The following is a 66883-nucleotide window of genomic DNA, read 5'->3' on the forward strand; positions in this document are numbered from 1 at the left end:
GGCAAGAGCTCAAAGAAAAATGGCAATTAGTCTCAAACCCAGAAAGAACTCATGGAAGAGATCAAAAAGGAGTTTAAAAACCAGAGAGGCAGCAGAAAAAATGGAAAAAGTAATGAGAATGAAGCAAGAGAATCATGAAAAACAAGTTAGTAGCTTGGGAAAAGAAGATAATGCCTTAAAAAGTAGAATTGACCAAATGGGAAAGGCAGTATAAAAATATACTAAAGAAAATAACTCCTTAAAAATTGTTATGGGGCAAGTGGAAGCTAATGACTCTATGATTCATCAAGAATCAAACAAAATCATAAGAATTAAAACATTAAAGAAAATGTAAATTACTCCATTGGAAAAACTGACCTGGGAAATAGATCCAGGAAAGATCATTTAAGAATCATTGAATTACATGAAAACCATAATCAAAAGGAAGACCTGTACATCATACTTCAAGAAATTGTCAAAAAAAAAACTTCCCTGATATCTTAGAACCAAAGAGTAAAATAGATATTGAAAGAATACACAGATTACCTCTGAAAAGAGAACCCAAAATGAACTTTCCCAGGAACATTGTAGCCAAATTCCAGAATTCCCTGGTCAAGGGAAAAATATTCCAAGTAGCCAGAAAAATAATTCTGACAAAATCTGGATTAATCAGGATTTAGCAATTGCAACATTAAAGGATTAAAGTTCACAGAACACAATAGTACAGAAAGCAAAGGAGCTAGAACTATAACCAAGAATCATTTACTCAGTGAAACTGAGCATAATTCTTCAAGGGGAAAAAATAATCATTCAATGAAATAAAAGGCTTTCAAGCTTTCATAAGGAAAAGATCAGAGCTAACCAAAAACTTGATTTTCAATATCAAGACTCAAGAGAAGCATAAAAAGGTAAAAAGGAAAGAGAAAATATAAGAGATTTAATAGGGCTAAATTGTTTACATGTCCACATGGTAAGATGATCCTTGAAATTCCTAAGAACTGTTTCACAGTGCAATTAGAAGGAGTAGACACAGAAAGAGGGTGTAAATATAAGGTGAATTTGAGGGAATGATATAAAAAGTTAATTAAGGGGTGAGAAATAAAAATACACTGGGAGCAGAAGGAAAAAAAGAGTTACAACAGGTTAAATTATTCCACATAAAGAGGCACAAAAGACCTATTACAATGGAGGGGGAAATGGGAGGGTAGATGTTGGGCATTCCTTGAATCTTACTCTCATTAGAATTAGCTAAAAAGGGGAATAATACACGCCATCTGTTGAGTAGGTAAATTTATTTTTATCCAACACGGAAGTAGGAGAGGATGAGGTAAAGTAAGAGAAGGAGGTGAACTGATAGAAGGGAGAGTAGATTGGGGGAGATGATAGAAGCAAAACACTGATGAGGAGAGAAAGGGTAAAAGGAGAGAAAGGACAACAAGAAAGAAAAATAGGATGAAGGGAAATACAGTTAGTGAGTATAACTATGAATGTGAATGGGATGAACTCTCCCATAAAACAGAAGCAGTTAGCAGAAATAAATCAAAAATCAGAAGCCTAGAATATGTTACTTAAACACACACACACACACACACACACACACACACACCTGAAGCAAAGAGACACACAAAAAGAATGTAAGAGGTTGGAGCAGAACCTATCCTGCTTCAGCAGAAGTAAAAAAGGCAGGAGTAGCAATCATTATCTCAGACAAAGCAAAATCAAAACTAGATCTAATTAAAAGAGAATTTGATAAATCCAACCAAAAAATAAGCAAGAAAAAATTAAGGAGGTGAATGGAATAGAAAAGTCAAATGTAACAGACATCTAGAGGAAATTAAATGGTAATAGAATACATCATTTTTCTCAGCAGTAAAAAGCACCAATACAAAAATTGACCATCTATTAGGACATAAAATTCTCAAAATCAAATGTAGAAAGTCAGAAATAGGAAATGCATTTTTTTTGGATCATAATATACTTAAAAATACATTCAATTGAGGACTGTGAAAAGATAACTTATAAATTAATGACAATTAAAAATCTAATCCTAAAGAACAAATGAATTAAAGAACAAATCAATCATTTGTTCAATGATTTCCTTAAAGAAAATGAAGACAATGAGACAACATATAAAAATGTAGGGGATGCAGTCAAAGCAGTACATAAGGCAAATCTATTTCTCTAAATGAGAAAAAGAACAGATCAGTTAATAGAACATGAAACTAAAAAAAAAAAAAAAAAAGAAAAAGAACAAAGTTTAAATCTCCAAAAGAAGAAAACCCTAGCATAAAAAATGAAAAGGGTGAATTCATCAGCGATAAAGAAGAAATTAAAGCAATAATTAAGAGCTACTTTGTCCAATTACATGTCAATAAATCTGATAATCTGAGTGAAATCAATGAATATTTACAAAAATATAAATTGTCCAGATTAGCAGAAGAGGAAAAAGAATGCCTAAATAACCCCATCTTAGAAAAAAAGGAAATTGAACAAACCATCACTGAATTCCCTAGAAAAATTTCCCAGGGCCAGATGGGTTCATAAATGAATTTTACCAAACTTTTAAAAAACAATTAATTCCAAATACCATATAAACTATTTGGAAAAATAGGCAGAGTCCCTACAAATTTCTTTTATGATGCAAATATGAGTACTTAAATCAGGAAGAGTAAAACAGAAAAACCACAGACCCATTTTCCTGATAAATGTTGATGCAAAACTTATATAAATAAAAAACTAGCAAGGTTACAGCAATATGTCACAAGGATCATACACTATGACCAGGGGAGTTTTATACCAGGAATATAAGGTTTTTCAATATTAAGAAAACTATCAACATAATTCACCATAGCAATAATAAAATTATTGATTTTACCTAGAAATTTAGATTTAGATTTAGAAACCATGTGATAATAGGTATTGAAAAAAAGCTTTTGCCAAAATATAGCATCCATTCCTATAATTTCTGTTCTTATTCATAAAGAGCATAGAAGTAAAGGGAACTTTTCTTAAAATGATCAGTAGTATCCATCTAAAACCATCAACTAGCGTTATCTATAATGGGGATAAGCTAGAGGCCTTCCATTTAGATCAGGGGTGAAGCAGGGATCACTAGTATTATTTAAAATTAAAAAAATTCACACAAACAAAGCTAATGCAACCAAGATTAAAAGAAAGCAGAAAGCTAGGGAACAATCTTTTCAGCAAGTATCTCTGATAAAAGCCTTGTTTCTCAAATATATAGAAAATTGAATCAAGTTTATAAGAATACACGCCATTCCTCAATTGAGACTCAAAAGATATTTTTCAGATGAAGAAATCACAGCTATCTGTAGTCATATGAAGAAATGCTCTAAATCCCTATTAATTAAAGAAATGAAATTAAAATAACTATCAGGTACCACCTCACATCTATCAGGCTAGCTAATATGACAGAAGGAAAATGATAAATGTTGGAAAGGATGTGGGAAAATCTAGAAAAATGCATTATCCATAAAAGTTTTGAACTGATCCAACTATTCTGGAGAGCAATTTGGAATTATTCTTAAAGTGCTATCAAACTTTGCATATCCTTTGATCTAGCAATATACTACTACATCTATATTCCAAAGAGATTAAAAAAAAAAAAAAAGGTAGGGAAAGGACCTATTTGTACAAAAATTAAAACTTTTAATTAAAAAATTTTAAAACCTTAAAAATATTTTCAAAGAAGTAGACAACTATCTTTACATGTAATTAGAAATACTATTTAGTAAAAATGAGTGCCAAAAATTGTTTTCACACATAATTGAAAAAAAAAAATGAAGCAGGATTCAAGACCTTAAAACTACCTTCTCTCCCAGAAACCCCTGACAAAAATAACTTCATTTGCTGTAGTAAAAAGGCCTGACTTTAATCCTGGGTCTGCAACTTATTCATTGTGAAATCTTTGGCAAGCTATTTCCCCTCCTAGTCTCAGTTTCCTCTTCTGTAAAATGAGAGGCTGATTTCTAAGATTTCTTCTAACCTAAATCTGTGGTCCCTATGACTGCCTGGAAGTCCCTGTGAAAATTCTGGCCCTGGGAATCCTTTCTGTTTTCCCCCAGTTCTATGTGAGATGTTTGGAAAAATTAATTTTATAAATCATGGTCTAGAACCCCACCAATGCAACACATTCTATTTACAGACATACAATAGTGTGAATTCAATAGCAAAATGTTTCATTAGGACAGAATAGCAAGGTAGGTCAAAAGAAAATGAGGCAACAAAATCCTTCTCCAGCTCAGGAAGGTCTTCAAATCCTGTCTCAGATACAAATCACTTAATCTCTCCCTGCCTCAGTTTCTTCAATGGTAAAATGGAGACAATAAGAACAGCTACCTTCTAGGCTTATTATATGGATCAAATGAGATACGTGTAAAATGTTTCGTGCAATGCTTAGCACATAGTAGGCATTTGATAAATGCTTACTTTCTTCCAGTAGGATCTATGTGGGACAATTATAGGCTGTAGCATGTTCAGCTGATTGGATCATTTCTTAAGGCATCAGATGGCTCCAGTCCTCCTTCATTAGACTGTGAGCTAATTAAAAACAAGGACTTTTTCCTTTCATTGTAGAGCTAGTACTTAGTTTAGCACCTTGCAGTGAGTCAGTCTATCAATAAACATTTATGAAGAGTCTGTTCCAAGAACTGCACTGGGAAGATAAATACCAAAAAAAGTCCTTACCTTCAAAGAGTTTAAGATCTGTCTAAAGGAAACTGAAAGGAGGAGAGAGAAGGGGGTACCTGGTGAGGGAGCGTCTTGGAGAAGTCAAGAAGGTGGCTTGGGTATCTTATTAAATGGACTTCTGGAGAGGGAGTTCATTTTTCTCCCTTCAAATAAGAGGGATTCCAGGGGCAAAGGGTGCTATGAGGTGAGAGGTCTAAGGTCAATTTAATCAACACACAGCAGGTGCTTAATAAATGCTTATTGACTGGCTCCAGTTCTGACTCTCCACCAGGAGTAGCACAGCAATGTCTTCTCCATGCAATTCTGCTTGGCTTTGCTTCTAATTTTCCTTCCAAAGTTCTTCAAAGCGCCTTCTGACATAGTCCCTGGTCCAGACCCAAACCTACTGGGATATTCCCATTCTGAGACTTCCTTCGGGGAACACTAGCTCCCCCGCCTCTTTATTATGGATACATGACGCCAAACCAAAAAGCTTCGCGGAGGTGGAATAAGGGCAGGTTATGGAACCTGCATAAAGTTGTCCTTCCTGCTTGGGTCCAACCACAACTGTGACTCAACTTTTGATTGATGGTGAAGCCAAGATGGTGAACTCCTCGGCTGTTTGTGGGCACTGAAAGGAGGGGTTTGGTATCATGTGGAAAAGTTCCCTTGGGCCTCCATCGACTTTGTGACGAGGGTGGGAGGGGATGGCTTCTGATTCATTCTCTTCCATCGACCACTGCATGACAAGTCGTGATAATCTCTGATTACAGACTTTTTGTGAGGAGATGAGCAACAGCCACTTCCATATGGAGTTTTTGCCTGGAAGCCTGTTCTGTTTTGTGCTTTCCTTCCTGGGTAGGTAACATATCTTTCTTTAGGTGAGAGGCGTCCTTCGAATAGCGCTAAGTGGGAGTAAGGGAAGTTCCAGCATCGCAGAAGAAAACCACTGAGAAGAGGAGGAGCCCCAATCCTTCGTCCATCTTGCCGGACTTTGAGGAAGACAGAGCCAAGGTGAACTGTGGAATGCCTAGTTGGGGGCCCCATAGTTGGGGGCTTTAGGTTCTGATGAGGTTTAATCCTCAGCCTCCCACCACTCTAACAGTGCTTTGGCTCCCCAGACCCTATCACCTTCCAGGTCATATCCATGCTTCCAGAAATCCTTTTCTGGATTAAATCCAACCACTCCTTTTTCTCCTGAGCAGTTTTTACCTTGGTTCTTTTGATAATGTCCTGGGGAACTAAATGGGATTGGCAGAAAAAGCTTAACTGATGGATAAGACTATAATGCAAGCAGGGAAGGACACTGATGGTGATCAGCTTAGCCCTACAGTCCCACCCCTGTGGAGACCTTGGGAAACCCCATCTTACCGCATCCAATCAGAAAGCCAAGCTGTAATGTCAAAGGCCGGAGGTTAAATTTCCCCTGTCAATCTGTTCAGAGCCGATGCCATCTTAACCTGGTAGGTTCTTTCTCCTCCTCCTCCCCCTGCCTCATGTTGTCTTTCTCTGCCCCCTCTCCCCCTACTTCTCCTTCACATATAAGCTAACTAACTCTTTTAGAGTGTCTAGGGATAAATCTGCCAGTCAATGGCATACTCCCACTTCATGGCGCAGTCTTTCTCCTGGATACTGTGATATGATCATTAAAACTCCTTTCCTTGTTAACTATACTGCTCTCCCAAAATCTATTTCATATTGATCACTCTTGGTATTTTTTTTTACCTCTTCTTCTCATGAATAAAGGTACCTTTTGGCAAGGAAAAAGCCACTATGAATTCTTCCCCTGCGCCCTGCGCTTTGGGCCTCACTAGGAGTCGCTACTGAACCCCAACATTTGGTGCCAACTCTCATTAGGTGCCAGACCCCCACCCCATCACCCCCGACCCCTCCATAGTCTCCGCTGCTCTCCCTATTATTTTTTGGTTCCCCCTATTTTTTGACCATTCCCAAGGACCATCGAGGGGGATAAATTAACTACTTCCCAGTCTTCCTTCTTCCTGGAAGCTCCCGACGTAATTACCTGGCCTGGAAGATCCTCAATACTCTTTGGACTTCCATCCCTGGAGCCTGAGACAGAGCCAGCTTAATAAGTGCTTACCGATTAGTTACTTTTTATATTATAGAACTATAATGGACACGGAGACCCAGCTCTAGTAATTGCTAGTTGGCGAGTCCCCCTCTGGAGGAATCGGAAGGCCTGGATGGAAGACTCTGGAATCTGCGGCTTGAGTTCGAATTCTGCCTCTGAAGCGGAGGACCTGTGTGACTGGACAAGTCAGTGACCAATGTCCCCATGTGCCGCATGAGAAGGTTGGATTTGAAGCTGGCCTTTAAGGTCGCTTTCAGCTCTGAATTTAGGATCCCACGAGGCTCAGTTTCCTCCCCTGTAAAATGGGGACAATACCAACATTATACAGAAACGGGTCCCCCGCTGGAGGGGACACCATAGAGCCTGTAGTATAATACCCTAGACTGGCTGTTGCTGTTGTTAGACATTCGTTTTTGAAGGGGACCGATGACATCACGTTTGGCGTGAATTGCATTAAAGTGAGATAGTTGTGCGAAGTCACATGTCTCCCTTTCTCTTCCAGAACCATCCACACCTAGTCTTCTTTGCATGTTGGTTAAAGAAATAAAGGACCACGTGAACGTCCCAGGACTACAATTCCCAGAATACACTTTGGAATTCATCCTTCGAGAGTGCGCACGTGCTCTTTAGCTTTTCCTAGTAGGGACTTGCCTGTAGCCCCGCCCCGCCCTTCCCCAGAGGCCGGCCGGCCTGACAGCCTGGTCACAGAACGCATGCGCTTCGCTGCTTGCTCCTTCTCTCCCTCCTGCCCACGTTCACACTCACTAACACACGCGCTCTACCTGAGGTAACGCTTCGCTCTCGTCCTCCCGGCTCCTTTTTGTCCCTTCTGGGCCGCGGTGGAAGCGGCCGGCCTCGCGTAAGCGGCAACAGTTGGCGAAGATGGCGGCTACGGCGGCAGCCTCCCGGGGAGGCAAGCGCGGCGGCGGCGGCGGCGGACAGGGAGGCGGCGGGGCGGCCGGCCGGGGAGCCGAGGAGGAGGCGCCGCCGCCCCTGCAGGCCGTGCTGGTGGCGGACAGCTTCAACCGCCGCTTTTTCCCCATCTCCAAGGACCGGCCCCGGGTGAGCGCTGTGGGGAAGGAGGGCGACCCGGGAGCGGGGATCGTAGAGCGGGGCGAGGTGGGGGGAGACTCAGGGAGCGGCGGCTGGGGGGACCGAGGGGTCGCAGATCCTACAGTGAGGGGAGATCCGGGGAAGGCAGAGCGGTGGGAACCGGGGAGCGGGGGGACCCGGGGAGCGGGGGGACCTGGGGAGCGGGGGGACCCGGGGAGCGGGGGGACCGGGGAGCGGGGGGACCCGGAGCGGTGGGACCGGGGAGCGGGGGGACCCGGGGAGCGGGGGGACCCGGGAGCGGTGGGACCCGGGAGCGGTGGGACCCGGGGAGCGGGGGGACACTGCGGATCTAAAGGGGGGCAGGTGGGGAAGGGAGCCTTAAAGCAGAGGAGGGGCGAGCCTAGCCCTGGCAGCCCCGGAGTCGGGGGAGGGGGAGCGCTCCTGCGAGGGGCGCGGAATCCCCTGACATATGTTGGAGAGCAGCCCTGGGCAGGAGAGGGAGGACGGACCTGGGATGGAGCCGCCGCGGTGGCTCCTCCGGAGCGCACCCACATGCTGGGGGGCAGAAGGGGCTCAGCCAGGCCTCGGGGTGACCAGACCGCTCCCCTGGAGCCTTCTCCCGGCCGTGCCTTACCCAGGGGCCCCGTAGTGAGGTCTGACCCTCAGGGAGAGGGCGCGGGGGCTGACAGCCGGAGACGCAGGGACGGGTTCCTTGCCTGAGGGACCGCTGGCCTTGGGGAGTCTCGGAGACTGGGGGGGGGGGGTTGGGGCCAGTCTTCTCCCCCCTCCCCTTTGGGAGGCCGGGCTTCTGGCACAGACGAAGCAGAATCTCCCTCTCACGGTTCAGCTTTTTGCAGTGCAGGACGCAGGGGCCGCGAGTGGGTTTGCAGATGACAGAAGTGGGGGGCGTAGAGGCCAAGGGTCCGGCCCAGTCCCACCAGCGTCTGCCTAGTGTGGAGCCCCCAAGGAGGAGGGGGAGGAGTCCCATGGGGAGGAGCAGTGCGAGAGGCTTCCCCGGCCAGGCTTTGGTGGGACCTTTTTCACACCTGCCTGGGGCCTTGCTCAGCCTGGGCTCCCAGGCACAAGGCTGTGGTGGGCGCCGGCTCCTCCCGGGGGCACCTGAAGGAAGCGGAGCCCTGCCCCCGGGGCCACGCTCGGTTGCTCCAGACCCTTGGTTTCTGCCCCTGTTTCTCTTATGGAAGTCGGGCGGACGCTCGCGGCTCGGACTTCGGTTTTGTCCGAGCTTCTCGGCTCAGCCGGACGGGGAAACGTTTAAGGTGAAGGAGAAGGCTCGTTCTGCCGCAGGAGAAGTGACCCGGGGGTCACTCTCAGTCCTGCCGGACAGCTGGGAACCCTTTGCGGCCTCCCAGGCCCGGCGCCCGCTGCCCCTGGGTTGGCCCCATCTGATGGGTCGCCAAAGGTGGCGGGAGGGGCTGCTCGGGGCCAGTGGGGGGGAGTGTCTGGTGCCAGAGAGCCTTGGGAGGGGGGCCGGGGCTGAGGCAGAGGCCGGGCAGCAACACGGGGCTGAGGTCCTGAGCCCAGGCCGTCTCTGCCGCCACACGGTGCCCTCCCCCCGCCTCGGGCCGGGCACAGGCGGTCCAAGCTTCTCTGCTGCCTCAGGAGCCGGAACAGAGCCTGAGGCCGCCCCCTCTCCTGGCCTCCGCCCCGGGGCCTGTGTAGGGGGTCGGGGGGAAGCTGAGGAGGGGAAGGATGATGTTCACGGCCCCCCGCCCCCAACCAAGGTTTTCTCTGCTCCGCCCCCAGGCCCTCCTGCCCTTGGCCAACGTGGCCCTGATGGACTACACGCTGGAGTTTCTGACTGCCACCGGGGTGCAGGAAACCTTTGTCTTCTGCTGCTGGAAGGCCGCTCAGATCAAAGAGCACATACAGTAAGTCCTGGCCGCCTTCGCCCGGCAGCCTCTGGGCCTCCGCTCGGTCTGCGGGGCTGCCCACGACCCCCTGCTGGCGGTTCCTTTCCCATCGAGAGGACAGCGCCCCGCGACGGGAGCCCTACGGTGCTGGTGTCCCCCCAGTCGCGTGGCTGACCCTGGAGGTGGGAGTTAGTGCTCTCTGCTGCGGCCCCCCAGTGCTCCTGGGGTCTCGGGGTCACGGCCTGCGGGCGGGCTGGGCGCGTTGCTCTGTCCAGCTCGTAACCAGGCTGGTGACACCCAGGAAGCCGGCAGTGGTAATTAGAGCCCGCAGAAGCCTTTGAAGTGAGGGACGCTCCGCCAAGAGGGAGGAGCCGGGCGCGCCACCGAGAAGGGCTCCAGCTCCCGCATCAGGCTTCGATCTCGAGCCTCCGGAAGCTTGGCCACGGAGGCAGGTGGCAGGGCCTCCGATCCCTCTTCCACGTGCCGGCCTCCTCTGGGGCTGCTCTTGGCGAACCATCCCTCGTGTCTCCCCCTCACCGTCCGGATGCTCTCCAGGATGCTCTTCCTAGACACGGCGCCCGTCGGGGCCACAGGAGCCTCCCCCTCCCCCCATACTGTTCGGCTCACAGTGCTTAAGCACTCCTCCTCCTCCTCCCCCGACAGGCTGGTTCAGCTGGAGCCGGCGTGCGGGCTCTGCCACCATCGCTGCCCTCCCTGGCGGCTCTGTGCCATCTCTGCAGCGGGTGCCCGAGCCGCACTGGCAAAAGTGTCACGCTGGCGGGCACCTGGTTGCCAATTGGCCCCATTCGGGTGCCCACCTTCGACCAGCGCCAGCTCTGCCTCATTGCCCCAAGTCCCGGCCAGTGCCACGCTGTGGGTTCTCCCCCGTCCATCCCCGGCCTCCTGGCTGGTCTTCCAGGACAGTGTCACGGCTGCCCAGCTCACGGCCCTGCTCCAGACCCCTAAGTGATAATCCATGTGAAGGCCCCCTCCGCCCCTGCTGGCCTTGAAGGCCGCTACTTCCTTCTGCTGCCTCAGCCAGGTTCTGCCAGCGGGGTTTCTGTCTGTCCCCTCCCCCCTCCAGAGTTTGCCGGGGCCTCCGTCCCGTGTCACCTGACATTGTGGAAATGCTGCTTTTCCTCTCGGCCCAGCTCCAGGCCCTCGTTTTCCTGGGTTTTCTCCCCACGAGAGCTCGGCCCTCGCTGCTCTCTCCGACCTCAGATTTTCTCAGGGTTTCCCATCTCCCTTTTGGCTTCCCCCGGTTCTCGGTGGTGGGAGCCCGCCCGCCCGCAGGCCTGAGTTCCCGTGTGCTTCCCCGTGTCCTTGCAGTCAGTCATCGGTCAGGAAATGTCCGTGGGACGAGGAGGAGCACGGGGAGGCCTCACGTCTCCCCTTCCCTCCTCCCCAGGAAGTCCAAGTGGTGCCTCCCCACCTCGCCCAACGTGGTCCGCGTCGTGACCTCGGAGATGTACCGCTCCCTGGGGGACGTGCTCCGGGACGTGGACGCCAAGGCCCTGGTGCGCTCCGACTTCCTGCTGGTCTACGGGGACGTGGTCTCTAACATCAACATCACCCACGCCCTGGAGGAGCACAGGTGGGAGGGGGCGCCCGGCCGCGAAGGGCCCGCGGGCAGGGCCGGGGCCGGCGCCTCTGCAGCCTTGTCGCTCTTGGCTCGTGCAGATTGCGGAGGAAACGGGAGAAGAACGTGTCTGTGATGACCATGATCTTCAAGGAGTCCTCCCCCAGCCACCCCACCCGCTGCCCCGAGGACAACGTCGTGGTGGCCATGGACAGCGCCACCCACCGGGTCCTCCACTACCAGAAGACTCACGGCCTCCGGCGCTTCTCTTTTCCGCTGGTTCGTGGGGGTCTCGGCCGGAGGGCGAGGGGCGGGATGGGGGCGCGGCCCGGCTGGAGGGCCCGGCCCCACGGCCCCTCCCTGTCGCTTCCCCCCGCAGAGCTTGTTCCAGGGCAGTGGGGAAGGAGTGGACATTCGGTACGACCTGCTGGACTGCCACATCAGCATCTGCTCCCCTCAGGTGAGCGCACTCTGCCCGGGGGGCCCGAGGGCGGCTGCGCCCGTGGCCTTCTGACCCTCCTCCCTGACAGGTGGCCGAGCTCTTCACTGACAACTTTGACTATCAGACCCGGGACGACTTCGTGCGGGGCCTGCTGGTGAATGAGGAGGTAAAGGGAGGACTGTTCGTGGCTGCTCTTGGGGAGCGAGGGAGCGGGGGGAGGGGGCGGAGGCTCCTCCCCCCGCCTCGGGAGCCCAGCGTGGTCAGCACGGGGCCAGGCGCTTCCCTCCAGGACGGCCCCGGGCCTCTGGGGGGCGCTCCTGCTGACGCTCCCCTGCCCGGCCCCAGGTGCTGGGAAACCACATCCACATGCACGTCACGACGCGGGAGTACGGAGCCCGCGTGTCCAACCTGCACATGTATGAGGCCGTGTGCGCCGACGTGGTTCGCCGCTGGGTCTACCCCCTGACCCCGGAGATGAACTTCACGGACAGCCCCGCCCAGAGCTGCACTCACTCGCGACATAACATCTACCGGGGGCCGGAGGTCAGCCTGGGCCACGGCAGCGTCCTGGAGGAGAACGTGCTCCTGGGCGCCGGCACCGTCATAGGCAGCAACTGCTTCATCAGGAACAGCGTCATCGGCCCCGGCTGCCGCGTCGGTGAGCCCCCGGCTTCCCCGGGCCCCGCGCCTGGGGGGCTCAGTCACCTCCCGGGCCCTCGGGGGAGAAGTCCGGCCGCCCCGGCCAGCCCACGAGCCGCGGCTCGCCCTTGTCGCCGACGGGAAAGCCCCGAGGGGCGCCTGGCCTTCTGAGCCTCAGTTTCTCCCTCTGCTCTTAGAGGCCCTCGGGTGCTCCTGTCCTCCAGCTGGGTGGGCCCTGCCTCGGAGGCGGCCCTCGGCTGCCTAACCCTGGGGACCTGGGGGGAGGAGGGGCCTCTGGTCCTTGTCGCTTCTCTGGCAGCGCGGGGAGCCGAGGGGTCGGAGAGAGCCCGGTAGTCCTGGGCGGGGGTGATGGAGCAGGGCGGCGAGGGCCGGGGCGGAACCGGACCTCCTTGTGACCAGAAGGCTTCGATTCCGAGCCAGGTGATAACGTCTTACTGGACCGGGCCTACTTGTGGCAAGGCGTCCGGGTGGCCAGCGGGGCGCAGATTCGCCAGTCTCTGTTGTGCGATCACTCCGAGGTCAAGGAACGGGTCGTTCTGAGGCCGCGCTGCGTCCTCACCTCCCAGGTGGGCTCCGACCGCGCGCCGAGGATGGGGGGGCCGCGCTGCCCCCGGGTGCGCCCTGGGCCGGGGTCTGACCTGCCTGTCCCGTCCAGGTGGTGGTGGGCCCAGACCTGGAGCTGCCCGAAGGCTCGGTCATCTCGCTGCATCCCCCCGATGAGGACGAGGAGGAGGACGACGGCCAGTTCAGCGACGACTCTGGAGCGGACAGGGAAGAGAGGGTGAAGTCGACAGGTAGGGGGCGCTCCCGGGCGGCGGCTTCCCGGCCAGGGCTTCGGGGGTCCCGCGTCCCCGCTGACGGGCAGGGCCTTTCCCAGGTTACAACCCGTCTGACGTGGGCGCGGAGGGCCAGGGCTACCTCTGGAGAGCGCAGGGAGCGAGCCCCAGGGACGAGGACGACGACGAGGAGCTGCGGCAGAGCCTGTGGGGTGAGGTCCCGCCTTTGGGGGATGTGCGGGTGCCCTGGGCCTCCCAGCACCCCCGGCGGTGCGGCCGCTCCCCAGTAAGGAGCCGGGGCGGGACCGGAACGCGGCTGTCCCCGAGCCTGCTCCCTCCTCTCACCCTGCGCCGCCCCCTCCCCTTCCAGGACTCACGATCAAGATGGACGAGGGGAGTGACAGCGACAGCGAGCAGAGTCTGGGCTCCCAGGAGCTGGACAGCCGGGCGGGCTCGCCGCAGCTGGATGACATTAAGGGTGAGGAGCACGGGGAGGGGGCTGGGACAGACCGGTCCGGCCGTCAGCCAGCTGGGCAGTGCCAGGCTCTGGGCATCCGATACAGAGCCAGGCGGAGGCGGTCCCTGCCCTCGAGGAGCTTACACAGCAGCCCCAAGGAAGCAGAAACGGGCATGGGCGCAGCCCGGGGTTGTTGGGAAGGCAAAGCAGGGCAGCTGGCAGTAACTGGTGAAAAGGGGTGAGCTCCCCCGGGGATGGAGGCCTTGAAGCTTGTGGCCCTGCTGCCCGAGGTCCTGCCACCTGTGGCTCTGCCCTGGGGTCCGAGCACAGGGAGAGGCCCCAGGGCCTGAGGACGTCTGGCTGGCAGCTGAGTCCCAGTGTGGGCCACCCCCTGCCTTCTACCCAGGCCCCCGCCCCACTGTGCCCGTCTGCTCAGTCCTGACCGTGTATGAGCAGCAGCTGCTGCCCTCCCTGCCCTTCCGCTAGACCCTGCCTACCTCCCTAAGCCCTTCCACAGCGCGGTCTTTGGGACCCTCCTGTGCCTCGGCCACAGGAACTCTCCGACCACTCTGATCTCCTTGATTCAAGCCGAGTCCTGGGGCCTCCTCCGCTCCGGGAGCCGTCCCCCCGGCCGGGGCGGTGCCCCTCACTGCCTGATCCCTTACGTGGGCTTCTCTCTGGAGGCTGCCCCCCGCCTCGCTGCTGTGTCTGCGCGGGCCCTCCCCTGCACGCAGCCCCCTACCATTACCCTCATTGCCTGAGCTCCCACCCCCCGTCTCCTGCTCGGCTGCACTCTCAGTCCCCGTCAGCTCCCTTGCTCCTGGAATTGCAGCCGCTCCAGGATGGGGAGCCCGAACGTGCCCGCTGTCCACCCTCCATCCTCAGAGGCCTCTGGCGTTGTTGGGTCTGGGGCAGTCCCGGGCGGCCCTGGGCCTGCTAGAATCCCCCCTCCCCCATCAGTCAGCTGCTGAGGGTCAGCCGAGAAAACCACAGAAGGGAACCCCCTTCCTTCTCCCTCGGTCTCAGCTGGGCTCTGACCGCCACCGCGGTGTCTGGCCCGGGCCTTCTCCCCGGCCACTTATGGAAGTGCCTCTGGTGCTGGGGAGGCAGCCTCCCCCTCCGGGGCAGCAGGGCTCCCGCCCGCCCCCCTCCGGCCTCCCTGTGCCCTCAGCCCCGTTCTCCATCCGGCCGCCTCCAGAACCTTCCCTCTTTGTGGAGGCCCCCGCCTCTCACTGTGTCCTTCCTTCACCTCCCCCCCTTCTTGAGACTCTCGAAGGTCCTGTGTCCTTCCCAGAAGCCTCAGCATCTTCCCAAACTTCCCCGAGGCCTCCTCCCCTTCAGTGACACCTCCCACAAAGGGAGGCCCGGTCCAGGCCCAGCCGCCCCCCTTGCCCTCTGCGACGCCCCCCGGCTTCCCCTCCCCTTGGGACGGGACGGGGCACTTGTAGGCCGGGGGCAGAGCTTGTGCCTGGCGTGGGGGAGCCTGGAGACGGGCCTCGAAGGCCGCCCTGGGGAGCGGGCGGTGGCTCAGGCCTGTCCGTCTTTCAGTGTTTCAGAATGAAGTGGTGGGGACGCTGCAGCGGGGCCAGGAGGAGAACATCTCCTGTGACAACCTGGTCCTGGAAATCAACTCCCTGAAGTAAGAAGCCCGGAGCGCCCGCGGCCGGGAAAGGAGGGGCAGGGGGGCCCCACTTCTGTCCCTCCCGGTGCCAGCTGGCAGGGGGAGGGGTCCTCCCCGGCCCCGGGAGCCATCGGAAGCCGTGACGGCGTCATGGGGCCCAGGCCCCAGAAAGGCATCGCGGCGCTTTAGTGTAACAAGCCTTTATTAAGCTCCTCCTGTGTGCAAGGACCCCCCGGGATACAAAAAGGAAGCCTGTGCCTCGAGGAAGGACCTGAGGCCTGGCAGTGGAAGCTCAGAGGCCGGGGCGGGAGATCACTGAGGGGGTCAGGGCTGGCCGAGCATTAGCCGTGAGGGCCTCGGGAGAGGAGCTCGGGGCCACAGAGCCTCAGGGACGGGGAGCGGGCAGAGGCCGAGAGCCAGGGAGCGCAGAAAAGTCCCGAGTCAGGAGCCCGGCCCTGGGGGCCCGGCCTCGGGCCCTGCTTGTAGCCTCCACTGTCCCCCCCCCCCCTGCAGGTACGCTTATAACATCAGCCTCAAGGAGGTGATGCAGGTGCTGAGCCAAGTGGTCCTCGAGTTCCCCCTGGAGCAGCTCAACTCCCAGCTGGACCCCAACAGCTACTGCGGCCTCCTGCTACCTGTGAGCAGCGCCCCCCTCCCGTCCTCGCCTCCCGCCGCTGCTCTGCCTGGCCCAGGAGCCCCCGAGAGCAAGCAGGGGGAGGCAGGAAGCCCCGGCCAGCTCGGGCTTTGGGGGCCGGGAGGGAACGAGCGCTTTCTCCTCTCCCGGTGGGGAGGGACGGGGCCGAGTCCTCAGGAGGGGAACAGCTCAGAGGGGCCCCGGGGAACCTGCGGGGGGCTGGAAGGGACCGAGCCTCCTTCCCATGAAGGACATTGTTCGTCCCCAGCTGCTCCGGGCCTGGAGCCCCGTGTTCAAGAACTACGTCAAGCGCACGGCGGACCATCTGCAGACCCTGACGGCCATTGAGGACTTCTTCCTGGAACACGAAAGCCTGGTCACCTCCCTAGCCAAGGTGCTTTGGCGCCCCCAGACCTTGGCAGGGCAGGGCTGACGCGGGGGCGGGGGTGGGGGGGAAGGGCGGCCTCCGTAGGCAGAGAGACCCATCTCGGCCTGCCTGTCTCAGCCCTCCCCCGCCTACCCCAGGTGCGCAGCTGTCCTACCTGGCGCATGTTTACCCGCGCTTGTCGCCCCCCGCCCGTCTCATACACGAGGCTCTGACACGCAGCCTGCTGTCTCCCATAATCCTTCTGCCAGTCACACACATGCGTGTCTCACAGACACCCCCCTGCCACGTGTGCTTACTTGTGTCCTGTACCTGTCACACACACAGCACATGCCCGTTCCCGTGTCACACGTGTCGTACATGTACTCGTGTCCGTCACACACACACCCGTCTCTGCTGTGGGGACATCGTTAGGTGCTTGGGGCGGCCCCAGGAGCTGCAGGAGGCTTCCCGCAGCTGCTGCTTAGGGCAGTGGGGGCAAGGCCGGGAGGGCCCCCAGAAGGGCCCAAGGACAGCGGCCACCGCCCGAGGCTGCCTCTGAGGGAGACCCCTGCCCACGTACAGAGCGCCCGGGACACACTGAGAGTAGGCGGGCGGGCGGGCTTCAGGAGCCTCTGGCTTCAAGAGGAGCCGGGAGCCGGGACTGGAAGAGACGAGTGGCTGGGAGGTCCCCAGAGGGAGGGCTGCGGAGAAAGGCGGCCAGGGGACGGGGCAGGAGCTCCAAAGGCCGCACAGCCCTCGTGTGAGCCTCGAGCCCTGGGCAGCCGGAGCCAGGCTGTGGCCGCTGAGCTTGCCTCCCCGGCCTTCCCAGGTGCTGATGACGTTCTACGAGCTGGACATCCTGGCCGAGGAGACCATTCTGCAGTGGTTCAATCAGAGGGATGTGCCCGACAGGGCCAAACAGCTGCGCAAGAACCAGCGGGTGAGTTTGGCCCCGGGGAGCCCGGCCGAGGCTGGGAGGGAGTCGGGGGGATGGGGCCAGAGCCGGTTTGTGCCGCTTCTCCGAGCCCGTGCTCTGCCTCCACAGCTACAGAATTTCATCCGGTGGCTCAAGGAGGCCGAAGAGGAGTCGTCGGGAGACGAGCAGGACTGAGGCCCGCCGGGGCTGCCCCGTGGGGGTGAGGAAGCCCAGGCACGAGCAGCCAGCCTGGCCCTGGGACTCGGGGACCCTTCCTCCCAGGCAGAAGCCCCGGGGCCCCCTCGGCAACGGAGCCACGGAGAAGAGGGGACCACCTGCAAGCAAGAAAGACCCGCCCAGGGACGGAGCAGCCCGCCTGGGCCTTGGGTCGCTGAGACCTCATCTCTAGCACGACGCTTTTCTGAGGACGCGGCTCCCTCTGCCCTCCTGACCTCTCGGGGGCGGCCGTGCGGCCGGCGCCTCGGCTGCTTGTCTTGACAATTTGAAAAAAGTGTGTTTTATGCCCTCCTGTGCCTTAACTGGCTCTTGGGTGTGTGGGCTGTGGAGGCAGCCCCCTCGAGGAGCAGAACTGCCAGGTGGAGCTGGGGCTGGGGCAGGTTCTGGGCCTGGGGAGAAGCCTCTGGGCTGGGGGGCTTGAACCCTGGGCGGGGCCAGACAGAGGAAGTGAAACTTGGGCATCTTCCCAGGCGTCCCTGTGCCAGGCGTCTGTCCGGCTGGTGGGATAGCCTCCTGGGCCGCCGCCTCAGTTCGGTCGGGAGGGTGGTGGGTGATTGGGCTTTGGCAGCTGCCAGCTGTGGGGGCCTAGGAAAGCAGGGATTCTGAGGAGCGGCCCCTCCTGCTTCTCACGACCAGAAACAAATAAATCTCGGCTGTTCCATCCATTCGCAGCCCTTCTGCTTCCGGCAGCCCCCGTGGGGAGCACAAAGGGAAAATGAGGCCGGTGGGGCAGGGATACAAATGGCTGGCCAGCCTATAGGGCAGCCACTAAATGGCCAGGAAGGGGACTGATGGGGGGTAAAGGCTCTCAGAAAGAGGCGGGGCTTCCAGCTGAGGAAGCCAAGGGTGGGGGAGGAGGGTGCCCACCCCAAGGAGCCCATGACCAGCCCCAAAAGGCCAAGGAGCCCTAGACTCATGGAAGCTTTCTAATGGGCGTGTGGGCAGTTCTGAGGAACGCGACTGGGGGAGAACAGCTTGGCCAAGGCTGCCTATTGCAGAAGTGGGGGCTACGAGGTAGACCCCAGGGCTGAAGGAGATGGAGAAGTGACTGTGGCCCGATTCCTTCCCAGGGGAGACTTGGCGTGCTGCCGGTCATCAAAGGCCATTGTTATGGAGCATCGAGCTTCTATAAGATGGGGATCCGACAGACCTCCCTTAGCCAGAGGGCCCCTCGTCTAAAGGGCTCACGTTGGGGTTCTCAGCCAACGGCTCCCACCTGCCCCTGAGGGGTCCCCAGCTGTGTGATGGGAGGAGGGCCCAAGCCCCGGGTTTTGGCTTTGGAAGCTGAGCGGGCCAGTCGCTCCCTGGGACTGATGTTCACCCTTGGTTCCGGAGCAGATTCGGGAAGGGGATTCTGGGCCATGAGAGCTGGGCTGCAGCCTCTGCCCCGGAGCCACCTGGAAAGGGGGTCGGATCCCGACCGGAGATAGAGGCAGGGCCGCCCCCTTAGCTGGGACTCATCCAAGCGCCCATCTAAACCCAGTGGGCAATCCGACGGGGGCGGGGCGCCGCTCGGGCTCTAACCCCTCCCCCGGGCTCTTCCAGCCTCCGGCCTCCCCGAAGCCCCCGCGGCCCGGCGGCCTCCCTGCGGCTCACAAAGGAGCGGGGAGCCCCGGGGACCACCCCCCTCGCTTTCCAGAGGCGGACCCCGAGGGCTCGCGGTCTGGGGGCCGGGGAGGGGCAGTGGCCGGAGAATCCCGGGGCGGGGCTGCCGGGGAGGAGCGGGCCGCCGGAAGAGTCGCCGTCGCCTCCCAAGCCAGGGAAATTGGGAGAGCGGAAGCTGCGGCGGGCAGCTGGAGAGGGGGGAGGCGGGAGGCGGGGAGGCGGTCGGGCGGCGCTGGGACCCGGGGGCGGCCGGAGAACAAGGGAGCCGCGGCCGCCGCGCTCCGGAGCGAGCCGCCCAGCGCAGCGCAGCCGAGCCCAGCGCTCCGGCCGGTCCGAGGCCAGGGCGCCCGCGCGCAGGGGCGGGGGGGGCGCGGGCCGCCGGGACCATGGGGGAGACCAAGATCATCTACCACCTGGACGGCCAGGAGACGCCGTACCTGGTGAAGCTGCCGCTGCCCGCCGAGCGCGTCACCCTGGCCGACTTCAAGGGCGTCCTGCAGCGGCCCACCTACAAGTTCTTCTTCAAGTCCATGGACGACGACTTCGGGTGAGCGCGGGCCGGGCGGGGGGCCGGGGGCCGGGAGGGCCGCGGGCACCCGTGCCAGCTCGCTGCCCAGCGCCAGGCTGCCGCTGGTGGGCGGTGCCGCCGCCACCCCCCCCCCGAAGTGGCCGCGCGCTCGGGCTCCGGGGGCTCCTCTCCCGGCCCATCTGGCCCCGAAGGTCCGGGGGCTCCCGGCGGGGAGGGATCGCGCTCACCGGGGAGGCCCCGCGGGCCCGGGCTCTCCCCCTTCCCTTCGGGGCCTACACTCTCGGTCTGAGCCAGCTCCCAAGCCCAGCGTGGGGGCATTTAGGAGAGAGCCTTCCCCTTTAAGAGGGGATGGAATGTTGGAGCGAGTGTTGCTGCAGCCGGAAGGTTTTGTAGCAGCTGGCCTGGAGAGGCCCCCCTCCCCCTCCGCCCCTCCCCCCTGCTCCCCTGGGAATGGGGGAGGGGCTCCCTCTCAGTCTGGCAGGAGAAGGGACTGGGGGCTAGGCTGGGAGGCCCAGTGGGGGTGGCCACGGCCCAAGCTCCCGGGGCTGATGGGCTGCCTCCTCCTCCTCCACCCCCGTGCTCAGGTCTGGCTCTCTCGGGCTCTCTTTCTCTCTATCTCTCTTTCTTTCTCTCTATCTCTGTCCCATCTCCCGGTCTTACTCCCATCTCTGTTAGTCTCTGTCTCTGCCTCTGTCTCTCTCTCTCTTTCTCTCTCTCTCTGTCTCTCTCTGTCTCTGTCTGTCTGTCTCTGTCTGTCTGTCTCTCTCTGTCTCTGCCTCTCTCTGTCTCTGTCTCTCTCTGTCTCACTCTGTCTCTCTATGTCTCTGTCTCTCTCTGTCTCTCTCTCTGTCTCTCTCTCTGTTTCTGTTTCTCTGTCTCTGTCTCTCTCTGTCTCTGTCTCTCTCTGTCTCTGCCTCTGTCTGTCTCTCTCTCTGTCTCTGTCTCTGCCTCTGTCTCTGCCTCTGTCTCTCTCTGTCTCTCTCTGTCTCTGTCTCTCTCTGTCTCTCTCTGTCTCTGTCTCTCTGTCTCTCTCTCTCTCTCTCTGTCTCTCTCTCTGTTTCTGTCTCTGTCTCTCTCTGTCTCTCTCTCTTTCTCTCTGTCTCTCTCTGTCTCTGTTTCTGTCTCTGTCTCTCTCTGTCTCTCTCTCTTTCTCTCTGTCTCTCTCTGTCTCTCTGTCTCTCTCTGTCTCTGTCTCTTTCTCTCTCTGTCTCTCTTTCTCTCTCTGTCTTTGCCTCTGTCTCTCTCTGTCTCTGTCTCTCTCTGTCTCTGTCTCTCTCTGTCTCTCTCTGTTTCTGTCTCTGTCTCTCTCTTTCTCTCTCTGTCTCTGTCTCACTCTGTCTCTCTCTCTGTTTCTGTCTCTGTCTCTCTCTTTCTCTCTCTGTCTCTGTCTCTCTCTCTGTCTCTGTCTCTCTGTCTCTGTCTCTGCCTCTGTCTCTCTCTCTCTCTGTCTCTGTCCCTCCCCCCATCTATTTTGTGGAAGGGAAGACAGAGTCGTGGGGAAGGGGGTCTTTCCTCATCCAGCCGGTCCTCCTTCCGGGCTGGCCCATCCCTGGGAACAGAAAGCCTGCTTTGGGATGATACTACACGGAAAGTGCTCGGACCCGCGGGGGATGGCGGCTCCCATCAGTGCCCTGCTCGGGCCCGGCAGTTCCCCACTTCTTAGCCCCCCACCCGGCAGGTCACACTAACAGGCCCCGAGTTCTCTTGGCCCGGCCCCCAAGGGAGCACTCGGGGTTTCTGGGAGGAGCGGCAGCTCAGGACCTTCAGCTGGGTTTCACCCATTTGATCCCAAAGACGTGAATTCGCCAAACGTTTATTAGGGGCCTCGTGTCCCCGACACCGGGAACACAAAGGGAGAACAGGGAGCTTCTGGTCTCTGGGCGGCAGCCGGGAAGTGTCTGAGCAGATTCTCCAGGCCCCTTGAAGAGGGATTGAGAAGGGCTGGGTCCGGTTTGTGGGACCCAGGGCCGAGTTTATGGGAAAGGGGACATGGGTCGAGATTTGCGTTTTAGTGGAAGAGAAAACTTCCTTAATCCCTTCCTGGAGGAGGAGGAGGAAGGTTCCTGGGGAACTGGCTCCGGAGGAAGAGAAGGTTTCGGGGAGAGCGGGGGGGGGGGGAGCACCCCGGGCGTGGGGATCACCGGCGTCCCGAGGCAGGAGGCGGCGCAGCCGTCTCGGGGACCCTCGGAGTCCGTTCGCTGGCTCTGATGCGGCCGATGGAAGGCGAGCGGTTCAAAGGCCAAGAGGATGAGATGGTCTCTGGTTCCCGCGGCGACGGGGGTCCCTGTGATGGGGCCGGGACCCTCGCAGAGAGAGATTTGGCGCCTTCTTGGAGGAGACGGGAAAGGGGACAGGCCGGGGAAAAGAAAGCCGATGAGCGGGAGTAAAAAAAGATTGTTGTGAGAGGTTTGGGGGTAGAATTGCCGTGTCCTGGGAGGAGGGAGGAGGGGGAGGCTGAGGAGACGGCCGTCGCCCCGGAGCACAGAGGGAGCCTCCAGAAAGGGGGAAGTTTGGGGAAGGGGAAGGTTCATGGAGACAGGGAGCACCCGGGACCAGGTGGGAGCACCCGGGACCAGGTGGGAGCACCCGGGACCAGGTGGGAGCACCCGGGACCAGGTGGGAGCACCCGGGACAAAGTGGGAGCGTCCGGGACAAGGTGGGAGCACCCGGGACAAGGTGGGAGCGTCTGGGACAAGGTGGGAGCACCCGGGACCAGGTGGGAGCACCCGGGACCAGGTGGGAGCGTCCCGGACAAGGTGGGAGCATCCGGGACAAGGTGGCCTTTGTTGGCCGTTGTTGATGGACAAGATTTCTAGGAAAGAAGGTGGAGGAAAAAAAAGAGGTGCCGGGAAGAGGGAGTGGGAGGGGCTGAAGTGGACGAGCCAAAGAGCTGTTGACGGTGACCCGGGACCCAGCTGAGGGACCGGAGGCGAGTCTGGGGGCTGTCCTGGGGAGGTCGGGGAGACCCAGGCCCGGTCACAAAGCCCACATCTTGGTCCCCCCCCAAGGGTGCTTTGGGCACTTTGGGACATCAGGAGTGTCCTGCTCTTGTGCTGAGGGTGGGAGCGGCCCCGGGGGCTGATGGGGTTTTACTGGAAAGTTTGGCTTGGACAGACTCGGGAAGAGACAGGAGACGTTGCCGTCAGAGGTGATGGCGGCGGAGCAGGGGCCGAAGCTTTGGCAGGCGGTGGGGGGCTTGGTTCCTGAAGGATGCTCCCGACGCGGGCGAGAAGGGGACGAGGGGTCGGTCCTCCCTTCGGGCGAGGTCCCTCACGCTGGGCAGAGGGACTGTTCCCCGAGTCCTCCCCCTCCCTCCTCTTCCCGAGAACGGCTCCTCCCCCTCCGGGACCAGGACGGGGGCGTTTCCCCTAGGAGAAAAGTTCGCCTGCTTTAACCGTGTTCCGGTCAGTCTCGGTGAGACCGTGGGCAAAATCTCTCACGAGAACCCAAGGCGGCTTCTCTGCCCTGTCCTGGAGAAAGCCACGGTCTGCGTGCGGAAAGGGGGGGGGGGTCCTGGCTGGCAGGTCCGTCCTCCGGCCCCAAGCAGGGAGCCAGCCAGGAGGCCCGAGCCCCCCCCCTGTACCCCCCCCTGTGCCCCTCCAGGGCCGCTCCCTAAGCCTGGGACCACGAGGGGCTGCGCGGGGAATCCCCCCCGGGAGGGCCTGAGACCCCCGAAATCAGCAGAAATACAGAGGATGGCTCCCTGGAGGTTTGAGGCTCACAAAGCCCGTTTCCTGCCCAGGCGGCGGCCGCAGGAGGGCAGCGCTGCGGGCGTTTGCCCCGTTTCCCAGCGAGCAGGCGTGGAGCGGTCGGGTGGGTGCCCGGAGGGGCGGCCCCCAGCCCAGCGCGTGCCCGCTGTGCCCACGGCCTCTCAGCAGCCCCTGCGGACCTGCTCCGGGGGGAGCCAGAGAAGGATGCGGGGGAAGGACCCCGAGGCCTTCAAGGATTTCTGTCGTGTCCAGTGCAGAGAACCCCGGGGGGGGGGCGCCCCCTGCCCGCACCAAGGTCTGCGCGCCTGGGAGTCCCGGAGGCTCTGACTCGGGGCGGCTGCGACTGGCCCGGGACCCTCAGTCAGCCCAAGCCCAGGCCCCCGATGGGCGGGACCCTCTGCCCCGTCACAGCCTCCTCGGGCCCCACGGGGACGGCCCCGGGACTGGATTCGGGGAAGGGAACGGCCGGGCCTGATGCCAGGAAGGAGCCAGGGACAGGCGCAGGAGACAACATGGGCTCGAGAGCTCCTCCGGCCTTACCGGCTTCCCCTTGGGCCGTGAGCCTCACCTGCAGTGGGGGCAGCCGGGAGGTCTCTGCGAGCGGGAGCCGGAGCGTGGGGCGGGGGCCGAGGCAGGAGCCGGGGGGAGAGGGGGGGTCAGAACGGGCCCGTTTGTCCGGCGCCGGCTCGCGGTGGGTAAATATTTGCCAGGGGGCTGGAACGGAGCGGCCGGTCCCGGGCTGGGGGTGATGGGCAGGAAGGAAGGAGGCGCCCCCCTGCGGAGAGACAAGAGGCATCGGTCCCAGTGGGGGCCGCTCGGGGGGGGGGGGGAGCAGAGGCCACGGCAGCCCCAGAGCCGGACGGGACCTCCCAGAGGCTCGGGACCAAGCGCCCGCCTGAGGGCCTGGGGAGGGCGCCCGCCTCGGTCAGCCCGGGGGGAGGGGGCGGGGGGCTCCGTCCGCAGATTTGGCCGAGCCCCCAGGAGCGTGAGGGTCACAGGCGGCCGAGAGCACTTCCTCCCCCCGACCGAGCCTGTGCCAGCGGCGAGAGGGAAGTGGGCCCCCCCGTGGGCCGGGCCTCCCGCCCTGCGCGCCGCCCACCTCGGCCCCTCAGCCCCCGTCCCCGGGCTTCCTCCGGCTTCTCCCACGTCGGCCCAAAGCGGAGGCGTCAGCCACGTCACAAGCACTGATTAGGCGCCTGCTGTATGCCGGGTGTCGCGCAGAGAGCCGGGGACACCGGGACAGGGCGTCCCCGCCGACCGAGCATCTCCGGGCTCTGGGGAAACGACCGGAGGCAAAAACTTGGGTGACGGGAAGCCTCTGAGACGTGGGGGGGGGGGGGGGGGGGTAAATGACCCGGCCAGAATCGTGGGACTGAAGGCGGGAACCTGAGGTTACATTTGAACTCGGGGCCTCCCGGCTCCGGGCCGTGCTCTGCCCCCTCCCCCCTTCTCCTCCCCCCCCCTCTCTCTCTCTCGATCTCGGCCTCTCCTTCCCCAGTTGAAATCGCAGATGAGGGAACGAAGGCAAACAGGGTTCGGCGACTTGCCCGAGTTGGCCCGTCCGGTGTCTGCCCCCGTGTCTCTGACGGGCCTGGGTTAGGGTCTCTGTGGGCGGGTCCCGGTGCTGCCCCCCCCCCTCCCCCACGTGGCTGCCCCCTCCCCCCGGGGTTCCTGGGGCTCCTGGCGAAGGCCCTTCCCCGAGCCCCGGATCCTCGCCAGCGGCGATCTCTCTCCTGGCCGCTTGGGGCGCGGGGAGGAGGGACCGAAAGGGCACCAGGAGGACGGGGCAGATGGTGCCGGGGCTGGCGGGGGATGGCAGAGGGCAACCCCGCGGGGGCGCTGAGGGGGCAACAGCCACTGCCATGGAAAACACCCAGGGTGGGAGGGGGCAGGGGAGGAGTGCCGGCTGCCTTCTGGTGCCGGGCGGGGGCAGCTTCGTTCTGGGAAGTCCCTGGCCCCCTGACCCTGCCCCTCTCACCCCCCTGCCCCCTTCATCCCTGACCCCTCACCCCTGACCCCCTCACTCTGACCCCCTTACCCCTGACCCCACTAACCGCCTCCCACTTGCTCTCAGGGTGGTGAAGGAAGAGATCTCGGACGATAACGCGCGGCTCCCGTGTTTCAATGGCCGGGTGGTGTCCTGGGTAAGGAGCCCGAGCCCCGCCCGCCCTTCCCCTGGTGCCCGTCTCTCGCCCCGGCCTCCCTTCCCCCCGGGCCGCTCCCTTCTCCCAGGGTCCCCTGCAGCCGGGACGGCCGCTCTCCTTGGGGGAATCTCCCCCCCGAGCCCCGGTGACCTTTGGGCCCCTGCTCTGTCTCCCCCCTCCCATCAGATTTAAAGCCCGGCCCCGCCCCGCAGACCCTCCCCCATTTTACAGATGAGGGAACTGAGGCTCGCCCCAAGCCTCGGCCCCGCCCCTCAATAAGCCGCCTTCTCTCTCTCTCTCTCTGTCTCTCTCTCTCTCTCTCTCTCTCTCTCTCTCTCTCTCTCTCTCTCTCTCTCGCCGCCGGCTCCGCCCAGCTGGTGTCGGCCGAGGGCTCGCACCCCGAGCCCAGCTCCTTCTGCCCCGACAATCCCTCCGAGCTGCCGCCCCCCATGGAGCGCACCGGTGGCATCGGCGACTCCCGGCCCCCCTCCTTCCAGTGAGTACGGGGCAGGCCGGGGGAGGGGCAGGGCCCCGGGGCAAAGGGACCCCGGCCAGCAGGGGGCACCCTCGGCTTCCCGGCCCCCAACACCTCCCTCTGCCCCGCAGCCCTCACACCGGTGGGGGGAGCCAGGAGAACCTGGACAATGACACGGAGACCGATTCCCTGGTGTCCGCGCAGCAGGAACGGCCCCGGCGGAGGGATGGGCCAGAGCACGGTGCGTACCCCCTGCCCCCCCCCCCCCCCCGGGGGCCCTGCCCGGCCCTCAGACCCCCCACCCCTCCCCCCCCCCAGGCCCGGCCCTCAGCCCCCCCCCCCCCCCCCCGGGGGCCCTGCCCAGCCCTCAGCCCCCCCCCCCCGCCCCTCCCCCCCCACCAGGCCCGGCCCTCAGCTCGTGCGTTTCCCAGCATGCACCGCTCTGCCCCCCCCCGAACCCGGGCCCCCCCTGACTGCGGGGCCGCCCCTCCCCCACAGTGGCCCGGATGAACGGCACGGCCAAGGGGGAGCGGAGGAGAGACGCGGGCGGCTACGACAGCTCTTCCACCCTCATGAGCAGCGAGCTGGAGACCACGAGCTTCTTCGACTCTGACGAGGACGATTCCACCAGCAGGTGAGGGGGGGGGGGGCACTGCGGGGACAGACGGGGGCCTCCAGCTTCAGGAGCCCCAGGGGCCGGAGGGGGGGGGGGGACACCACCGGGACAGACCGGGCCCTTCCAGGTTCAGCAGCTCCACGGAGCAGAGCAGCGCGTCCCGCCTCATGAGGAGACACAAGCGGCGCCGGAGGAAACAGAAGGTGGCCCGGATCGAGCGGGTACGTGGCAGGCCCGGGCTGGGCTGAGGACGGGTCTCCCTGGCCCTGGGGGGGGTCCTCGGGCCCGGCCGCCCCCCCGGCTCAGGGGCTTCTTTTGTTGCAGTCGTCGTCCTTCAGCAGCATCACCGACTCCACCATGTCCCTCAACATCATCACCGTCACGCTCAACATGGGTGAGCAGGACCCCCTCCCCCGCCTCCCTCCCCCTCCCCCACCACATCTCCCCCTCGGGCAGAGCCGGAGTCTGCTCCCCTCCCCCTCCCCCCCTCCCCCCCTCCCCCCCCCCGGCCCAAGTAAGGCGGCCCGACAGGGGCCTCCGACCTCCCTCTGGCCCAGGCGGCCTCCCCGGGCACATCTCTGGGCGAGGGCCCGGATCCAAACGCTGGCTCAGATGCCCCCTCCCTGCCTGGGCCTGAGCTTTTGGGGGATGGGACTAGGGCCCCCCCCCCCCCCGAGGGCTCGGCCAGCCTCAGTTCTAGGGTCCTGAGGTCCGAGACGAGCTCCCTTAAGGGGGAGCGATCCCCCAGTCGCTGCCTCGGGCGGAGCTAAGGGCTGGCGTCCGCGCGGCCCCGGAGGTCCGTAGCTTCTCAGATTTCCCAGCAGCCCCGGGAGCCGGGCGCCTTGTGCCCCTTTCACAGAAGAGGGAACTGAGGCGGAGAGAAGGTGACTGGTCCAAGGTCACGAGCTAGGAAGCGGCTCAGGCTCTCCTGCCCCTCTGCCCGTCGGGCGGCCGTGCCCCGGGGCCAGGACCGTGGGCCCCGTTCTGCGGGGGCCGCGCTGTGATCTCTTTGTGTCCCCTCCTGTCTCCAACCCCGACAGAGAAATACAACTTCCTGGGCATCTCCATCGTGGGCCAGAGCAACGAGCGTGGCGACGGCGGCATCTACATCGGCTCCATCATGAAGGGGGGCGCCGTGGCCGCCGACGGGCGGATCGAGCCGGGGGACATGCTCCTGCAGGTGCCCTCCCTGAACCGGGATCCCTGCCCAGCCGCTGGAGGGGGGTCTGGGGGGCCCGGCCGCTGGAGGGGGGTCTGGGGGCCCGGCCGCTGGAGGGGGGTCTGGGGGCCCGGCCGCTGGAGGGGGGTCTGGGGGGCCGGCTGCGGGCTCAGCCCCCCCTCCCCGTGCTTGCCCCCCCAGGTAAACGACATCAATTTCGAGAACATGAGTAACGATGACGCCGTCCGAGTCCTCCGAGAAATCGTGCACAAACCCGGGTAGGAGGCGGGAGGGGGGAGGGCAGAGCTGGGGGGCGAGGGCGCCCACTCACCGGGCAGGGCGGGCTGCGGGCCTGGCAGCTGCAGGGGACTCCTCACGGGGGAGGGGGGGACAAGGTCGGAAGAGGTCAGGTGACTGGCTAAGGTCACACAGCTAGTGGGGGAGGGGGGCAGGGAGGGGAGGGAGGGGAGGTGGCTGGCTGCAAACCAGCGCGCCCCCTGCTGGTGCGACCTGCCCCCAGCTTGTCCCTGGGACAAGGGGAGAGACAGAGGGAGGGAGGATCTCCCACCTGACCCCTGGCCCTTTGGTTGCAGGCCCATCACCCTGACGGTGGCCAAGTGCTGGGACCCCAGCCCCCGAGGCTGCTTCACCCTGCCCAGGAGTAAGTGGATGGGGGGGGGGGGGTCGAAGCTGGCACCCCAGAGCCCCGGCTCTCCCCTCCCACCTCCCACATCTGCCTCCGCGGGGGCCGTCGCTCCCGCTCCCCCCGGGAACAGCTCCCTCTCAGGCCCGGCCCCCAGGGCGGCTCCCAGGCCAGTGACGGGCGCACGAGGGCCTTCGGAGCTGGGAGCCCTGGGTGAGCTGTCGCGTCCGGCTGCCCCCACTTTTCAGACGAGGGCGCTGAGGGCCGGAGGAGGACGGCGTGTGCCAGTCAGCCCCCCCTCCTTGGCCGGCGTCCCAGGCCTGGGGCCGGGGCTGACGCTGCCCGTCTCTCGCCCCCAGGTGAGCCCATCCGGCCCATTGACCCCGCAGCCTGGGTGTCCCACACGGCAGCCATGACGGGCACCTTCCCGGCCTACGGCATGAGCCCCTCCCTCAGCACCATCACCTCCACCAGTTCCTCCATCGCCAGCTCCATCCCCGACACCGAGCGTGAGTAGCCACCAGCTCACGGGGACCGTGGGCCGGAAGCAGCCTCCCCAGGGGAGGCAGGAAGAGGAGGGAGCAGGGCGGAGCCTCCGGGGGCTCTGGGGCCGGGGGCCGGCAGTGCTCCCTCCGGGTCCTCGGCTCCTGGAGTCCCTGACCTCGTCGCCTGCCCTTCTTACAGGCACAACCCCAGGCATACAGATTCTGAGCTGGAGGGGCTTCAGAAGCCCAATGCCCATTTTACAGATTAAGAAACTGAGGCCCAGGGGGCTGAAGTAAACTTGCCCAAGCTCACACAGGGATTATTTCCCTGGTTTACGTATCTCTGGGACCTAGCCACAGTGCCTGGGATGTATTCAGCAAGTACTGAATAATTCCCCTCTGAATTTAACTGAAACACAGGAGACAGAGGCCTGCAGCCACCCCTTTCCTCCGTTCCACGCAATGAGACCTGAGGGTTCTCTTAGTGTTCCAAAGACCCCATTTCACAGATGGAAAAACAGTGGGAAAAGGGAGATTCCCCAAGTTCCCCCAGATGAAAAATAGCCGGGGCAGGATTTGAACCCAGTCCTCTTGACGCCAGAGCCATGGTCCTTTCCGCCTCCCACTGCTCTGTCTCTGCCCCCAGGCCTCGATGACTTTCACCTGTCCATCCACAGCGACATGGCCACCATAGTCAAAGCCATGGCTTCCCCAGAGTCCGGGCTGGAGGTCCGAGACCGGATGTGGCTCAAGATCACCATCCCCAACGCCTTCATCGGTAAGCTCGGGTCCCGGCGGCGCCGGCGGGCTGAGGAGGGCGGGGGCCCCTCCCCGGCAGCCTCCCCAGAGCTGGCGTCGCTTCAGGTTCCGACGTAGTGGACTGGCTGTACCACAACGTGGAGGGCTTCACGGACCGGCGCGAGGCCCGGAAATACGCCAGCAACCTGCTGAAAGCCGGCTTCATCCGTCACACGGTCAACAAGATCACCTTCTCCGAGCAGTGCTACTATATCTTCGGAGACCTCTGCGGCAGTACGTGCCCCTCCCCCATCAGTCCCAGCCCTCCACCCCCACCTTCCCTGTCCCTGGGAAAAGCCACGAGCTGATAACGTGAAGTGGGGGGGAGGGGTGTCTCTGTGTGTCTGTCTGTGTGTCTGTGTGTCCTACTTGGCAAATTGGAGGAACAAACTAGTTGGATTCTTAGGCCATTCTGAAGCCTTTGACCCTCACTGGACCTCAGTTTCCTCATCTATAAAATGAATGGGTTTGACCAGTGATCCTCTGAGGTCCCTGGGAATTCTAGAGTTCAGAAGCCGTGAAGTTGTGCTCCCCTAGATTCTCTTTTGGAAGCGGAGACGTGCAGAATTAAAGTAGGGGAAAGGCAGAGAGAGTTAAGGAAACTAGAGCCCCCCGAGTCACGGACGTTTGTCTCAAGTCAGAGAAATGCTCGGCCCAAAGAGCCTGGGGCCGTTCGCATTGTCCAGGTACCGCTCACAGCCTGGCCGGGCAAAGAAGGGAGATGGCCGAGGCTGAGGTTGGTGAGACCGGCTGATGTGCTTGTGCAGAGGAAGTGGGCCGTGGCCTGGGGTTCCATCCCCCCAGGCCCATCTTGGAAAATCAACTTGACCTTGGAATGCATCTGGCTTTCAGGCTTTTAGTCACATACAACTCTTCGTGATCCCGTTTTGGGCGATTTTCTTGGCAAAGACATTGCAGTGGTTTACCATTTCCTTTTCATTTTATAGAGGAGGAAACTGAGGGAAACGGGGTTAAATGACTTGCCTAGGGTCACTTAGTTACTAAGTGTCTGAACTCAGGAAGGTGAATCTTCCCGACTCCAGGCCCACCTGTCTATCTACTGTGCCACCAGCTGACATCAATGGATCTGGCTATGCAAGAAAATGATTTTGGGCCATACAACATATACTCTGTTGTATTCTACTTGATAAGCACTTGTAACTGTAAAGTAACTCTAGGATCATTGATTCAGAGGCATCTGGTCCAATCCCCTCTTTTTACAGATCAGGAAACTAAGTCCCAGATAAAGAGAGTGACTTAAGGATCCTTTGATCATAAGTTGAGGGCTGGAAGACCTCTGAGGCTATAGACCTCTTCATCTTACAAGAGAGGAAACTGAGTCCTAGCTATGAGGAACTGGGATATAACCTAGATGCCAGTTAGTACAACCCTCTTATTTTTCTAGATAAGAAAATTGAGACCCAGAAAAGTAAAGTCATTTGGTCAGCAAGCATTTATTAAGCACCTGCTGTATGCCAAATCCCGTGCTAAGAACTGAAGAAACAAAGAAAGGCAAAAGACATTCCCTGCCCTTGAGGAACTCAAAGTCTAACAACAGGGAAACCAGGTATACCAAGAAGACGTATACAGTGCAAGTGAGAGATAATCAACACAGATTAAGGAGGACCGAGAAGGGCTTCTTATGGAAGGTGGGGTTTCAGCTGAGACTAGAAGGAAACCAGGGAGCCAGAAAGTAAAGGTGAGAAGGGAGAGTGGCAGAGGTGGAAGTGACAAGAGACGCTGTGGAGGTGAAATGGACGAGATGTGGCAGAGGTGGATGTGACAAGAGACGCTGTGGAAGTGAAATGGACGAGATGTGGCAGAGGTGGACGTGACAAGAGACGCTGTGGAAGTGAAATGGACGAGATGTGGCAGAGGTGGACGTGACAAGAGACGCTGTGGAGGTGAAATGGACGAGATGTGGCAGAGGTGGATGTGACAAGAGACGCTGTGGAAGTGAAATGGACGAGATGTGGCAGAGGTAGATGTGACAAGAGACGCTGTGGAAGTGAAATGGACAAGATGTGGCAGAGGTGGATGTGACAAGAGACGCTGTGGAAGTGAAATGGACGAGATGTGGCAGAGGTGGATGTGACGAGACGCTGTGGAAGTGAAATGGACGAGATGTGGCAGAGGTGGACGTGACCAGAGGTGGAACTGACGAGATGTGGCAGAGGTGGAAGTGACGAGATGCTGTAGAAGTGGAATGGACAAGAGATATGGCAGAGGTGGAACTGACAAAGTTATGGCAGAAGTGAAAGTGATAAGAGGTGTGGCAGAAGTGGAATTGACGAGAGATGCCATGTGGCTGAACTGAAATTGACAGGGTGAGAGATAATGAAGGTGAGTCCCAGGTTGCAAGTTTGGGTGACTGGGAGAATGATGCTGCTCTGGACAATTATAGGGAAATTCAGAAAAGGAGAGATGAGAGGGAACTGAGTTCAGTTTTAAACAAATTAACTGTGATGTTCAGGGATGTCCGATGGGCAGGTGAAGTTGTGAGTCTGGATGTCATGAGAGAGGGTGAGTGTATCTCACAATCATCAGCAGAGAGATGGTTATTGATCTGAGCTAAGATCACAAATAAGATAGTACGGCAGGAGAAATGGGCATGACCCAGATGAAGACCAGCAAAGGAGACAGAAGGAGCAGGCAGATCGGTAGGAGGAAAACCAGAAGAGCCTCGTGTCCCCAAAACCTGGAGAGAAGAGAAAACTAAGGAGGAGAGGGCGATCAACAGTGCTGTAGACTTCAGCTGACAAGGAGGAGGAGGACTGAGAAAAGACCACGGGATTTGGCAATTGAGAGACTGCCGGTAATTTCGGAGATGGCAGTTCTGGTTGAATGATGAGGTTGAAAACCAGACCAGCTAGAGAACTAAGAGAGCAAGAGCAGGGAAAGTGAAGGTACCTTTTGTAAACGGCCTTCTGGGGAAGTTGAACCACAAAAGACAGGATAGATAGGAAGCACAGAAAGGATGGATGGAACAAGGAAGGAACAAGTGAAACATGGACATGTTTCAGCCAACATTTATTAAGCACCTGCTGTATTCAAGGCACTGCGCCAAGTGCTAGGAATACAAATATCTGTAATCATAGAGCTGCCATAGTAGAGACTGAGTATAAATGGGAGAGGGGATACTCTGCCAGAGAAGAGAGGATGGAAGGGAATGACTCGTGCACAAAGAAGGGAGAAGAATCACCTTGTCATGTGAGGCGGGGATGAAGGAGGAGACAGTAACAAAAGGTACCTGAGTGATGAGAGATGAAGGGGAGAAGGACCTTACATGGAATGGCCAAAAACATAACGAAGTCCTCGGCTGAGAGGGGAGGAGAAGCCCCGAGAGGTTGGAGGAGGGATGAGAAGGATTGGAAAAGCAAAGGTGATGAGTGGGAGAGTGAGCCGAATGCGAGGGGTGGAAAGATTGCCTTGCCATAGTGAGGGCCCATGGGAAGTTGTGTTTCATCGATCTGTAGTGGACTCGATCAGGACCGGTTCATGGTTTTCTCTAGTAATAAGTGAGCAGGCAAAAGCAGCAGATGTTTGAGGTTTGTTCAAGATCACATAGTGACAGGCCCGGGATCTGAACTCGGATGCAGGGGAAGCGCAATCCATGCTTCGGGCCAGGCCTTTCTCGACCATCTTCTGGATAAGTCGCCTTCTGGCTCGTTCAGTCACTCAGTCAGTGCACATTTATTACAGGATCATAGAGCTCGAAGAGGCCTTGGAGGCCCAAGTCTACATTCTACAGTTAAAAGAAACTAAGGTTGGAAAGTATCAGGGGCAGGATCTGAACTCAAGTCCTCAAACTTCATATCCATCGCCCTAACCGTTGGACCATGCTGCATCAGTCAGAAAACTGGTGACTTGAACTGGCCCACTCTTTGCTGTCGGACGGTTTCCATGGAGAGAAGAAGAAGGCAATGTGAGCAAGCTCAGAGGGAGGAAGCCATGGAGCAGTCACTGCTTGAGCACCTTGTGCCCGGCACTGTGCTGATCCTAGAGACACAAAAAGCGAGCTCTGCCCTCAGGGAGCTTACCCTCCAAGCAGGGAAACAATGGTACGGTATCTAACTGTAGAAAGTAGTGCAGAATACGTCGAGGTCATCCGAAGGGGTAGGTTTTAGCAGCGGGAGCTCCCCGGGGGGTTGCTGAGGCCCCTGGGGATTGTGGCGAGAGCCTGGCTTTGGGAGCTGAGAAGGTCGGGTAACTCGACTTTTCCACTTACTACCTACAGGCAAATGATTTTCCATCTTTGGGGCTCAGTTTCCTTTTCTGTCAAAGGAGTTGGCCCGGATGACAGACGTCACCCTTCTACTTCTTTGTCTTCCGTTTCTTTTTTGGACATGGCCAATACGAGGCTTTAGTTTATTCCACCCCACGTGCTTGTACCAGGGAGTGATTCTTTTTTGTGCTTTCTCAACGGAGTGTGGGGAGCTAAGGAAGGATGGGAAGGAGGAAAGGCAGGCTTTGGTTGCGTAACAAAATTTTCATTCTAAAAAGCTTAAATTTTTAAAAAAAGAAGAAAAATCAAGAAAAAAGACAACTTTAGATATTTGGTAGGGGGCAGCTAGGTGACATGGTGCATAGAACTGTGGATCTAGAGTCAAGGAGACTTGAGTTCAAATCTGCTGAGACCCTGACTGGCTGTGTTTTCTTGGGCAAGTCACTTAACACTGTTTGCCTCAGTTTCTTCATCTGTAAAATAAGCAGAAGGAAATGGCCAACACTCTGGTACTTTTGGGTCGTGAAGAGTTGTCTGTGACTGAAAAATGACTAAAAAAGAAAACGATCTTCAATCAAAGACACTTGACCTCCCTGGCCCTCGGTTTCTTCATCTGTTAAATGCTGATCTCTAAGGGGTTTGGGTCTCTGAGGTTTTCTCCGGCTCTCGAGCCGGGTCCTGGGCATTGTTGGGCCTGGAAGCGTCTGGTCAGGCAGGAAATGGGCAGTGGGAGTGAGGCTTTGAGGGCCGGGCTGCCGAGGGTCAGCCGGGAGCTGCCGAAGGCCTTAGGGCCGAGGCCGGGGTGGCCCCTGAAGCCCCCTCTTGCTTTCCTTTGCAGACATGGCTAACTTGTCCCTGCACGACCAGGACGGCTCCAGTGGAGCCTCGGACCAAGACACGCTGGCTCCCCTCCCGCACCCCGGGGCTGCCCCGTGGCCCATGGCCTTCCCGTACCAGTACCCGCCCCCCCCACATCCCTATAATCCCCACCCCGGCTTCCCGGAGCCAGGGTACAGCTACGCCGGCGGGGGCAGCGCGGGCAGCCAGCACAGTGAAGGTAAGCCGGGCTCGGGGACGGGGACGGGGGCCTGCCAGGGGCTCCTCCCCGGGGGCAGAGCCTCACCCCCCCCTTCTGCGGACCCCCACCAGGCAGCCGGAGCAGTGGTTCCAACCGCAGCGGCAGCGACCGGCGGAAGGAGAAGGATCCCAAGGCCGGGGACTCCAAGTCGGGGGGCAGCGGGAGCGAGTCGGACCACACGAGCCGCAGCAGCCTGAGGCGGGAGCGGGCCCCCAGCGAGCGCTCGGGCCCAGCCGCCAGCGAGCACAGCGTCCGCAGCCACCACTCGCTGGCCCACAGCCTCCGCAGCCACCACACGCACCAGTCCTACGGGCCCCCGGGGGTGCCCCCGCTCTATGGCCCGCCCATGCTGATGATGCCCCCTCCGCCCGCCGCCATGGGCCCCCCGGGAGCCCCCCCGGGCCGAGACCTGGCCTCGGTGCCCCCAGAACTGACCGCCAGCAGACAGTCCTTCCGCATGGCCATGGGAAACCCCAGTGAGTTCTTTGTGGATGTGATGTGAGCGGTTCCGTCCCCCCGTGGCCCCCGCCCCGTCCCCCAGGCCCCAGGGCTGGTGCCCTCACCAGTCAGCTCTTTTTACTTGTCTGGTAACTAAGCAAAGGGAAATAAACTACAGTGAACTGAACTGGGGGGCTGACCACTGGTGGGGGGGGGCATCCTTAGGGCCGCTGCTGCTGCTGTCGCCGCCTCGGGCCTCTAACCCTCCAGCCGCCGCCACCTGTGCCCAGCTGCTCCCCGTGCCGCTCTCCCACCCTCTAACCGTCCCCCCCGGGCTCCCGGAGCCCCTGTCTTCCCCCTCCCCCTCCTCGGGGACCGCATGCTCAGGGCCCCTTGTGGGGCGGGCGCTCGCTTTCCTCCCGCTCGTGCCAGTCTGAGTGCCAGCTCGGCTCCGGGGGTGTGATGTCACTGGGCACTGCAAGCGCGGGCGGCCTCGGAGTGCATGAGTGTGTAACAATCACACTTAACACACATCCGGGCGGCCAGAGTACGAGTGTGTAACACACAGGGGGCCTTGGAGTGCATGAGTGTATAACACTCACACTTAACACACATCCGGGCAGCCTCGGAGTGCACAAGTGTTACACACACACGCACACACGCACGCACACACACACACACACATCCAAGCAGCCAGAGTATGAGTGTGTAACACACAGGCAGCCTCAGAGTGCACGAGTGTGTAACTCACACTTAACACACTTACATAAACACACACCTGGGCAGCCAGAGTACGAGTGTGTAACACATACGGGCAGCCTCGGAGTATACGAGTGTGTAACTTAAACACACACCTGGGTAGGCTCGGAGTGCATGAGTGTAACACTCACACACACAAACACACATCCAAGCAGCCAGAGTATGAGTGTGTAACACACAGGCAGCCTCAGAGTACACAAGTGTGTAACTCACTTAAATAAACACACACCTGGGCAGCCAGAGTACAAGAGTGTGTAACACATACGGGCAGCCTCGGAGTATACGAGTGTGTAACTTACACACACACCTGGGCAGGCTCGGAGTGCATGAGTGTAACACACACACACACACACAAACACCTGGGCAGCCAGAGTACGAGTGTGTAACACTCACACAGGGCAGCCAGCTGAGCACAAGTCCTCTGACAGGCCCCAGCTGACTGACACAGACGCCCCCAACCCCAGTCAGCCAGAGCAGCCCCCTCCTCCGCCCCTCCTGCCTGCAGCCTCGGCCCTCTCCCTCCTGGATCTGCTGCCGTCCTCACTAACCCCCCCGGCCAGGGCCTCCCGCCTAACGCCCGCTGCCACCGATGCCCGTGTGCTGGTTGCTGCCGTCCCCGTAACCCGACTAACCGGCGAGTCCTGTCTCCTCTGGGCCTTAAATGTGTCTTTTCTTTCTGTTTCCTCCTCCACCAAGCCAAGAATTTCGGGCTTTTTGACTTTCTCTGAGCGCCCGGCGTGGGGAGGCCCCGATCCTGAGGAGACCAGGAGTTCCGCCCCTCCCGCAGCAGCCACAGTTGTGGCCCCCTCAGTGCTCCCCGAAGATGTCCCGTCCTCCCTCCCCGAGACCCTTCCGTCCCCCCGCTTAGCCTCCTGCAGTCTGGCTGGCGCGCACGGGGGCCGTCCAGGAGACTCCTCTCCGGGACTCAGACGGCTTTTCCCGGGGACTGGGCCAGGGTGGTTCCCCTCCCTCACACTCTCCCTCCTCGAGTTCTGGGCCGTGGGGCCGGCCCTGCCCCTCCCCCCGCCTCTGATGAACCCCCGGACATCCCTGCTCCCCTCCATCCCCCCTCCTGTTCCGGGGCAGCCGATAAGGTCTCAGTCTCGCCCTGGGGCCCGTGGGCGGCTCCACTCGCCCTCCAGCCCCTCTGCCCAGAGCAGGGCCGCCCTGCTGCTAGAGCCGGCCTGGAGGTCTCTGGTACTTGCCCCTTTGGACCTCATTCAGTATGTGGGAATCGGGTCGTTTCTCCAATAAATGCCCCCGGGCACCCAGCTGATGCCCTCCCAATGAATAGCGTGGGGGCACCAGAGCCAGAGGGCCGGAATGCCCGCCGGGAGCCAGGAAGGCGGGCGCCCGCAGACACTCGCTCCCTAAGCTCGTGGAGGCCGTTCCCCGGCCCCCCGTGTAAGGACAAAATGAATGCGACGCCTAATGAACGAGTCAAACGAGGGAACGGCCGCGTTCTGTGCTTTGGGGGCCGAGGGCAGAGGCTCGAGCGGAGGCCGCCTCCGGCCTCAAAGTGGTCACTTTCTAGGAGAAAGGAAAGGCCCCAGAGGGGCCCCCGGCCTGACGGAGAGGAGCCCGGCCAGAAACGGCTCGAGCGGCCCGAGGAGGCCTCTGGCCTGGGGAGGTTTGGGCCGGGGCGGCCCAGCAGGAAGGGAGGGTCAGGGCGGGTTCGGAGGTTTGGCCAGAATGCCCCTCCTCTGTCAGCATCTCCCCCACTCAAAACGGGGTTCTCCCCCGTGCTAGCTCAGAGGTAGGGAATGGGTCCCTGGATCTGGAATCCACCCGGGACATTGGCTAGCTGTGTGAGCCAGGATCCGTCACTTACCGCTCTCTGCCCCCGAGCTCATCTGTGAAATGGGCGGGCTCGGTGAGCCCAGGCTTCCTCTCCCCTCCGGTCCAGGCCAGTGTCCGCTCACGCCCTTGCAGCCCTCCCTGGCCGAGCCCCCGGAAGTCCAACCCTTAGTCTCCCCGCCAGTGATGGCGGCCTCCTCAGACACGTCTGCTCCCCTCACTCCTCTGATCCAACCTCCCCCATGGCTCCCTATCGCTGCCCGAGTCAAGCTCCCCTGGCATTCAAAGGCCTTGGCTCTTTCCCCAGTTCTTTCCTCTATGGACTCGACGGCAAGAAGGACTCTGGATGCCCCCGAGTGTCCCCTGCCCTCTCCCACCCCTATTCCTTTGCCCAGATGGGGCTTGACTCACTTCCCATCCCCCACCCCCTTTAAACCCAGTTCCATCATCACTTCTTCCCAGAAGCCTCCATGGGCTAGTGAGGGACCCGACTTCCCTCCCACTGTCAGTCAGCCCTTGGGGACGTGGGGGATGTGGAGGGGGAAGCATTTATAGAGCGCCTACTGTGTGCCAGGCACTGTGCCAAGCGCTTTGCACATACTATCTCATGGAGATCCCGAGGGTGCTGCTGTTACTCTGCTTTACGGTGGAGGACGCCGGTAAGCCGGCTGAGTGAGTTGAGGAGGAAGTGTCTGGGGTCACACTGGAACTCGGGCTGGGAGGACTCGCCCTCCTCCCTCCTCTCCCCCACCCCCCCCAGTTCCCTGTCCTCCGCCTCTCAGAGTGGAGGCTCCGGGAGCAGAAACTGAGGTTTATCTAAACCTAACGTTCCCCCAGGGCCTCGCACAGTGCTCCGCAGTCAGCAAAGGCTCAACAACTCACATCTGCTACCTGAGCAAAGGGGAGGCTTCAAGGGCAGATCCGGGGTCCGCGGTGGAGGGCTTTGAATGCCCAGCGAAGGAGACGGAACCCCGGCAGCCTGGGGGGAAGTCTGGGATGGAAGCGGCCCCCCTGCCTCCGCAGGGGTCCGGGAGCGGGGTGATCTTGCTGGCCGGCCATGGGTCCTTGCAGCCCGCCCCCCGCCCCAGCCTTCTCCCCGGCGGTCTCCGGCTTCCCGGGCCCAGGAGAAACCTCCGAGGTCAGACCGCTTTCAGTCCTGAGCACAACCCCCAGAAGCCTTTAGTGCCGGAGGGTGCCCCCCCCCCATTCTCCCAGGGATAAACCTCCTTGTTCCTTCAGAAAAGGGGGGAGGGGGATCTAAGCTCCGCTAAGTCCAGCGAGGTTAAAAGTCCCTCAAATAACCAGCCCGAAGCGGGCCTTTATTCTCTGCGCCAGGTGGAGGGGGGCACGAAAAGGGCCAGTGCTGCCCTCGGGAGGCTTCCGCTCCATGCGGTGCCGGCCTCGGTCGGCGCGGGGCGCCCTGGCCGGAAAGGGAGCTGGGTCCCCAGCGGCCCGGAGCCTCCACCGGTCCTGCAACAAGCCTTCACTAAGCTCGTGGGGGCGCGGGAGCGGGACGGGTCTCCTCCCCACCCCCAGCAGTCCCTGCGGCCCAACACTAGGCAGGCCGGAAAGTGCCCGAGCAAGCCCGGAGGGCGCCACTAAGGGCGCCTCGGGGAAGGGCAGCCCCGCGGGCGGAGCGGGAGGGCGTCCCGGACTGGGGAGCACCCCCAGGGGGAGGGGCGCCGCCCTGGCTACAGGGAGCCAACCCTGGCAAACAGGCTGCGGGAGAAGGCTGGGCCTTAGGTGGCCTTGGACTTTCCTTCCGGTTCCAAACCTCGGGCGGTGTTGAGGAACCCAGGAGATTGGAAGTCAAAAGGACTTGGGTTCGGATTCTGCCTTGGAGCTTCCTGAGCGACCTTGGGCCAGCAACAAACATTTTATTAAGCGTCCACTAGGTGGCAGACATTTCGTCTTCCTGTGCCTCAGTTTCCTCTTCCTAAAATAATGGGCGGGACTTAGGTGGCCGTTCTAGCTCTAAGCCTGAGATTTTTGACCTCTAAAGCTCTTTCCGGCTCTGAATCCAGGTTCCTACAAGAGCTAGGCAGAGGCACACACGCCGACTACATTTCCCAGCGAGCTCCGTGAGGAAACGGAGGGAAGCATGCTGGGAGACTCTTTTCCCGAGGGAAGAGAAGTTGACGAGAGAAGGGCCCCCGGAGCCTGCTGGGAGGTGTAGTGTGGCACGATCTGCGCATGTCCGGCGCCGGCGCTTAGGGGCCCGTCGGGAGTGGTAGTCCGAGGAGAGCCGGCGCGCGTGCGCAGTGGACCTAGCCGGGCGGGGCAGGCAGACCGGGGCGGAGCCGGCACTGCGGTGAAAGCTGAGGCCGCGGGCGGGGGGCGGGCGGACATCTTGGGAGCGGCGGCGGCGGCAGCGGCGGCAGCGGCGGCGCAGCCGGACCTCGCACTGACCGACTGACCGAACGACCGACGGACGGACGGGTCGCGGCGGCGCCTGGTGAGCTGGGGCGCGGGAGGCTGGGACCGAGCGCCGCGGCGATCAATGGATGCCTCGGGGCGCGGCGGGGGCGGGGGTGGGGAGGCAGGCCCGGACCCCCCCCCCGAGACCCCACCTCGGGACTCCCCCCGGACCTCCTCTCCAGGACCGAGACTGACCCCTTCCCCCCAGCACGGATCCCGGATTTTCCCCTCCCCCCCGGCTCTCCGGGACCCCTCCCAGGACCTCGGCTGACCCCCTAGGGCAGGATCACCGAGGGCCCCCTAGCTTGAGCTGCCGTTGTCCCCGGGCTGGGACGTCTCCTGACCCCCAGCTGTGCCGGCCCCAGCTCGGCCCCTTTCGTGACCTCAAGGATGACCCCGCCTTCCCCCCACCAGACTTCTGGAGAGGGACGGTGCAAATCCCCCCCAAAAAGAAGCTCCCCTCCCCCGCCCTGCTTCACCCACACCCCCCGAGGCTCGGAGCCTGGCAACTGCCCGACCCCCAGGACAGCTCCCGGCTGCCAGTCTGCCTCTCACTAGCAAGGAGCGGGATTAAGGTTTTTCCTTAGTTGAAATGAGGAAATAAGCTTCCAGCTACAAACCTAGAGCCCTGCATTCCTCTCCTCCCGCAGCTGGAGACCCCAGCCCCATGGCAGAGTGCCCAGCCCCGGGCTGGCCCTTGGGGGACGGAGGCTGGCACTGCCCATTACCCAGGAGGCCCGCGGACCCTGCCCTCCCATCCCCCTTCCTTCATTGTCTCTTGTTTCCTGGCCCACTCCTAGCCCAGGAGCCAGTGACCCTTCCCTCCCGAAGGGGCTTGCCCTGCCCCACCCCCGCCCAGCCGATAGCCCTTTTCCAGGGGAGGTGTCACCTGGACACGCCCCATCCCCACTAGGAGAAACCCTCCGCGTGCCCCCTCCCAGGCCCTGGCCTGGGGCTCTTCCCTCCACCTGCCGTGTTTGCTGCTGCCCACCCCCTGCCACAGGCCCGGCTCCCACTGAGCTTTCCAGGACCAGAGGCCGAGCTGCGGTCAGCTGGGAGCCCTGTCATCCCTGAAGAACCTCCCTCCTCCCCACCTAGAAAGGAGTTAGGCCTTCTTCCTTCCCAGCCCTGGGGGCAGAGCCGCTCGCAGCCCCCCCCACCCCTCCTCTGGGGGGTCATGAGACCTGCCCTTGGGCTCTAGGTGAAGCTCCCCGCCCCTCTGGCTGCTTGGGCTCCCCCCCCTTCCCTCCCACCTTTGCCTTTCTAGCCCCCCTTTTCTCAGAGCCAGTCCGGCTGCTCGCCCCAGGACCCTCTTCAGTTTTTTCCTGCCTCCCCCTCTCCTTCCCCTTGGCCCGAGGTGCTGGGGTGTCCCTCCCTTTGCAGACAAGGACCCTGCCCTCCCCCCACCCAGTTGTCCTCTTGGAGGGATCCACCCCCGCCCCTGACTCCCACCCTTCCGGATTTCCAAGAAACATCTCTTGTCCTTTTTCTAGAGAGGAACTTCCTCCAGGCTTCCCCCTCCCCCCACCCCATTCAAAATCTGCCCGGCTCAGGCCTTTCCCAATCTGTCAGGCTCGCTCCCCCTTAAGGAAGCTCTCGGGGTTCCCTTCTCCCCGCCATGATGCTGGGCCCAGCCCTGCCCTCGACCCCGGGCCCTCATCCTCCTCTGAGCCCCTTTTTTCATGGGGAATCCCAAGCCGCGCAGAAGGCCTCTGAGGAGCGCAGGCTGGAAACACCACTGAGCTGTTGGGGGAGGGGAGAGTAACCGATGCAGGCCTAATCCCGGGGAACGAGTGGCCCTTCCTTAGACTGGCAGCGGCGCCCCCTCCCCGGAAGCCCCAGGGACCCAGAAACCGGAAGACAAATCAAAGCACTTTAGGCTGGAGAAAGGCTTTATGGATTACAGGCCCATTCAGCCTTCCCATTTTACAGGTTAAGAGACTGAGGCCTGAGGAGGGGGCTGGCCTGGGGTCTGGCAGCCGCCAGTGTGGGGCCCAGCTGAGCCCACGGGGGTCGGGCCAGGGCCTCGCTCTGCGCTGGACGCGGCTCCCTGCTAGAAGCCGGGGACTGCCGGCTCCGCTCCTGGCTCTCCTAAGCTGCTTAAGCCGCTGCCGGGTTTGGGGCGTCACCCCGAGGCCTCTCTAATCTGCCCTCCCACGGCCCAGCTGGGCTGCAGGGGGAGGCGCCTTTGGCAGCCGGCTCTCGGACAAAGGGGAAGCCTGGAAACGGGGCCCAGGAGGGGCTGGGGGGCTGCTGGCCACCCGGCCCCCTGAGTTACAGAGGCTGGGGAGGGGGAAGCGTCCGGCCCGGCCTCCAGTCTCCGACCCCGCGCTGCCCCCCTTGTCTCGGGCTGTGGGTGAGGCCTCCCGGGCACTTGGCCCTGGTGCCCGCAGCTGGTGCCCGGCCTCACCTTCCCATCGCCTCCCCCAGGTCTGTTCTCAGAGCCATGGGCAGAGGAGACTGAGTGGCCACCATGATCGGAGGACTTTTCATCTACAACCACAAGGGGGAGGTGCTCATCTCCCGGGTCTACCGAGATGACATCGGGTGAGTGCCCCCGGTGGTCTGTGCATGCGGAGGGTCGGCCAGGCCGGAGGGCGCGGGAAGCTTGGAGCCTGGGCCCGGGCCCGCTGCCCCGGCCGCTCTGGGAATGGCCAGGTCGGGGCTGCCAGGACCCCCACCGTGCGCTTCCACCGCTTGGCGAGCGCTTGGCCAGAGCCTCCGGGCCGGCCTGGAAGGGGCAGGGACACGAGGGCGCCGGCCCTGCCCAGGTGGCGAGAAGGAGCCCTGGAGCTGGGCTCCCGGGCCTGGCCTCTGACAGGCTGCACACGAGGCAGGCGCTTGGCCCGGGCCCTCAGAGGGAGCCCAGCAGACAGCTTGGCTGCTTCCTGCCCCGTCCGCTTGGGAGCTCTGAGCCGGCGCCTTCTCTGTCTCGGGCCCCCGTGAGCCGTGCCGAGGGGCCGCGGCTGCTGGGTGGGGGCTGCGGAGGAGCCTCCCGCTGCCCGCCCCGAGGGACTCGCTGCCGGGGCCTCCTCTTCTCTCTGTCGCCCCAGGCCTCGGCCGGAGCCTGCCGTGGGCCTCCTCTGTCTGTGTGTCCGTGTGTCCATGTGTCTGTCTAACCCTTTCTCTTGTTGCCGTCACTATTCTCCTCGCTGGCCTCATTTTTCTCATCCCATCTCATTGGCTGCCGTAGCAATAGGTAAGCGGCCTGCCAGCTGCGGCCCTTGGCATAGGTGGGCACGGGGCGACTTGCCCGGAACCTCCCTCTTCCCCCTCCCTCCACTGGCTCAGGAATCCGATCCTGCTTGAGCACTTCCACTCCCCCTCCCCCCAAGAGGGGGACCGGCTGGCAGGGGGGCGTTTGGAGCGGCTGCAGCCATTGGGCCTTCGGCCGGGTCCTCGGGCGGCCGGAGGCCCACTTCCCGAGGGAGGGCACTCGGGTGCAAGCCTGGCGGTCGGTCCCTTCCTCTTAGGCCTGCCCAGAGTCCCTGGCAGCTGGTCATCCCATCTCTTTTCAGCCTGACCCAGGCAAGAAGGGAGGCTGCTCCTCTCGGGGAGGGCCCGGGGGCTGGTGACGGCTGGGAGCGTCACCTCGGGGGGGCGCTCGGCCGGGCCCTGAACGGCTCGTGGCTCCCCCCTCCAGGCGGAACGCCGTGGACGCCTTCCGCGTCAACGTGATCCACGCCCGGCAGCAGGTGCGCTCCCCCGTCACCAACATTGCCCGCACCAGCTTCTTCCACGTCAAGCGCTCCAACATCTGGCTGGCAGCTGTCACCAAGCAAAATGTCAACGCCGCCATGGTCTTCGAGTTCCTCTATAAGATGTGCGACGTCATGGCCGCTTACTTTGGCAAGATCAGCGAGGAGAACATCAAGAACAACTTTGTGCTCATCTATGAGCTGCTGGATGGTGAGGGGGCCCCGGGCAGCCCAGCCAGACCCCGGAGCAGGAGGCGGGCCCTGGGCGTTGGGGTGGGGGCGTCCTTCACTGCAGGGTGGGGTCCGGATGTCGGCCTTTAAGTCCCGCCCCCAGGCCCAGCGGCACCCCAACCAATGGCCGTCTCCCCCTGCAGAGATCCTGGACTTTGGCTACCCCCAAAACTCGGAGACGGGAGCTCTGAAAACGTTCATCACTCAGCAGGGCATCAAGAGCCAGGTACGGGAGCCGGGCACGTCTTCCTGGCCAGGCTGTCGTGTGGCCTGATGGGGAGGGCCGGGCTGGGCCAGCGTCCGAGATCAGCCGAGGAAGTGCAGGCTGGGGGAGCCCCTTTGTCTGCTGTCCCTGAGTTCTTTCCTGTGACTTGGTGAGGGGCCCCCAGGATGGGCGAGCAGATGGTGTGGGGCCCCACACGTGGGGGCCCCTCTGGGGCCTGGGTCTCACCTGCTGCGCTTCTCTTTTCCTCTGTTCCGGTGCTGATTCTCCCCCGGCTCCCTTCTTCTTCCTTGTGGCCCTTCCTCAGCATCAGGTAGGTAGGTCGGTGCCTCAGTTTCCTTGCCTGGGGCTCTGCCAGGCTCCTCCCTGTGTCTGGGAGGCTGGGTGGGGAAGATTCAAGGGGGACATGGGAGGGTTGGAGCGGGAGCTTCCTGTGACTCCTCCCTGCTCCCTCCTCTCAGACAAAGGAGGAGCAGTCCCAGATCACCAGCCAGGTGACGGGGCAGATCGGTTGGCGGCGCGAGGGCATCAAATATCGTCGGAACGAGCTCTTCCTGGACGTGCTTGAGAGCGTCAACCTGCTCATGTCTCCTCAAGGTGAGAGGGCGAGCCCCGGGGCGAGGCCGGGCGGCCCCTTCTCCCGGGACAGCCTGACTCTGGCCTCCCTTCCCCAGGGCAGGTGCTGAGCGCGCACGTGTCTGGCCGGGTCGTCATGAAGAGCTATTTGAGCGGCATGCCCGAGTGCAAGTTCGGGATGAACGACAAGATTGTCATTGAGAAGCAGGGCAAGGGCACCGCCGACGAGACGGGCAAGAGGTGGGCAGAGGCGCCGCGTAGGAGGGGAGGCGTGGACCATGCCCTCGGTGCCGGGCTCCAGGGCCAAGCGTTCCCCTCCATCCCACGTTGGGGCCGTTGGACGGCCCGGCTTGGTCAGGCTCCCCACCGCTGAGCCGGCCCAGCTCCAAAGGCCGGTCTCTCTCCCCGGTCCCATCCCCTTCTTCCCTTGGGGTCCCCGCTCACGCCTTCGCTTCCGCCCACAGTGGGAAGCAGTCTATCGCCATCGACGACTGCACCTTCCACCAGTGCGTGCGACTCAGCAAGTTTGACTCTGAACGGAGCATCAGCTTCATCCCCCCTGATGGAGAGTTTGAGCTTATGAGGCAAGTGGGCCCAGGGCAGGCTGGGGAGCCCCCGGGCCTCGGGGGGCAGGCTGGGGAGTTCCCAGCTCCTTGACTGTCCTGCCCTTTCTTTCCACAGGTACCGGACCACCAAGGACATCATCCTTCCCTTCCGGGTGATCCCCCTGGTGCGGGAGGTGGGACGGACCAAACTGGAGGTCAAAGTTGTCATTAAGTCCAACTTCAAGCCTTCCTTGTTGGCCCAAAAAATTGAGGTGCGGGAAGGGGGCTGAGGGAGTTGGGGAGAAGGGAGCACTTGTGGCAACGTGGGGCTCTTGGTGACGGGCTCGTGACTCCTAGGTCCGGATCCCAACACCGCTGAATACAAGTGGGGTCCAAGTGATCTGCATGAAAGGAAAAGCCAAGTACAAGGCCAGTGAGAACGCCATCGTATGGAAGTGAGTGATGGGGTGGGGGCGGGGCTGCCTACTTCCCCGGGCCTCCAGCGCCAGAGTGCCCCACCCCCGTTACTCTCCTTTGTTGCCGGGTCTCCTCCAGTTGTGGCCCAAAAATTCCCCAGAGACTGGAGCTGGCCTTCAAGCCTCCTTGTCTCCCCTGCTACTTTGCTGGCCTTAGCTCCTGCCCCCAACCCTGGAGGTCCCTCCGGAGCGTGGCGACAAAGCAGCCACCTCTGCCCGTACCCCCTTAGGATCAAGCGCATGGCGGGGATGAAGGAATCACAGATCAGCGCAGAGATTGAGCTGCTACCGACCAACGACAAGAAGAAGTGGGCCCGGCCTCCCATCTCCATGAACTTTGAGGTGAGATCCTTAGGAAGTCTCTGGGGCTGCATGATCTCAAGATGTGACCTCAGGGAGCCCAGGCTCCCCTAAAGCCGGTTGTAGGAAGAGTCGGGACCAGACGGGACCCAGGAGGCTGGGTCCTTGGTGCCGGAGCCACACAGGGTAGCCTGGGACAGCATGTAGACTACAAGAATATGCAGAGGGAGGAGAAATGGGAGAGCAAAACCCAAACTCGAAGCCTAATTTCCATTGTCACCCGGACTCGAGCTTTGTTATGTCACTTGGCCTTAGGATTTTTGAAGCCAGTGGTCCCCCTCCCCCCCCCCCCGGGGCACCGGGCAGCCCGCTGGCTCCCCACGCCAGCCATTTCTAACTCCGTTGCCAACTGCCGTGCAAGTTGGGATTTTCCCGACCTCTCTGCTCATGAACTTTAGAAGAGTTTAGTCACCCTTGAACTCTGCAGCTAGGCTCTGGAGAAAAGTGGGTGAAAATCCTTTTTGTCTGGGTGCCCGAAACCTTTGCTAAGCTCCTCTTGCACGCGTCCTCTGAGCCTGGCGAGGTCACGAGGCCCACGTGGGTAGGGAGGAGGGACGGAGCTGGGTCATTTTTTAGGACTGCCAAGATCCCAAACTCCAGATCTGCCTCCCTCTTCTCACTATGTGCTGGGCACTCGGTGTTGCACAGAAATGTCCATAGTCTATGATCTCAAGGGACTTATAATCGCCGGAGGAGGGGGGAGACCACAGGGTGCACGTGATGGAACCCAAGGGTGGGAAGCCTAAGAGTTGGAATTATCAAGGAAGGCTTCCTGGAGGTGGCTCTGGGACCAGTTCTTGAAGGAAGAGCACTGCAGAGCCCAGGCAGATTGGGGCGCCTAGGAAGGGAAGGAGGACCACCCGCCTTCCTCTGGGGAGTGCTGGAGTGGAGACGCGGGTCCCTCACCCTCTTCGTGCTCTGCAGGTACCGTTTGCACCCTCCGGCCTGAAGGTGCGATACTTAAAGGTGTTTGAACCCAAGCTGAACTACAGCGACCACGATGTCATCAAATGGGTGCGCTACATCGGCCGCAGTGGTATCTATGAAACCCGCTGCTAGCTGCCCGGCCGGGGTCTCACAAATCTTCACCAACCCGGGTGCCCCCTGGGGAGGAGCCAGGCTGGGCTGTCCGCCCCAACTCCTTCCTGTTGGTGTCTCCTCTTTCCTGCATCGCTGCACACCCCCTGCACAAGCCCCTAGACTAGGTCTGGACCGACCCTACCACGGGGGATGAGCAGAGCGGCCCCTGGGGCCCCCGGGCCCTCAGCGCCCCTGACCTCCCTCAGCCCTCATTTTGTCCGTCCCAGCCCAGCTCTGGGCTCTGTTTGAGTTTTGTGACCAAAGCCAGGCCAGGGTCTCTTGGGTGGCCATGCCTCTGACCCTCTCCCAGGGGTGGGGGGGAGGGGCATGGGCTGCCAGAGCCCCTTAGCCTCTGCACCTCCCTGAAAGGCCAGTAACTGCCTCCCGCCCCTTCCTGCCCTCAGCCCCCTGCTTTGGGATAGTGTGAGCTCCATTTTGTACACGTGTGACTTGTCCAGTTATCAACCCAATAAATTCTGTAGAGCGGACGCCCGAGCCCATTGTCTGTCTGGGAGTCTTGGGGGGGGGGGGCTGCTTGGGAGGTTCTAGAGTGGCTGTCCCCTGCCTTGAAGGGAGGGGGGCTGCTTGGGAGGTTCTAGGGTGGCTGTCCCCTGCCTTGGAGGGGGCTGCTTGGGACGTTCCAGAGCAGCAGCCCTCCGCCTTGCGTAGGCCGGCCCTTCTCACTGTCCTGGAGGGAAGACGCCCTAACTGGTGACAGACGGCTGGCCCTGACCCAAAGGGCAAAGACCACGTGGGGCCTCATCAGCCGGTCTGGGCTCTTTGGGGGAGGGGGAAGGAGAAAGAGCAGCTGGCCACGTGACTTCGTTCTTGGGGCTTTTCGGACCCTTACCCACCCTGGCTAGGGAGAGTTTCTGTGACGGGGAGTCACAAGTCTAGGGGGAGGAATGGGATCCAGTGGGGGAAGGGAGAAGTGTCCCATTTCTGCCTCGGCCCGGCTGGGCTGCTCCCTCTCCCGCTCGAGCTGTTCGGGGGTGGTGGGGGAGTCGCTTCATATTTTTAGCTACAGCTCCAGTTCTCGCGTGACCTCTCCGGCCTCATTCCCCCTCCAGGCCCCTGTCCGCCGCCTCGACAGCCCGTTCGCTTCGGGAGCCGGCTCTCCGCCGGTCCGATGCATTCCTCTCCAACTCAACCCCTCCACGGAAGGACCGGCTTAGAGCATCCCCTGCCTCTTTAAGGGGCCGGCTGGGCCGGGGTCCCTCCCTCCCTTCCTGACCTTGGGCTACCTGCCGGCTCAGGGCCCGCTCTAGGACCACAAGTCCCAGGAGGCATCTGCGCGATTCACGTGGCTAAACCTGCCGGGGCTAGAAGGGCGTACTTGCACGGAGGATGCTGGGAAGTGGGAAGGGCTACTTTTAGCCGATTTCATCCCGGCCCTTAACCCCAGTCGGGTAATCTTTCTTCTACGCTCCCTTACGCCACCGCCAGCGCCTGCGCGTTAGGATGTGGAGAGGGTGAGGGATGAGGGGATGACCATGACCATGGCGCCTGTGCGGGGAGAAGGGCGGGGCAGAGATCAGCTGATTTCAATAAAGTGAAGGCGGGGCCGTAGCCTGCTCACAGGGATCTTACTCCGGCGCCTTCGAGTGACGTTCGGGGAGGAACGTCGAAGAGTCGGCGGGGGGGCGTAGTATAGTGGTAGAGGACTGCGTGTCTGCGATCGTATAGCGCCTGCGCACGAATATCTGCGAGTAGCTTAGAAAAGTCGGAAGGGGCGGAACGCAAACATGTCGGTGGCCTCATGGCGCCTGCGCACAGTCTAGCGCTAGGCTGGGAAGAGTCGAAGAGGCGGGTCTTGTGGGTCGGTGTCCGTTCGGGACCTGCACGGCGCTTGCGCGCGAGCGACGCTAAAGGGGCGGGGCGGGGTGTGTCGGTGGTTGCGCGTCGGCGTCCTCAAGGCGCCTGCGCAGAGCGGGCCCCGGCTGGAACATGGCGACGTGCGCCGACATCCTGAGGAGCGAGTTCCCTGAGATCGACGGACAGGTGTTTGACTATGTGACAGGTGAGCGGGAGCCGGCGGTGAGGGTGCGAGGGGCCGGAGGGGGCGCCCGGCCCGGTCCGCCTGACCCCCGGGCTCTCCGTCCGCAGGCGTCCTGCACAGCGGCAGCGCCGACTTCGAGTCCGTGGACGACCTGGTGGAGGCCGTGGGGGAGCTGCTGCAGGAGGTGTCCGGGGACAGCAAGGATGGCGCGGGCATCCGGGCCGTGTGCCAGCGCATGTTCAACACGCTGCGCCTGTGCGTACCCGCCGCCGCCGTGGGGAAACTGAGGCAGGGGGAGGGGTCAGGGCGAGGAAGAGGAGTCGGGCTAGGTGAGCGGCGCGGGAGGGTTGGAGACATCGAGCCTTGTTACCCAGGGATGGAAGGAGGGGTGGTGGGACTGGAGACATCCCCCAGTTCTGGGAAGGAGGAGGAAGGGAGGGCCCAGAGACAGCTTCCCCTCATGCCGGAGCTCGGGGGTGGGAGGAGGTGGAAAAGGGCCTGCGGTGCCGGTGGGGGCCAAAACCACCTCCCCAAGCAGGAGAGGACCCCAGAGGGAGGGACGGCCCAGCCTGTGGCAGCTCCTCCTGCTGTTGGAGAAGCCGAGGGGGTTGCCCAGAGTTGGGAGGTTTTCTCAGATGAAGCAGCCAGAGCCCACGGAGGAGGCTGGCCAGGAGGGCCTTTACTCCTCGGGATTTAGGCCTGGGAGGGACCCCGGGACTCTAGGCTGGTGGCAGCTTCTCTCTGTCTGAAGAAGGGGAAAAACTGAGCCCCCGGGAGGAGGAATACGGGTCCTAGGTCACCTAAACCCCCTCGTTGTGCAGATGGGGACATTGAGGCTCCCGGCACACAGGGCTTAACATATTTGTTGGGTTTGAGGAAGGGAGCTTGTTCACAATCTGGCCCAGCTCAGCCTCAACTCCCAGAGAAATGCAAACCCCTGTGTAGCTTTGGAGCTGAAAGGGAGCTGTCGTTCTTCTCGCCCCACCCCCCCATTCACCGGGAGAGCAGCCGCACAGGGGGGAAGCCGCGGTTGGGGTCCCAGGATCCAGTGCTGGGAGGGAGTGCGGGTGGGGAAAGTGGGGCTCAGCGGGCCGGGCGACTAGCTCAGAGTGAGTGACGGAAGGGGGGGGCCTGGGGGTCTAGGACACTGGAGGCGTCCTCCTTTCCTTCTAGCGCCTTCTCTAGAAATCTTCTCTCTCCTCGAGGTCGCACCTTGCCCAGGTCACTCTCCCACTTCACCTTAACGTCCCCCACGGCTTCTTGGTGAGCGTTTGTCGCAGGCCGGAGGCTTTACCAGAGCCAGTCGGGCCCTGGGCGCGGGGGCCGCTCGCACGCGTACCTGCGCTCCTGGAGGTTTACAGAGGGCTTTCCTGAAACAACCACTCCACCGCCGCCGAGCATCGGGGCAAAGTCCGCCAGCCTCGGCCAGCTGGCGCCTCTTCCCAGCCAACCTCTTTCCTCCTCCACAGGGCAGAGCCGCAGAGCCAAGGAAACAGCCAGGTGCTGTTGGACGCCCCCATCCAGTTGTCTAAGATGACCGAAAGTTACGGTGAGCGCAGGGAGTGCCCGGCTCTTCCCCGGCCTCCCACCCTCCCTCCGTCCCGTGCATTTGCCCATGTTTGGGGGCCCGGCTCTGTGCCCTCTCTCGGTCTGTGCTGGAGCCGCGCCTGCCCCAGTGATGCTCAGAAATCCCCGGGCCCTTTTGCCTCTGGTTCTGCCCCCATAGTCCTCCTGCCCTTATGTCCTTTCTTTCCTTTAAGGTGGTTGACTTTGCTTGGGGGGAGTGGGGTGAGGACAGATTAGGGTCAGGGAACATGGGAGTTAGAGACTGTTTTAAGCATGAGGCAAAGATGACCGTCTGCCTTTTTTCTAGATTATGGTGATAAGCTTCCAGCACTGATGAAGAGGGACCAGTCTTCGGTGAGGAGGGCAGGGAGTCGTAGAGGGTGGCTTTGGTTTCTTCCCGGGGGAGGGGGAACCTCTGATCCCAGAATACTGCTTAGGAGCCTCTCAGGCCCGCACTGGGCTCCTCATTCTGGTGGGAAACATCGGGCACCTCGCCCCAACGGGCACTGGAGGCATGGCCGTGTTTGTCTCTTGGCCACAGACGGTGAACGCTAAGAAGCTGGAGAAGGCTGAGGCTCGGCTCAAGGCGAAGCAGGAGAAGCGAACTGAGAAGGACACCCTCAAGACAGCCGGCCCTCTGTGAGCCCGGGAGTGGGGGCGGGCAGGCTGTGGAGGGCAAGGCGCGAGGGGGGACTGTAAGTGACTCCCTGTTCCGCCTTCCCAGGGTCCTGGAGGAGGCTTCGGCGAGCCAAGCAGGGAGCAAGAAGGAGAGCCGGCTGGAGTCCTCTGGCAAGAACAAGTCATACGACGTGCGGATCGAGAACTTTGATGTCTCATTTGGCGAGCGGTGAGGGCTTGTTTCGGATGTCTGGAACCGGGGGCAGACGCAGGGCCCTTTCTGGAGACTCGGCCTGTTCTCCCCTTCCTCTCGATTCTTGAGGCTCCTCGTCTTCCCTCCTCCACCAGGGTCCTCTTGACGGGCGCAGACGTAAACCTTGCATGGGGCCGACGCTACGGACTAGTGGGACGGAATGGGCTGGGCAAGACGACGTTGCTGAAGATGCTGGCGACGCGGAGTCTTCGAGTCCCGGCCCACATTTCCCTTCTCCATGTGGAGCAGGAGGTGGCAGGGGATGACACGCCGGCCTTGCAGAGTGTGCTGGAGAGCGACACCTTCCGGGAAGGGCTGCTGCAGCGGGAGCGGGAGCTCAGCGCCCAGATCGCAGCAGGCCGGTGAGAACCTCCAGCCACAGGGCTGACCCTCAGGGGACTCCCCCCCCCCCCCCCCCAGATTCTCTACGCCACCGAAGGCAACTGAGGGCCAGCAGGTAGCCCTGTGGGGTCTGGGGTAGGGGCTCCCGTAGGCCGTCTCCTCCCAACTAATTGCCTTTCCCCCAGAGCGGAGGGCCCGGAGGCTGCCCAGCTTGCCGAGATCTACGCCAAGCTTGAAGAGATCGAGGCTGACAAAGCCCCTGCCAGGTACTCGGACTCCCCTTGGCGCCTTTCTGCCTTCTCCATTCCTCTGTACTCCCTCTTCCACTTGCCCTCTGTCTCTCTTTCCAGGGCATCCGTGATTCTTGCTGGCCTTGGTTTTAATGCAAAGATGCAGCAGCAGCCCACGCGGTGAGTGCCCCCCACCCCGCCAGCCCTGGGGCCCCTCTTCCCGCCGGCTCTGCCTGTTGAGCATGGCCCACACCACCCTTGAGTCTGGGTGTCTCTCTCTCTCTCTGCAGGGAGTTCTCTGGTGGCTGGAGGATGCGGCTGGCTCTGGCGAGGGCCCTCTTTGCCCGGTGAGTCTGTGGGGCCGAGGAGGGTGCACTCGGTGACTTTGTGAGAGCATGGTAAGGAAACGGGGCAGCCGAAGAGACTGGGTGATGGTGTCCCTCCTTTTCTCTTTAGGCCAGATCTGCTCCTCTTGGATGGTGAGTCCTTGGGAAGCCTGGGCATGAAAGGGGGACGGGTCCTGAGCCCGATGACTCACAGTGGGTGAGTCTGGGAAGGACCACGGGTTCTCCAGCTTGTTTCTTCTTCCTCTTCAGAGCCCACCAACATGTTGGACGTGCGCGCTATCTTGTGGCTGGAGAATTATCTGCAGGTGGGTAGGGCTGGGGGGGTCAGGTGAATGAGGAGAAGGTGGGATTGTCATCTGGTCTCGAACTTCTGGGGTCTCCCCCCCCACGTTGTGCCTTTCCGTGTGACCCCTCAGACTTGGCCCTCAACGATCTTGGTTGTTTCCCATGACCGAAACTTCTTGAATGCGGTGGCCACAGACATCATCCACCTACACAGCCAGCGGCTGGACGGTTACCGCGGCGACTTCGAGACCTTCGTCAAGAGCAAGCAGGAGCGGCTGAAGAGCCAGCAGCGCGAGTACGAGGCCCAGCAGCAGTACCGCCAGCACATCCAGGTGGGGGTCCCCGGGTCCAGGAGCCCATGGGGGGGGGGGGTGGAGGGAGGGAAGGCAGGAGCCTCACCCTGGTCGCTCTGTCCCTCAGGTTTTCATCGACCGCTTTCGCTACAATGCCAACAGAGCCTCCCAGGTGCAGAGTAAACTCAAATTGCTGGAGAAGCTGTGAGTATCAAGAGCCGCGTGGCCCCCATTGTCTGACCCCTCCCTGAGCCCCAGAGCTGTCCTCTTCCTCCTCCTGCGTCCCACCCAAAGTCACCCACGAGGTCTCCCTCTGTCTCCCTCAGGCCAGAGCTGAAGCCTGTGGACAAGGAGGTGGAGGTGGTGATGAAGTAAGTGGCTCATTCAGGGGGTCTGGGCTCAAGGAGAAGGGGGGCCGGGCAGAGGCCTCATCGTCTCGCCTCGGGCAGGTTTCCGGACGGGTTTGAAAAGTTCTCGCCCCCCGTTCTGCAACTTGACGAAGTGGACTTCTACTACGACCCTCAGCACCCCATCTTCAGCCGGCTCTCCGTCTCGGCAGACCTCGAGTCTCGCATCTGTGTGGTAAGAAGGCCGGGGCCGCCTCTGGGCCTCGGGGTGGCCGACGGGCCTCCCCCTCAGCCCCACTGAGGGTCGTGTCTTACAGGTGGGGGAGAACGGAGCAGGGAAGTCAACCATGCTGAAGCTGTTGATGGGAGACCTGGCGCCCGTGCGGGGGATCAGGCACGCCCACAGGTAGCTAGCCCCTCCCCCCACGCCCACCCCAGAGGTCTGGCAGCACGGCCCGTGTCCTCACCCTCCCCTCGCTGCTCCCCTGCAGAAACCTGAAGATCGGCTATTTCAGCCAGCACCACGTGGAGCAGCTGGACCTGAACGTCAGCGCTGTGGAGCTGCTGGCTCGCAAGTTCCCTGGTGTGTGGGGGGAGGGGGAGGGGGAGGGGAAGGGTGGGTACAGGTGTGCTTGCTGCCCGAGCCCGGCCCGGGACCCACATGATGAGGGACGTGTTGTAGGGCGACCCGAGGAGGAGTATCGCCACCAGTTGGGACGCTACGGCATCTCCGGGGAGCTGGCCGTCCGCCCTGTCGCCAGCCTGTCTGGAGGGCAGAAGAGCCGAGTGGCCTTCGCCCAGATGACCATGCCCTGGTGAGACCGCGCTGCGCGCTCCCCTGTCTGCTTCCCCGGCCTTCCCCTCCTGCCCCTGGGAGCCCGGGCTGGGGGACCCCGCCCCTCCCTGGGTGGCACAAACCTCTCGGGTTCTCTCTCGTAGCCCCAACTTCTACATTCTGGACGAGCCGACGAATCACCTGGACATGGAGACGATCGAGGCCTTAGGCCGGGCCCTCAACAGCTTCAGGGTGAGGCCCAGGACCCCCTCCCCCTTGGATGCCTTTGGCTGGCACAGAGTTGCTGCTGACCCACCCACCCCCTCCCCCTTTTCTCTCTGCAGGGCGGAGTGATCCTCGTGTCCCACGACGAGCGGTTCATCCGGCTGGTCTGCCAGGAGCTGTGGGTGTGTGAAGGCGGAGGTGTCACTCGGGTCGAGGGGGGCTTTGACCAGTATCGGGACCTTCTCCAGGAGCAGTTCCGGCGGGAGGGTTTCCTCTAGGACCTTCCTGCTGGAAGCTGGGGCACAGACTGGCCCCCACGGGCCCCCCCAGACAGCAGACTTGCTTTTTAGGCCTGGGCCATGGACTTACCCCAAACACGGGGACAGCCTTATTCCAACTTCTCTTCTTCACCCCTCGCCCCAAACCAAAGCTCCCCTTAAACATCCTAGGGAGCTCCGGGGAAGGGGCTGTGAGGATTGTTCTCCGTGGGGTGGAGAAGGCTCCTGAGGCTATAGCCTCCCTCCCTATTTCTGCCTAGGTCCGGTGTGGCCATCATGTAAATTAAACCTGCCCCCCATCTGTCCCCCCCGCCTTGTCTCTGCCCCTTGAGGTGGACTCATGTCTCTTGCCTTGGAAGCAGCTGGGGCCCTGTATAAGGTCTGCTCTCCGGCTCTGGATTTTCCTAGTGCCTTTGGCACAGATTAAGGCAACAGCAGCTGACGGATCCCAGCCTATGCGGGGCTTTCGGGAGGCGGTGGCCCAGGACTCCTGGCCTGGCAACCACCCAGTCTTGGTCGGTAGAAGGCAGGGCAAGTGGTCCTCTCTTCCTGGCCACAGGCTGCTGCTCTGCCCCATCCTCCATCCATTCTCCCACTCCCTCCGCGGACTGAAGACCTGAGCCAGTGCCTCGGGCGCAGCCTCTGGGCCCTCCAGGAGAGCTGGGTCCTCGGCCCACGAGCTCCCTGCCAATTCTACCTCCACATTTTCCTTCACGTGAGGGGAGGGGGACTCCTGAGGGCGCCTCGCTTCAGCTTGAGTCGAGAATTAATAAACGCTGGCCTTTTAGAGGCTTAGAAACCAGAAGAGGCCCCTGGGGACGGCCCCGCCGGAGGGAGGAGAGGGTAGTGGTCGCTGTAGAAGCGCACAATTAAGGGCGGTAGCTGATCCATCCTTTCCCAGCCTTTTCCTGGCCCATCTTCCTTGGAAAGATGGAAAGTGGAAAAACCTTTGTAGAACCTGGCTTCTGTGACCCTCTTGTCATCCCTCTGACCTGTTGCCCAGGCCTTCCCTGAACCTGCCACATGAGTGGGTGACCTTCAGTGCTCCCTTTGCCCACGTGGCTTTTAAGCCGTTTGAACTCCTGGTCACGCTGATGGACTTTGTGCTTTTGCCTCTTAAGGAACTGTCTATATGGAGGGGTCCTGGTGATTGTGACCCACAAATCCCGGGGACTTGGGCACTTTGGGGGTTGGTCCTCAGAGAGCAAATGGTAGCTAAGCTCAGTTTTCATTCAGCAAACCTCCTTATATAGGGTCAGCAGATGCCCACCTGCCTGCTGTGGCCCGTGAGCGTTCAGGGTAGAATAGGCCACACTTCAGAGCAATGCCAGGTGCAAGGGCACAGTCACGAGCAGCCCGGGCACCTCGGAACATAGACTTGTAGAGAAACAAAGACAACAGTGTAGAAGTCCCGACTTAAGGAATATGTTTTGGAGACAAAATATGCACAGAAAATGTGCAATAGATGGCAAGTAATTGTGGGAGGCTGCTCAGGTGGGGAGAGCCAGGGGGATAAGGGCTTCCTACGGAACATGGGCTGTGGGCTGCACGGTAAAGGAAGCAGGCGGCAATAGAAGCATAATGGGTACGGGGATGGCAAGGGCAAAGGTGGAGGGTTTGATGTGAAGGGCACTGGCGGGACCAGACAGCAGGGAGCCAGCCGATTGAAGCTTGGGCCTAAATACGATGGGGCTGGAGTCCATGTGACAGAGGGGAGTGAGATCAATCCGGGGCATCTGGTCATGCTTTCGTATTGAATTGGAGGTAGGGAGACCGACTGATTTCTTCCGTGATGTCAGAGGCAAAGAAGATTCCATGTTACTAGTGTGTCGAGTGCAGTTCATCAAAAGCAATCTTGGTCCTGAAGCTCTTAAGTCACATTGTGTGCTCTGGAAATTCCCAAGGTCTGCGGTCAGCTTAACGCACTTGCCTAATTTGGTAACCCTCAGTGCACATGACCTGAATAAAAGCTTGGGGGAGTCCTCCCTTCTAAAGGGGGTCCTGAGGCCAAGGAGATTCAATAACCTCTGCCTATGGACGCTTAGTTTTCTCAATCATAACTGCCTTACGTCATGCACGTGAGCTCCCAGGGACAGTGCATTGGAAGGCAGCGATCCATATGGTTTTTCTATTGACACTAAGAGGAATTGAATGGTGGTAGTATGAAAGGTAAAGGAAATTAGACTTTGAAGGGAGGGATTATGATTAATATATGGTGCTCACGTTGCTGGGCATTTGCCGGGTCTTTTACAATGATTCTTTATGATAATTTTGAGAGACAGTTAGATTATGTTTACCTTTCAATTTATTAGATTTGGTTACCAAACCCTTTCCAGTGTCTGCCTCTCCAGCACATGGGACAAAGTGGGAAGAGTCAAAGGTGTGACCGTAGGCAGAGAAACAAGTTTAGAAAGAAAGATGGATTTGTTTGGGGCCATATTGAGCTTTTATATTTGATACTAGGACAATGTTCATGCTGTAAAGGATTAGAGCAGTAATGGCCGACCAGAAATTGGAATCCAAGAGAGGGTAAAGCGGGAGAGCTCAAGAAGCTCCTCAGTTTTCCTTTATGGAAGTTGTCAGAAGGTCCAAGTGACCCATTTCCTCATGTGGTTGTGTACCACCGTGTCATTGTGAGCACTCTCTTTGTGTTCTATGTGCTTCTCTGTTCCCATGTGAAAGCAATTGTGCTAGGCCCTGGGATGCTAAGACGGCATGACTAGAGACCCTGCCCTAGAGGAGCTTAATATCAAGGAGGAAGTATTAGCTAGATCGGGGAAGACTGTGGGAAAAGGGGCACAAGCTTGAGTAAACAATTATTCTGAGAAGGGACAACTTGGGTGAATAAGGAAGGCTGGAGGTGGATGGTCCAATTTAGGGATCAGCTGATGGGCAAATCTCACTGGAACAAGGAACAGATTAGAATAATGTAAGTAAGGCTGAGGAGATAGGAGCCACATTGTAAAATTTCTAAATGTCATATTTTAACCCAGAGGTCATTGGGAGCCACTGAAGATTTTCAAGTAGGAAAGGGAGTGGTAAGCCTATTTTTTAGGAAAATGTTGGCAGTTGGGGAGGAAATCAGAGACAGTGTAAAAGCCAGTTAGACCCTGGCAAAATGTGAGGGCTTGAATGATGGTAGTGGTCAGGGATGTTGGGAGGCAGGATCTTTAGGACCCTGGCAACTGATTGGACATGAGTGAAGGCTGACTCAAGGTCATGAAGCTGGCTTACTGGAAAAATAATGCCTCCAATGGAAATCGGAAAGCTTACAGCTGGGACAGTTTTAGAGGGAAAGATGATTGATCTATTTTGAACGTTATTTGGAGTGGGGCCAGGACCTCATCATTAATGTAGGGCGGGAGAGAAAGGGCTGCATTTGGAAGTCCTTTGCTTAGAGAGTCATTGATCCCATAGGATCAAAGAAGAGAACCCAGAAAGGAAAGGACCCACGAACCTTGAGGGGAGAAGGAGGCTGATGAAGGAGAGCAACAGGACAGAGAATCCAGGGGAAGGGGCATAGTGTCAGCAAAAGCTGCAGAGGAGGATTGAGGAAAATCAATAAAGGTGTTTGGAACTGGAAGCCGAGATCGGGGGTAATCTGTGGGAATAATGGAATTGGTGTCAGAGTAGTTAAGATCTTCCCTTACTGGCTTGTGATCTTGACAAAATCATATTAAACTCTCAGGACCCTCTGGTAACTTTCAGATGAGAATCCAGATGGTGAACAACAGGTCATGCAGGAGGGATTGGTTTGGAGTACTTAGACATTAATAGAGGAAAGCAGAAGGACTCGTGGCTCAGTTTTCGCATTGTCCAGATCCGGCTTTAGGGAGCTGACCCTTGAAAAGGCCATATTCTCTCAGGCACGTCATTTTACTCTCTGAAATCTCCAAATATACTTGGGTCTTTTTTAACAAACATGGATAATAGGTGACCAACTCACCTATTAAGCATTCAAAGAAACCTCCTGGGAAGAGGACAGCCTGTTTCCTTTCATAAAAAATTCACTTCATACAAAGGACTCATAGGAACACATACACAATCGCAGGAAACACAAAGTGTTCGCATCAAATTATAAGTTCCTCTCAGAAATTGAATTCGGAGTTGCCAGAGGGATGATTGTTTGATATTCTGGTGAATTTCTATTCTGAATCAGTTCATTTAAGGTTTTGTTTTTTTCCAGTTTTCTCTAAAAATGAACCTTTCATTGTGTCTTTTTCCCCCATCATTAAATTATGATCCAAATCACTGGCAGAGAGACAGAGTAGTACATGACTTCCTCACCATCTCACATTTATTCTTTTACTGATCCCCAGCTGTAAGGGTTATATGGATCTTTTCCCATGAGAGACACTATTTTAAAAAGACATCCCCCCACCCCCAACATGGCCAGATCTCCAGACATTTAAAAATTAAAATTTTCATTTAACAAAAATCGTTTTTCTCCAACTTCGCCATCCCCATTGAAAAAAGAAGAAAAACCCTTATAAGAAAAAGTGTATCATCAGTCAAAATAAACTTCCATATTGGCCATGTCCAAAAAGTGTTGCAATCTGGACCCTGCATCCATCACTTCTCTATCAGGATGTGTGTAAGATATTAACCCATTATCGTCTGCAGTTGTGGTTGCTCATTGCATGGGTCAGAGTTCAAATTATCTTTACGATATATTATCGAATTGTTCTGATCATGCTCACTTTACTCTGAATCCGTTTAAATTTTTCTTTAAACATGTCCCCTTCATTGTATCCCCCCGCCCCAGTACAACAATATTAAATTACATTTATATGCCATTATTTGTTCAGCTCTTCCCCTTTAGTTTCCTTGCTGGACACCTTTTGATTTCCAGATTTCAAAAAAAAAAAAGCTGTTAGAAATATTTTTGTATCTACAGGTCTTTTTATTTTGAGCTCCTTAGGGGATGGGGAGTAATCGAACTAGTAGTGGTATTACTAAGTCAGAAGCTGTACACATTTTAGTAGCTTTTGGGGGTAGAGTTGCTCTCCAGAATTGCCTGGACCTTTTTCACAGCTTCACTGAGTAGCACAAATGTACATTTTCCCATACTACCACAACATTTGCTATTTTTCTTTTTCATCAACTTTGCCAATCTGATGTGTATGATAATACCTCAGACATGCTTTGATTTTTAGCTCCTTGATTACTAGTGATGTGGAGCTTTTATTATTAATATTGATAGTTAGAATATTTTCTTTGGCAACTCCTTTGTCTGGGGAAGCTAGGTAGTACGATGGCTAGAATACCAGCCTGGGAGTTGGGGAGCGTCTTGAGTTCAAATTTGACTTTAGACACTATGTGACCCATGGCAAATTGTTTAACTTTTTTTGTTTTTTTGTTTTTTGTTTTTTTTATTTCTTATTTGTAAAATGTGTTGGAGAAGGAAATGGCAAACCACTCCAGTATCCTAGAAAATCCCCAAAGGGGTCACAAAGATTAAAAAACAACTAAATGACAATCCTTTAACTTTTGGGGGGAGAATGGTTCTTAGTCTTATAAATTTCAATCAATTCTTTTTACGTCTTGAAAATGAGATCTTTATGAGAGAAACTTGCTGAAAGATTTTAACCAATTACCTGTTTCTAATTGTAACTATATTGATTCAATCTGTGCAGTCTTTACAATTTCTATATTTTTTGAAATTATCCCTTTTAGTCTTCTGTTGTTATCTGGCCTTGCTTCCATCTTCTGCACATTTCTGTTTTCAAAAGAAGAAATCCAGACTACCAGTAGAAGTTTGAAAAAATAATAGAGAAATACAAGTTAAAGCATTCTGAGTTTCTACCTCATACCCATTAGATTAACACAGTTCCCAGAATACAGGTAGTACTTAATAAATGCTTGTTGCCTTGCCCCTCTTTTATCCCTAAACTTTTGAATTTGAGATTCATGGGACAGCTATGTGATGCAGTGGATAGGACACCCACCCTGAAATCAGGAGGACCCGAGTTCCAATCTGATCTCAGACACTTAATACTTCCTAGCTGTGTGACCCTGAGTAAGTCACTTAACCCCAATTGCCTCAGCAAAAAAAAAAAAAAAAAATGAGATTCATTCTATGATCAGAAGCTTAGCTCAGGCTACCAAGGAAATAAAGATACCAGCCCCCCATGAATTCCCCTCCTAGGTCAAATAGGCAAGCACATATCTACCACCATTTTATGTTTCTGTAAGATGATCCTTTATTGCTCCAGCTACGACCATCTCTTGGGTTAGGAAAACCTACTTTCAGATATTTGGGTCTTGGTCTGGGCTCAAAAAGCCATAGATAAGAACATAGAATTCCAATGAGCTTCTCTTCCAAGGCATCCAGCCATGCTGCCTTGCCTTTCCCCTCCTGCCCTGCCCAGGGGGAAGGAAGAGATTGTGCTCATTTACTGACCTCTCCCCCAGCCAAGACTGCCAAATTCAGGATCCACATACATTCTGCTGATCATTCCCTTCCATATCTCATCCAATGCAAATCTTGTTTGTATCCTCCAGAAGTTCTACCTAATGTGCTAAAGGCCTTCCTTTAGTTTTGTAATGCCGGAGAAACTGAGGCAGGAGAGAGATTAGAGAGTTTTAATATTTTATTAATGGGAGAGTAAGATTGACTGGACAGGACTCTCGTCTCAGATTATCCAGTCAGACAGAGATAAGTATACTGGGACCAAGGAATCCATATTGGTCCCAGGGCTGGAGGACCCAAAGAATCCAGCGTCCAGCATACAGCTGCCAGACGCCATTCTCCAGCCATGAATGGAAGAACCCCAATTTCTTAAATACCTTTTTGGAGACAGAGAAAGGGAGGGAAAGTTTTTTTATCAGGGAGGGGAAGCCATAAAACCTAAAAATTCCAGAGACAAAGAAGTAAAGATATCATGGGTTAATCTTGGAATATTCTAAAGGAATATTGTAAATCCATAAAAGAGTCAGGAGAGCTACTCTTTTATCTTGCTAATTTATAACCCGAGAGCGAATAATCCTTAGTTTTACTGGGTCAGAGACAGAACAGTTAAGGAAACTGAGACAGGGAAACTGAGTCAGGACAGTTAAAGAAAACTGTGGCATAACAGTTTTAAGAAAGAAAAAAAAGATACATTTCATTTTTATCTCATCTAAATTTCCTCCTGAAACATCCCCTTTATTCCTTCCAAAAGTTCATCCCTTGTGAAATAAAATTTAAAAAAGAATAATTTAACAAAACTGACCAAGGCATCGAAAAAATCAGATGTTATGTGGATTGTCCACACCCATGGTCACAACCCTTGTAAGGGAGCAGAAGGGGAGGCCTTCTATCTCTTCTTTAGGGCTAAATTTATTTTGGAGGCAGCACGGTGGGTAGAGTGCCAGACCTGGAGTCAGGAGACACTAATTACGTGATCCCAGACGAGTCATTTCACCCTGAATAACTCCATTTCACTTCATTTATGTTTTTTTCAAGTTTTTTATGCTTGCCTTTTCCGACTGCCCCGTATTATTCCAGGAACCCCTTTTGTTTAGTCATCCCCCAACTGGTGGACATCGACTGTTTCTCTCTCTATGGCTCTCTGTGTGTCTGTCCCTCTTTTCCTCTCATATTCTCTCTGTCTCTCTCCTTTTCCTCTCTCTCATACTCCTTCTCCCCTTCCCCCCACACCCTTTTTTCCCCTTCTCATTTTCTTTCTGTCTCTGTTGGTCTCTGTCTTGGTCTCTCTGCTCTCTCTCTCTCTCTCTCTCTGTCTCTCTGTCTCTCTGTCTCTCTGTCTCTCTCTGGCTTTCTCTCTCTCTCACACACACACACCCCTTTTTTTTGGGTCAGGGATCCCCTTAGGGTATATGACTAGCAGCAGATCTCTGGGTTAAAAGGTATGGATGTTTTGGTTACTCTGTGTCTTTGAATATTTCATGGGCACTCCGCCTTTCCATCTGTTATTCTCTGCTTTCACTATAGGAGCCACTCATCTCCTTTTTTTATTATTATTTTAATAATACATTTTGTAGGCAAGTCATTATTGGCACTTAAAACAGGAAGCGGGACAGCGTTCAAAAACTTAGCCCAGTAGTTCTCCCGGGCAGCTTGCTGTATGAGCTGAAGTGACAAAAGACAGAGGACCTTGCTCTAGGACATGTCAAGAGAAGGGATCAACTGTGTCTATGGTACGGCTGTTACTCTTGTGATTCAGTCACTTCAGTGTGTCTGGATCTTCGTGAGCCCTTTGGGGTTTTCTTGGCAAAGATACTGGAGTGACTTGGCCATTTTCTTCTCCAGCCCATTTTACAGGGGAGGAAACTGAGGCCAATAGGGTGAAATGACTTGCCAGTGTCCGTGGCCAGGTTTGAACTCAAAAGTCTGCCTGACCTGAGCTCCCTCTCTACTGATGATCTTTGCTCAAAGCTCAGGCTGATTTCCCTCCTGGAAGAGGAAGTAAGAGAGTTGAGAAGGAAGTAGATTCTTTAAAAAATAAAAATCTTTTGATAAAATTTGATTTCAACACACCACAAACTGCCAGTGTGCTGGCTGAATCTTCCACAATGGAGAACTCAAAAAATAAATAAATAAAACAGTCAAATAAAACAGTCTGAATGACTGCACCAAATGGTGGAAACATCTTAGACTTGGAGCCCGAAGTAGCAGACCCCTCTGCTCTGCCTCCTCCTCCGCATGTAGTCCTGGGCAGGCCATTTGCTCCCTTTGAGTCTCTGTTTCCCCAGATGTAAAATGGGATGATTGAACTAGAAGACTTCTGATGTCTCTTCTAGCTTAAATCTATGATAATGCTGGGATAAGACGCACATCCTCACACATGAGTAGTTTCATATTTCTTGAAAGGATCCACGAACCACTCCTGTCTAATTTTTTTTAAAGACTTTTTTTTTTTTTTTTTTTGCTGAGGCAATTGGGATTAAGTGACTTGCCCAGGGTCACAAAGCCAGTACATGTTAAGTGTCTGAGAGCAGATTTGAACTCAGCTCCTCCTGACTTCAAGGCTGGTGCTGTATCCACTGTGCCACCTAGCTGCCTCCTGCTTACTGTTTTTGTTTAGAATTTTGTCATTTAAAATGTTCATTTCCAAAATCATAATTATATATAGAGAGATTTGTCCATCCGAGTCTTCCCATGTTTGTTTCAGACTCATATTCTTAGTGATACAATAATTATCCACATTTATAATCACATCTTAAGTTGTTGGGGGTTTTTTAAAGAAGCAATTAGTATTAAGTGACTTGCCCAGAATCACAGAGCTAGTAAGTGATTGAAGCCGGATTTGAATTCAACCCCTGACTTTAGGGCTAGAGTTCTATTTGTTGAGTCACCTAGGTACCCTTGTCTTAAATTATCCATTTCCCTAATTGTTGGCAAGATCTGTTTCACTGAATTTGCTAGCTATCCATGAAAAAATGTATGCTGTCTATTCCAGATTTACCAGACGGGGACCCCTTATGAGCAGCCCCGACAAGTAGTCGTACTGGTTCAGCTCGCAGCCCTCCAACCGGGAGGAAGCCATCACCTCTCCAGGCAAACCATCCTTCTCCTAGAGAACTTCCATTTTTAGAAAATGTTTCCTGACATTGAGCATCAACCGGACACTTTGAAGCATTCACATCACTGTCCTGAAGTCTTCTGGCCCCAGATAGAGCCAGGCTATCCCTCTGTTCACACGTCAGCCTTTCAGGAGGTGAAGAGAGCTGTTTTCTCTGAGCATTCTCTACTGACCGAAACCTCCCTCGTTCCTTCCTCCTCGCAGGAGTTTCCATTCCCCAGACACCTTCCAGTTGAACAACATTCCTCTTGGGACATCATGTCCGCAATGGAAGACTCCATTGTGTCTTGCTTTACAATAGTATTTCATGATGGTCCTATAGCATAATTTGTTCGGCCCTCATTAATGGGCATCCTCTTAGTTTTCTGTTTTCCTCACAGAAACATGGTTATTAACATTTGGGGTATATACAGGATATCTTTTTTTTAAGCCCAGCAGTGGTAGCTGTGAACAGGTGTGTATTCTTTAGTAACTTTTTTGCGTATAATTCTAGGTTTTGAGAATGATCGGACGGTTCTAAAATGGCGAACAAACGTGGCTGTTTTCTCACATTCCTACCAACAAAGCATTTTTGAATCCTTTGCCATCGTTTCCAATTTGATGAATGTAGTGATGATTGCAGTTGCTTTTCTGTTTAATTGTGATTTTCAATGCATTTGGAGCTGGCTGTTGATAGTTTGCATTTCTTATTAGGAGAAACGGTTGTTCTTTTGACCATTCATCTATTAAGGGAGGAATCCCAACCTTAGAGACGTCCAAGATTTTGGTTGTAAGATGTGTTTTACTGGAGATATTTATGCACCATCTTTTTTTAGAGCTTATTTTTTCTTAGCTAAATTTATTTTATATATTTAAAAAATACAACATTGTATTTTTATTTATTATATATATATATTTTTGTATTTTATTTATTATATTACCAGCCCTGGAGCAGAAGGACCTGAGTTCAAATCCAGCCTCAGACAATTACTAACCATGTAATCCTGGGCAAGTCACTTCATTCTATTTGCCTCAAGTTTCCTCATCTGGAAAATGAGTTGGAGAAAGAAAAGGTAAGCTACTCCAGTATCTTTGCCAAGAAGAGTCCAAATGGAGTCATGAAAATCAGACACAGCTAAAATGACTCAATTACACAAAATTATGTGGAGAATCATCTATTTTTCTAGTAAGAGCATCCTCACTGGGGAACAGGTTTTCATAGGCCATAGTCTACAGGGCACTATATCTTTACCCTCTCATAGTTGGCTGAAAGATTTAAGGAATACAAGATGGCGAGGCAGCAATGGATAGAACATTGGGCCTGGGATCAGGGAGACCCAAAGTTAAATCTGGCCTCAGATATTTCCTAGCTGTGTGACGTGGGCAAGGCACTTAGCCTCTGTTTGTCTCTGTTTCCTCAACTGTAAAATGAAGATAATAATAATAGAATCAACCTCACAGGGCATTGTGAGGATCAAATGAGAAAATATTACAATAAAAGTATTTTAAACTAAGTAAAAAATCCTTAACACAATTCCTAATTATTGATTATGAAATAACAGTAGATTCAGTCTGACAAAATGAAGCTTTAAGCATTTCTCTGTTTATTCTCAAATCAAAGATTTATTCAAGAGTCCTTGAGAGATCCTCGTAATGAATACAATTTTGTTCAATAACGATAACATCGGGATATAACAATACCCCATAATAGGGTAGCCATATACCTTCTAAGCTCTTCACAATTTTAATAGATGAGATTCAGTGATGAATCCAAGTGGATGAGAGATTCCCTGGGAATGATGCGGTTCCCAGATGTTCCTGTTTTGGGTACTATGGATCTAAAGCCTTACAACATTTTAGAACCTTCTGAAAAAGATGTAAACCTCTAAGAAGAGACTGACCTGACCATCCACACAGGAAAGAACAAGTGGATGGCTGTACCCCCAGAAGCAGACTAAATCTGCTTTCCAAAGATCAGCCTGAGTCAAGAGGGGATGGTATTCTCTCCAGGCATTGAAATAGTTGGCCATTGCAATTCAGGAAACAGAAGTACAAAGCATCTCTCCTTTCTGTGTCAGCTTAGGGGAAAGGAGGGCAGCAGAGGATAAGAATCAGGTTTTAAAATCCTTCTCTAAGCATTAATGTGATTGTTTGGGGTAATTTAAAGATCAAGTGACCAGTGCATGACCCTGCTAAACACGAGCAAAAGAAATCTCTGAATTTTACTATCCTTACTGTAAGGATAAGTAAAGGACTTATAAAACTAACAGATAAAAAGGCAGTTAAGCTCAATAAATGGTTATCTCACAGACAAATAAAGGAGTTCTTGGAGTCGATTTTAATCACACGTCCCAGGGTGACAAGAAATTTACTTGGTC

The 66883-nt window shown here is 57.6% G+C and overlaps 4 protein-coding genes and 1 long non-coding RNA gene across 6 annotated transcripts; all 5 read left to right on the forward strand.

The window, feature by feature from the left end:
* The first annotated feature begins 7391 nt into the window (after positions 1 to 7391).
* Positions 7392 to 18038, forward strand: EIF2B5 (eukaryotic translation initiation factor 2B subunit epsilon). Its single transcript, XM_051999809.1, has 16 exons — positions 7392 to 7822; positions 9578 to 9702; positions 11093 to 11278; positions 11365 to 11542; positions 11643 to 11723; positions 11794 to 11871; positions 12051 to 12363; positions 12786 to 12931; positions 13021 to 13159; positions 13243 to 13353; positions 13512 to 13619; positions 15147 to 15237; positions 15733 to 15856; positions 16122 to 16247; positions 17050 to 17160; positions 17266 to 18038. The coding sequence occupies exons 1-16, from the start codon at positions 7643 to 7645 to the stop codon at positions 17329 to 17331; spliced, it is 2163 nt and encodes a 720-aa protein (XP_051855769.1). The 5' UTR covers positions 7392 to 7642; the 3' UTR covers positions 17332 to 18038.
* Positions 18039 to 19314: 1276 nt separating this feature from the next.
* DVL3 (dishevelled segment polarity protein 3) lies at positions 19315 to 37310 on the forward strand. Of its 2 annotated transcripts, XM_051999810.1 has the most exons (16): positions 19315 to 19525; positions 25292 to 25361; positions 25736 to 25857; positions 25968 to 26077; positions 26335 to 26470; positions 26580 to 26673; positions 26777 to 26846; positions 27493 to 27632; positions 27813 to 27889; positions 28205 to 28272; positions 28614 to 28763; positions 29386 to 29517; positions 29604 to 29771; positions 34601 to 34819; positions 34912 to 35316; positions 36734 to 37310. In XM_051999810.1, exons 1-16 carry the CDS (start codon positions 19365 to 19367, stop codon positions 36763 to 36765), a joined length of 2154 nt encoding a protein of 717 aa, XP_051855770.1. In that variant the 5' UTR covers positions 19315 to 19364; the 3' UTR covers positions 36766 to 37310. The 2 variants fall into 2 exon arrangements, with proteins under 2 accessions (XP_051855770.1, XP_051855771.1); XM_051999811.1 differs by lacking the exon at positions 36734 to 37310 and having other exon boundaries at positions 19317 to 19525; positions 34912 to 35465.
* On the forward strand, positions 29803 to 34594 carry LOC127563385 (uncharacterized). The gene is made up of 3 exons (XR_007953955.1): positions 29803 to 31310; positions 31363 to 31518; positions 31689 to 34594. It is a non-coding gene; the product is annotated as an uncharacterized LOC127563385 (long non-coding RNA).
* A 2860-nt stretch (positions 37311 to 40170) lies between the features above and the next one.
* Positions 40171 to 47929, forward strand: AP2M1 (adaptor related protein complex 2 subunit mu 1). The gene is made up of 12 exons (XM_051999815.1): positions 40171 to 40289; positions 42683 to 42799; positions 43896 to 44161; positions 44325 to 44407; positions 44712 to 44717; positions 44866 to 45001; positions 45079 to 45220; positions 45445 to 45564; positions 45662 to 45797; positions 45883 to 45980; positions 46232 to 46343; positions 47286 to 47929. The coding sequence occupies exons 2-12, from the start codon at positions 42726 to 42728 to the stop codon at positions 47418 to 47420; spliced, it is 1308 nt and encodes a 435-aa protein (XP_051855775.1). The 5' UTR covers positions 40171 to 40289; positions 42683 to 42725; the 3' UTR covers positions 47421 to 47929.
* Positions 47930 to 49352: 1423 nt separating this feature from the next.
* On the forward strand, positions 49353 to 55304 carry ABCF3 (ATP binding cassette subfamily F member 3). Its single transcript, XM_051999814.1, has 21 exons — positions 49353 to 49461; positions 49548 to 49695; positions 50910 to 50989; positions 51314 to 51360; positions 51548 to 51645; positions 51731 to 51853; positions 51973 to 52239; positions 52405 to 52485; positions 52570 to 52629; positions 52740 to 52796; positions 52906 to 52928; positions 53046 to 53101; positions 53213 to 53413; positions 53502 to 53578; positions 53701 to 53745; positions 53824 to 53956; positions 54039 to 54127; positions 54213 to 54304; positions 54404 to 54536; positions 54661 to 54748; positions 54841 to 55304. The coding sequence occupies exons 1-21, from the start codon at positions 49389 to 49391 to the stop codon at positions 54997 to 54999; spliced, it is 2130 nt and encodes a 709-aa protein (XP_051855774.1). The 5' UTR covers positions 49353 to 49388; the 3' UTR covers positions 55000 to 55304.
* The last annotated feature ends 11579 nt before the right edge of the window (positions 55305 to 66883 follow it).

This window comes from Antechinus flavipes, chromosome 4 (assembly GCF_016432865.1).
Source record: "Antechinus flavipes isolate AdamAnt ecotype Samford, QLD, Australia chromosome 4, AdamAnt_v2, whole genome shotgun sequence".
NCBI lineage: Eukaryota > Metazoa > Chordata > Mammalia > Dasyuromorphia > Dasyuridae > Antechinus > Antechinus flavipes.

Coding starts and splice junctions, on each gene's coding strand:
- AP2M1 (XM_051999815.1), top strand. CDS start 42,726: ATGATCGGAGGACTTTTCATCTACAACCACAAGGGGGAGGTGCTCATC. Junction 45,221..45,444: donor GCCGACGAGACGGGCAAGAG/GTGGGCAGAGGC, acceptor TTCCGCCCACAG/TGGGAAGCAGTCTATCGCCA. Junction 45,565..45,661: donor GGAGAGTTTGAGCTTATGAG/GCAAGTGGGCCC, acceptor TTCTTTCCACAG/GTACCGGACCACCAAGGACA.
- EIF2B5 (XM_051999809.1), top strand. CDS start 7,643: ATGGCGGCTACGGCGGCAGCCTCCCGGGGAGGCAAGCGCGGCGGCGGC. Junction 7,823..9,577: donor TCTCCAAGGACCGGCCCCGG/GTGAGCGCTGTG, acceptor CTCCGCCCCCAG/GCCCTCCTGCCCTTGGCCAA. Junction 11,279..11,364: donor CACGCCCTGGAGGAGCACAG/GTGGGAGGGGGC, acceptor TGGCTCGTGCAG/ATTGCGGAGGAAACGGGAGA.
- DVL3 (XM_051999810.1), top strand. CDS start 19,365: ATGGGGGAGACCAAGATCATCTACCACCTGGACGGCCAGGAGACGCCG. Junction 26,847..27,492: donor CACCGTCACGCTCAACATGG/GTGAGCAGGACC, acceptor CAACCCCGACAG/AGAAATACAACTTCCTGGGC. Junction 34,820..34,911: donor GGGCAGCCAGCACAGTGAAG/GTAAGCCGGGCT, acceptor GACCCCCACCAG/GCAGCCGGAGCAGTGGTTCC.
- ABCF3 (XM_051999814.1), top strand. CDS start 49,389: ATGGCGACGTGCGCCGACATCCTGAGGAGCGAGTTCCCTGAGATCGAC. Junction 52,929..53,045: donor AGATCTGCTCCTCTTGGATG/GTGAGTCCTTGG, acceptor CTTCCTCTTCAG/AGCCCACCAACATGTTGGAC. Junction 53,579..53,700: donor CTCAAATTGCTGGAGAAGCT/GTGAGTATCAAG, acceptor TGTCTCCCTCAG/GCCAGAGCTGAAGCCTGTGG.